Source organism: Panthera onca, chromosome X (genome assembly GCF_046562875.1).
Source record: "Panthera onca isolate mPanOnc1 chromosome X, mPanOnc1 haplotype 2, whole genome shotgun sequence".
Classification (NCBI taxonomy): domain Eukaryota; kingdom Metazoa; phylum Chordata; class Mammalia; order Carnivora; family Felidae; genus Panthera; species Panthera onca.
In genome coordinates this window covers 87611146-87672162 of record NC_138357.1, presented here as the reverse complement: position 1 = coordinate 87672162, position 61017 = coordinate 87611146, and the positions used below count along the sequence as shown (strand labels likewise).

At 47.7% G+C, this 61017-nt stretch overlaps 2 protein-coding genes across 13 annotated transcripts; one reads left to right on the top strand and one right to left on the bottom strand.

Annotated features, from left to right (window-relative positions):
* Positions 1-13554: 13554 nt before the first annotated feature.
* Positions 13555-26825, bottom strand: SLC38A5 (solute carrier family 38 member 5). 5 transcript variants are annotated; one of them, XM_081794199.1, is made up of 16 exons: positions 26737-26825; positions 21265-21318; positions 21109-21184; positions 20572-20687; positions 20394-20467; positions 19672-19764; positions 19469-19547; positions 17669-17751; positions 17318-17376; positions 17083-17220; positions 16794-16873; positions 16051-16151; positions 15616-15731; positions 14667-14811; positions 14469-14572; positions 13555-14004 (listed from the first exon to the last, which is right to left on the bottom strand). In XM_081794199.1, the coding sequence occupies exons 2-16, from the start codon at positions 21315-21317 to the stop codon at positions 13903-13905; spliced, it is 1419 nt and encodes a 472-aa protein (XP_081650325.1). In that variant the 5' UTR covers position 21318; positions 26737-26825; the 3' UTR covers positions 13555-13902. The 5 variants fall into 5 exon arrangements, with proteins under 5 accessions (XP_081650325.1, XP_081650324.1, XP_081650323.1 ...); XM_081794198.1 differs by lacking the exon at positions 26737-26825 and adding an exon at positions 22744-22832; XM_081794197.1 differs by lacking the exon at positions 26737-26825 and adding an exon at positions 21656-21735.
* Positions 26826-28990: 2165 nt separating this feature from the next.
* Positions 28991-38650, top strand: FTSJ1 (FtsJ RNA 2'-O-methyltransferase 1). Of its 8 annotated transcripts, XM_081793846.1 has the most exons (14): positions 28991-29277; positions 30186-30306; positions 31085-31243; positions 31498-31567; positions 31672-31762; positions 32094-32172; positions 33777-33829; positions 33915-33968; positions 34055-34157; positions 34261-34344; positions 35034-35137; positions 35224-35421; positions 35629-35670; positions 38066-38650. In XM_081793846.1, exons 3-13 carry the CDS (start codon positions 31123-31125, stop codon positions 35659-35661), a joined length of 990 nt encoding a protein of 329 aa, XP_081649972.1. In that variant the 5' UTR covers positions 28991-29277; positions 30186-30306; positions 31085-31122; the 3' UTR covers positions 35662-35670; positions 38066-38650. The 8 variants fall into 8 exon arrangements, with proteins under 8 accessions (XP_081649972.1, XP_081649974.1, XP_081649971.1 ...); XM_081793848.1 differs by lacking the exon at positions 30186-30306 and having other exon boundaries at positions 31099-31243; XM_081793845.1 differs by lacking the exon at positions 30186-30306 and having other exon boundaries at positions 28992-29277.
* The last annotated feature ends 22367 nt before the right edge of the window (positions 38651-61017 follow it).

Sequence of the window (61017 nt, the reverse complement as noted above, 5' to 3'; positions counted from 1 at the left end):
GCAGGTGCTGGTTGGACACCTTGGCCTTTGCTCTCTGTAGGATCTCCTTAGTAAGGGGCTGGGATGGTCCATTTGGAAGTCTGTGAGAGGAGACAGAGATAAAACCATCAACTGGGGAATGTAGAAGAATAGAAAAAGGAGTGGTCCCCTGGAGAGCATATGGTACGCAGGAATGGAAGAGTCTGCTAGTCATGATGCAGGAGAGCAGCAGATGGAAAAATCCACTGGACAAAAGTATGAAATTGCCCATCAAGGGTCTCATGACCAAAGTTTTGAGGGCTGGGGAGGGGATGAAGAGTTGAGAATGGGAGAGTCTCCTCCTATACATACCATTGCAGACCACATAATCAGCTCTGGGAAAAGGAAGAGGGGAGTCTTTGGGGGAACAAACCATTGTGTGGTACATTAAGGGATATTAAGGTTGCCAACAGAGGTCACCAAGGTGACTTGCATTGGACATCAAATACCAGCCCCAGATGGAAGCAGGGTTGGTGCTATTTTAACCATCCACTGCCCATCACCTCAGCCTCCCAGCAACCACCCAGCCTTGGCAGGTCTCTACTCTTCCACTGAGGCTTCCATTTCCCCTACCTCTGCCTTTGTTACACCTCTGGACCTGTCTCCTCATCCCAATAGATTTGGATCCAAAGCAGGGAGAAGCCATAAAGCCACAGATGATTGGGTCCTGAGGAGACAGACAAGAATTAAAGGCTCTCCTGGGGGTCTGACTGATCATTATGACTCGAGGCTAAGTCCACATTTGCTGGGCCGGAGTTGGGTCTGCCCTCTCCCATGTACACACTATGACAGCTGCAGGGTTGCTGTCCTCACATCAGCCCTGGGGCTGGGTCTCCTAAAGCCCTGGGAGTTGGTGGACCCTACTCCGGAGGACTTTGCCCTGAGAGATTGAGAAAACCTCAAAGAATCACCATTCATTGGAGCTCTAGACAAGACAGACAGGTGAGGAATAAAGCATGGCCAAGGGTATAGACAGATAGGGATACATACATGAACTCTTTCTGACCAGCATGTTCCCCATGATACAGCCTTCTTCACAGGGGTGACCCTCCCCACAAAGTCAGCTCCTGGGGAATGTGTATTGAGGGCATCCTTGTTTACCTGCTTCTTTGAGAATATTATCCTGTCACTTGTCACACCTCTGGGTGGGACAAGTCCCAAATCCAGGACTTCACATCCCAGGACAAGAACACCATCTGCAGGAATGGGGGAGGTCTGGTTCACTGGGGTCTTCTCAGCCCACCTTCCATAATAACCATATAAAGTGCAATTAATATTCACCATGCATTTAATAGATGTTATATACAAATAGACAGAGATTATACACAGAGACACTGGCAGATGTCAGACTTCTTGCCAGAGTTCCTGTAAATTGCATGTGTGGGATGGATGGGCTTAGAACTCACTGAGACTTCAGACATTAAGGAGAATAGGTGTGGGGGTACCTGGTGGCTCAGTTGGTTAAGCTTCTGACTCTTGATTTAGGCTTAGGTCATAATCTCACCGTCTGTGGGATTGAGCCCCGCTTTGGGCTCCGCACTACTGACAACGCAAAGCCTGATTGGGATTCTCTCTCTCTCTCTCTCTCTCTCTCTTTCTCTGCCCCTCCCTGCCCTCTCTCTCAAAATAAATAAATAGGTAAACTTTTCAAAAAAGGAGAACAGGTGTGTATTGGAGGGGGAACATGAATAAGCTTCAGGTTCTGTCCCAAGTCTCAGAGTAGAGGACAACATGGATGGCCTTGAGGGGATAATGCTAACTGAAATAAGACAGAGGAAGACAAATAGCATGATTTTACTCATACACGGAATCTAAAACAAAACATAACAAAAAACAAACAACACAAAAACAACCTAATAGAGAACAGATTGATAGTTACCAGGGGGGGAAAGGTGTCGGAGGGTGGGCAAAATGAGTAAAGGAGCTCAATTGTATGGTGATGTATGGTAACTAGACTTTTGGTGGTGATCACTTTGTAGTGTATACAGATATTGAATCATAATATTGGTACACCAGAAACTTATGTGATGTTATATACTAATTTTACCTCAATAAAAAGATTTATTCTCCTTAGGGAGACACATGTACTTGTGGGAACAGTTTTTCAGCCAGTGAAATAGGCCAATGATGCCTTTGACAACATTTTATGTGTTTTACCGTTTTATCTAAATATTACTATCATAAAATGCATGAAAGTTTCATTGTAGGGTGCCTGGTTCAGACTCTCTGTAAGCAGGTAGGGCATGCTGAATATTCCTCTTTGCTTTGGCATGACTAGCCATGGAGCAGACAGACTAGAAATGGTCCCTTCTCACGGAATCTGGCTGGCTCAGCCAGTGGAGCACGAGACTCCTGACCTCAAGGTTGTGAATTCAAGCCCCACGTTAGGGGTAGAGATTACTTAAAAATAAAATTTTTAAAAATGGTTCCCTCTCTACAAATGCATTTCTCTCCTTCATTATTACTATGGAGGGCTGAAGGTACCCCAGGCTCTGATATGCTTCTTTCTCAGCATTCCCTACATGCATCCTAGGGGACTTTCCCATGTAGGAGGTAGGGAGTTCATGGTCATTAGTGTGCCATCTGCCCAGTGTAAGTAAGGGTGTTGAAGGTCCAACTAGCCGTTTAGCTGTGAGTGTAGTTCTTGATTTTTTATCCATTTTACCCTGTTTGAAGTTTCTCCGGATATATTCTTCTCTTCTTGGTTGTTTCCTCCTGCTCATTTTGGCTTCTGGCTCCCTTCCCCCTTGAAACTTTCATCTGAGCTACTTTCTGTTTTTAAGGAATCCTTCACAATTTCTGGTCCCCAAATGGCATCCTTTCTTGTTTCCTGGTACTCTATACAATTTTTTTCTGTTATTTCAGTGGAGAGGTAGACAAGTTTGCTCAAGCAGCCATCTTCAGAACATCTTTAAGGGTGTTTTTTAAACTTCCGAGTAGAAACCGTTGTTTTACTTTTATTGTGTTCAGAGAATGTCCCTTGCATTTTCTACATTTTGAGGGGCAGCTTCAAGATTTATTTGTGGCCTATTACATGGTCAAATGTATTAATGTTCATGGGTATTATACAGAAAGTTGGGCAGATTCCTGATTATTTACTTTCTTTAATGAACAGTTATTGGAGTTGCACCTTAGAGGCAGAAAGGGCTACTGCCAGCCAATCTATGTAAGTGTTGGAGGGGAATCTACCAATGAACTTTTCAATGAACTCACCTGATAATTATCCTAAGCCCCCCCCCCCCCCTGCTCTTTGTCCTTTTTGACTCTGAGTTTGGACTTTTTCGGAGGCTTTGTTACAAAGAACAGCTCTTGCCTCTGGTGATTTGAGGTGTGATCTTGTCTCCTTGGACTTCTCTCTCAGTCTGATCCCACCTTGTTTCTATCTTCCAGGAGTGTTTCAGCATTTCTGGTGGCCCACCAGCACCTTTTCCCTGTACTGTTAAGAATGTATCCTGGGACACCTGGGTGGCTCAGTTGGTTAAGCGTTTGACTCTTGATTTCAGCTCAAGTCATGATCTCATGGTTTGTGAGTTCAAGGCCCACATCAGGCCTGCTTGGGATTCTCTCTGTACCTCTGTCTCTGCCCCTCCCCTGCTTGCAGTCTCTTCCCTCTCTCTCTCTCTCTCTCTCTCTCTCTCTCAATTAATAAACTTAAAAAAATAATTTATCCCTGGCATGCCTGGCTGGTTCAGTCAGTAGAGCATGCAACCCTTGATCTAGGGCTCATGAGTTCAAGCCTTGCATTGACAGTGGAGTTTACTTTAAAAAAAAAAAAAGAATTTATCCTTAAAAACACTTCCCAAATCAATATAATGTTGGGTGGGATGGGAGAGAGACGTACAGGCTCTATTTGCCATCCTCCTCCGATCATCTGTTTGTAGATGTAATGAATTTTTGTCACTATATGAGTGTAATTTTCCTCCATTTTTTAAGGTTTCACACCCAGCATGGAGCCCAAAGCAGGGCTTACTTATGACCCTGAGATCAAGACCTGAGCTGAAATCAAGAGTCAGATACTTAACCAACTGAGCCACTCAGGCGCCCCAATTTTCCTCCATTTTATTCTCTAAATGGCATTTTATTCTCTAAATGGTTCTTGAAACCTATCAATTATTGTGTATAAGGGGCGCCTGTCTGACTTCATCAGTAGAGCACACAACTCTAAATCTCAGGGTTGTGAGTTCAAGCCCCACATTGGGTGTGGAGCCTACTTTAAAATTTTTTTTAAATTATTGTATATAATATTTTGTAACCTGGCTATGTGCAGGTTCCATTGGGGATATGCTTTTGGGTTGTTTTGTTTTGTTTTGTTTGGCTTATAACAGCAAACATTTTATATGCTCAGGATCTTATGGGTTAGCTCTTTGGGTTGGGCCAGGTGGTTCTTCTGCTGGTCTTGCCTGGGATCACTCATTCGACTGCAGTCAGTTTGCAGGTTGGTAGGGTGCTCAGCTAGCCTGAGTCTTTTTGCTTCCTGTGGTCTAATCCTCAAACAGGCCAGCCTGGGCTTCTTCACATGGCAGGCTTAGGTCCTCTGAGACCTGCTCCTTCCCCAGGCTCTGCTCTGCAGTCTCTCTTGCACCAATGCTAGCACAGGACTCAATGTGTTTTATTCCCCAAAGGAAAATTCATTTCACAAGGCAATATCATTATAAAAGGACAATTTATTGAAGATTTCATAGAGAAGACTAGTGGAGGTGAAGGAAGTATATATTTTACAGAGCTGAGCAGTTCATTGCAAAAATCACCTAAACTGCCTTCCTTACCCCCAAAAAAATCACCCTTAAAGGGTGCCTGGATGGCTCAGTCAGTTAAGTGCCCAACTTCAGCTCATGTCATGATCTCACAGTTTGTGGGTTCGAGCCCCACATCAGGCTCTGTGGAGCCTGGAGCCTGCTTCAGATTCTGTGTCTCCCCCTCCCTCTGCCCCTGCCCAGCTTGCATTCTGTCTCTATCTGTCTCAAAAATATATTAACATTAACTTTTTAAAACTTGCCTTTAAGCTATTCTACTACTGTTTCTGTAGCTGGGGTATTGTGGTACAAGAGTACCTGGCTCCAAGCATCCTAAACAGACCAGGTTCGGCCACTCGCCACTGACAAAACCCAATGCCTGAGAAACGAGTGGTAGTGGAACAAGAATGGAAATGATTTCAATGAAGCCAACACCGGGAAGACAGCAGACTAGTGTCTCAAAGACTGCCTCCAAAATGCCAGAAAGTTCCAAGTTATATAAAGAAAATGTGGGGTAAAGGCGAGTGGGTAAGTGCAGGTGGGCAATGAAGGTCAAACTGATCGTTGTCTTGGGGTCAGTCACATGGGGTCTTGCTGGCTCAGGGCAGTCCCTATTGCTTGGGGAGTGTACTTGCAGTTCCCATCAGGGAATGCTTTTGCCCTGGGGTCTTCCACCTGAGCTAAGAGACAAACAGGAAAGAACCCAACTAGAAAGCTCGAGGTCAAAATAGAGGCATCTAAAGTCCTCTTTCCATTCTTCTATTCCTTCTAAGACAGGGAAACTGAAGGGGCCCCATAATATACTGCTTTATTCCTGCCTCTGTTCTTGCTAGGACCTATACCCCCTCCTTACACACGCCTTATAGAAAACGGTGTATGTACTCCTTGTAAAGGTCATGGAGTTAATGATTTCTTTGGAGTCTTCCAGTACAGTACCTTTCCAGACCACTGACTCCAGGCCTCTGCCCCCAGGGCATAAGTGACTTATAGAGGACACCTGAGCACTTATCCCTGGGTTTTTTCGGTATTTTATTTTATTTTATTTATTTTATTTTATTTTGAGAGAGAGAAAGAGCACAAGCGGGGAAGGGACAGAGAGAGACAGAGGATTTGAAGCAGACCCTGGGCTGACAGCAGTGAGCCTGCTGTGGGGCTCCAACTCATGAACGGCAAGATCATGACCTGAGCCAAAGTCGGACACTCAGCTGACTGAGCCACCCAGGGGCCCCGCATTCATCCTTGTTTTGACTAGTTCCTGGATGCCTGAGAGGACAACGTACACCAGATCTCCATCCTCAATAAAAACCTCAGACCCCAGGGGCAACTGGCAGACTCAGTTGGTAAAGCATGCCAACTCTTGGCCTTGGGGTCATGAGTTTGAGCCCCACGTTGTGGGTAGAGCTTACTTTTAAAATAAAATAAGATCTCTTCCTTAAAAAAAACTGCAGACCCCAAGCAAAAATGAGACTCTCTCTCTTTTCCTTTCTAGTCTCCAGACATTCTACTGTACTCTATCACTTCTACTAATCAATAAACTCTGCCATCACTTCCTCTTCAGTTCTCCATTTCTATTCTTGTGTGAAGCCAAGGACCCTCTTGGCTGGTCCTGTGGGATCCCCTCTGGGTCCTCGGCCCCAGCCAGCATACATCACCTCCATCTATCCCGAATCCTCATATTTGCCCTTTTTCTCCTTTGGACAATTTTACTCTGCTCAGACTTGGGTTCTCCACAATCAACACTTAACATGGCCTTCACAAGTTCCAATGACCATTGTTTAAGGCCAGATTCCCAAAGAAACAGACTTTGGGCATATAGGATGTCTCCAGGCAGATTATACAAAGAAATGCAGCTCAGAACTTTGCATGAAGAGAGGGAGGAAGGAGAGACTTGATCTGCCCAGCTCACTCCCGGATCCTTTTCTTATTGGTCAAAATGCACCCCACAGGCATGAAGGCATGAACTCCCCACATTTCCAGATTGCACCACCTGACCCCTTTGACAGACGTTTGGGAAGCCAGATTACACACTTTTGAGACCCAGCATTTCATACAATCAGAAGTGATGGGAGGAGCCAAAAAGCCCAGGCGTGCAGCTCACTGGCCTGGCTTTAGAGCAGCATCCAAGGGTGAGCGCTAAGTACTCCCAGACAAGTCCTAAGTTCACCTGGTAGTTGTACTAGCCATCTGTGCTAGCTAATTGCCTTTATCCACTATCTCTATGATAAGCAGGTGCTTACAGCTTGGAGCCAAGCACCTAGGTGAAACTCCCAGGTGACAGGTAAATGGGAGGCTTATCTTCTTTGACAACCACATTTCAAAGAGATGGCTCAAATGCTCTTATTAAGAAAGGCATTCCTGGGTTATAGGCTGGCAACAGGCTTATTTAGCTCTTAAAAAGATGTACAGACATATCAAAGAGGCAGAGAAAGATTCAAAATCCTAGGTTTCTCAAGGAAATGCTTGAAGAAAAGTGAAGGAGGGGAAGTCTCTTTCCCTTTTTTGGCAACAGGGAAAATTCAGTTTTGTGTTTATTTACCCTAACAATGTTCCTCTTTGGTTATTCTTTTATAGTGACACTACCATTTTTATTTTTTAAAATGTATTGATTTATTTTGAGAGAGTGAGAAAGCACACAAGTCAGGGAGGGGGGGAGAGAGAGAGAGAGAGAGAGAGAGAGAGAAAGAGAACCAAGCAGGCTCCTCACTGTTAGCACAGAGCCCGATGCAGGGCTTGAACCCACGAGCTGTGAGATCATGACCTGAGCTGAAGTCCAACATTTAACCGACTGAGCCACCCAGGCGCCCCAACACTATTAAATGGAGATATTTAAAATATCTCCATTGCCATTTCTGCCTTTCTCGGGGAGTTTGTAGCCACCAAAATATTCAGTAAACCCATAGTAAGAGGCAAAGGAAAGCAACCATCATAATTACAATAGAATGAATTTAAAAGTTCAATAAATGGGGGTGCCTGGGTGGCTCAGTCAGTTGAGCATCCGACCTCAGCTCAGGTCATGATCTCACAGTCCATGAGTTCGGGCCCCGCATCGGGCTCTGCACTGATAGCTCAGAGCCTGGAGCCTGCTCGGATTCTGTGTCTCCCTCTCTCTTTGCCCCTCCCCCACTCGCGCTCTGTCTCTCTGTCCTTCTGTCTCTCTGTCTCTCTCTCTCTCTCTCTCTGCCTCTCAAAAATAATAAAAGAAAACTAATAAAAAATTTTTTCAAAGTTCAATAAATGTATTTAGCTAGTATATTGAAAGTGAAAAAAAATAAAATAAAAAATAAAAGTTCAATATAATACTCACCCTTGGTGATGGAAGGGAAACCTTTATGCCATACCAGTGATGAATGGTTAAAGCAGATTCTTGCTTAGTATTGTGCAAAAATTATCCTTCCTCGCACATTCATTTTACTGCTGTGTGGTTGCCTTTATTGCTTGGACTTTCTCTCTGTCTTTAAACTTCTGACAATCTGTATGCCTGAAACTGTCTCTATTCCACCTTATATAAAAGTTCCTTTCTTTCAACACTTTGGAGTTATTACACCCTAGTCTGCTTGCATCCGGTATGGTATTTGAGAAATCTGATGTCAGTTAAATTACTTTTGCTTTGTAAGTAAACTTCTATTTCTCTGTAGATGTTTTAAAAATCATTTTGGGGGGGCACCTGACTGGCTCAGTCAGTGGAGCACGTGACTATTGATCTCAGGGTTGTGAGTTTGAGCCCCATGCTGGGTGTAGAGATGACTTACAAATAAACTCTTTAATAAAATAAAATGAAAATAATTTTTGTTATCTTTCATAATCTGGAATTTTACTGTGTCTCGGGGAGTGTATATATGTGCATGTCTTTATCTATTCTGTTCAGCATACTATGATCCCTTTAAATCTGAAGTCATCTAAGTCTGAGATATTCTCACTCATTTTTTTAATTTAAGCATTCTGTCCTTACGAGGCTACTATTAGATGGGTCTTGACATGTATACATCTATCCTCCATATTAATTAGCATTTCTTTCATTTACTCCATCTCTATCCATTCCTCATCACGTTTCTTGCCTTTTCAAATGCATCTGTTTTAATATCCAACCTAGCCCACTGAATTATTTATTTGAGAAATTAATATCTAGTATTCCTAATAGTTCTGTAAGCAGAAAGAGCTGGGGTCCCCAGAAAAAGAAAAACAGACACAGCTTTCTTGACATAAGAAGTTATTTTAGGCCCCCAGTCGACTTGTAAAAGAATATAACAAACAGTCACTATCAGTCCAGGAGATAGTCTAATCCCACTCAAAAGTGAAGACTGACCAGATGCATGCTGAGTTATCTTTTCAGGATCTAAACCCCTTTAAGCACTCAGAGACTGGATGATCTGGAGCCAGAGAACTGATGATGCTGGCCCTTGCTGGCCCTTGTGACTTTGACCTGGACTCAGTCACCTTAAAATGACTTTTGCCCCAGTTCCGTGCTGTAATTCCCTATTGTGCAAGCCCCTTCATAAATATGTATGCACTCTTAGCTTAAAACTAACCTGGTTTTAGGGGCACCTGGGTGGCTCAGTCAGTTGAGCATCCGACTCTTGATTTTGGCTCAGGTCATGATCTCAAGGGTTCGTGAGTTCGAGCCCTGCATTGGGCTCTGTGCTGACAGCATGGAGCCTGGTTGGGATTCTCTGTCTCTGTCTCTCTTTCTCTCTCTCTCTCTCTGCCCCTCCCCCATACTCAAAATAAATAAATAAGCTTAAAAAAATTAACCTGGCTTTAGTTGTTGGAGGAGACACTGCTTTGGGAAATATCTCTGGTGTTCTCCTATACCTGTTGCAAGTAAAACCCTTCCTTTTCTTAATCTTTGGCTTAGTTTTGTCTTTTAGCTAGACACCTACCAAAAGGTGAACTCGGGTTCAGGTAAAAGTTCTATATAACCTTTTGGGAAGATATGTAGCCTGGACATTCCTTGTGGGTTTGAGGGTTTGGAGGTTGGTATGTCAGGGTAGAGAACTTCTAGAGTTGTCCTCTGGGCTCAGCTAATCCTTCTTTTCCCTCCCCAGCCTGTGACTCCCCAAAGAAACTTCCAGGACTTCTGCACCAAGTGAGGATGTAGAGGGGCTTCGGTGGGGGGGGGGGTGTTATTTGTTGTAGTTTCCTAGCCCAGAGGGTGAAGGGAAGAATGCCTGCCTATATACTGGCTAGCCTGACTGAACATTTTCTATGAGCTTTCCAACCCCACTCTGCCCCGATGTAACCATGCCTCCTCAGACTGGCACTGGGCCAGCCCTGCCACTTTTCTGCTTTGTGGTGCTTACAGGACAGGTAATGAGCCTTCCAAAAAATATAAGGAGACAAAAGGACACAGAGAGCTCCACCTCAGCTTATCCTCCATCGATGACCTCTGACCTTTTCCCACTCTGGGCCATCGCATCCCCGACTGGGGACCAAACCATCAAGAGTTTTGTGACTGGGAAGTATTCTGAAACCTGACCAGCTCCTTACCTCTTCTGTGGTATCTGCTTTTGCTTGTTCAACATCTTCATCTATAGCTACATTTACATTTTATTTATTTATTTGCTTACTTACTTATTTATGAGTTTGTTTATTTTGAGGGGGGAGGGGCAGAGAGAGAGGGACAGAGAGAATCCCAACCAGGCTCCATGCTGTCAGCACAGAGCCCGACACAGGGCTTGATCCCACACACTATGAGATCATGACCCGAGCCAAAATCAAGAGCCGGACACTCAACTGACTGAGTCACCCAGGTACCCTGCCTTTACATTTTAGCAGACATTTGAAGTCATTACTTAAGACAACAACAACAATAGCTGAAATAGATATACCAATTACCATGTGACAGGGGCTATTCTAAGTGCTTTACATATATTAACTCACGTAATCATCGTAACCATCCAGTGAGTTCAATAACTATCCCCAGTTTACTCTTGAGTAGACTGAGGCACAGAAAGATTCTGTGACTTACACAAGGTCACACTGCCAGTAAATTGAGAAGCCAGAATTTGACCATGTGCAGTTTGACTCCAGAGTTTACATTTTAAAAAGCAACTGTTCTACAATTCTACCATTAATTTGCATCTACAGTCATCCCTTAAACAACATAAGAACTCTCTTTTCTTTCCTCTTCCTCCCCTCATCTCCCATGTTTATATTACCTGGAATTTTAGTTCAAGATGGTGATCTTTAAATTTTACAATCAAAACTTATTTAGACTTTTCAATGAATGTTACTATTTTTCCCCTCACCATTGCTTACCAGAACCCCCTTCTGGCTCCTTAATCCAGTTTTCTTCTGCTGGATCACATACCCTAATAATCCTTTAAGAAGGGGTAGGTGTGTGATGAATTTTCTGAAATATTTTTGCTCTCATCTGGATTATCTTGTCTAGATACAGGTTTTTTGAAATATAGGTTCAAAGTTATTTTTCATCAGCTCTTTGAAGAACTCCTCCACTGTATTCTTTCTTCTCTCTTTTCTCCCTGGGGCCTTTCAGGATTTTGTTATCGTTTAGGATTTTATTTTTAACCTAGAAATTTTATTTCTATGGTGTGTGTGTGTGTGTGTGTGTGTGTGTGTGTGTGTGTGTGTAAATCATGCTTAGAATTTAGTGGCTCTTTTCAGTTTGATGATTGTCTTTTTTCAGCTCAGAAAATTCTAGAACATTATTTCTTCAAGTATTGCCTTCTCCCCACTGTCTATTTTCTGTGTCTGAAGCTCCTATTTGATGAATGTTGAAACTTCTGGGGCCTATCCTCCATTTCCTCTATTTCTTTCATACTATCTACTTCTTAATCCTTTGTGCTGTAATGTGAAGTAATGCCATTGCATGAACACATTTTTTTTTCATTGAGCTACTCCAGTTTCTCTTATTGATCTGCAAAAGCTTGTTTACACATTAGGGATAATTACTTTTAATTTGTCGCATATTGTAGGAGACCAGAATATGCCACCCCAAAACATGCCTCTTTGGCATAAGGATGGCTTTGAGCTGATCATTCTGAGAAACAGCAGATAGAGGTGCTGCTGTCAGGTCTGAGAAACAGACCTGAGATAAGCTCAGGTCATGATCTCGCAGTTTGTGGGTTCGAGTCCTGCGCCAGGCTCCATGCTGACAGTGTGGAGCCTGCTTGGGATTCTCTCTCTCTTCCTCTCTGCCCCTTCCTGACTCGCATTTTCTTTCTCTCTCAAAATAAGTGAATGAACTTTTTTAAAAAATAATAAATAAGCTTTTTAAAAAAGCCAGCTTGTTGAGCTTTAGTGTTGAGCCTAGTGGCAGTAAGGAATGAAGAGTGAAATAAGAAGGATACCATATTCAACTACAGTCAACTGCCCTATTTCTAAATATAGAGACGAGAAAGATTATTATCTGTGGTGGCTTGCACATGCATTAAAAATTATCTGGGAAGATAAACAAAAAGTCTCTTAAACATCCAGAAACTTCTCTCATAAAGAAACACATGCGAATTTTAACAGCAATACCATTTTCACCTAGTAGGTTGGCAAAAAATCCATGTCTCATGACTCAGGATGCTGGCAAGGCTGTGGTGAAATTGGCACTCATACACATTGCCAGTGGGAGAGCAAAATGGCCATGCTGGCTCCTGTTGGACCTGCCATGCTTGTTTCTACCTCAGGGCCTTTGCACTTGCTGGGGCCTCAGCCAAGAACACTTTGTCTAAATAAGCATGGGACTCACTCCTTCTTGCCAATCTAGGACTGACTCAGCTCCTTGTCTGCTCGACAGTGAGGCCTCCCTGACTACCTCCTCACTGCCCCCTGCACACCACACTCACATCACTTATTTTCCTCACAGTGTGCATCTTTTTTTAAGCTTATTTATTTATTTTGAGAGAGCCAGAGACAGCTTGAGAGGGGGAGGGATAGAGAGAGAGGGAGAGAGAATCCCAAGCAGGCTCTGCACTCCCAGCACAGAGCCTGACGTGGGGCTTGAAACCACGAAACTGTGAGATCATGACCTGAGCAGAAACCAAGAGTTGGACGCTTAACTGACTGAGCCACCCAGGCTCCCCTCTAAGATTTTATTTTTAAGTAATCTCTACACCTCACGTGAGGCTTGAACTCACAACCCTGAGATCAAGAGTCGCATGCGCCACTGATGGAGCCAGCCAGGAGTCCCTCATAGTGCTCATCTTTATCAGAAATAATTAATCTCTTTTCCTCTCTTCTGCTAGATCAGGGATCAGCAAATTTTTTTTTCTGAAAAGGGCCAGATAATAAATAGCTTAGGCTTTGTGGGCCATGTGGTCTCTGTTGCAACTCGTCAGCCCTGCTGTTGTAGCAATAAATAACCATAAACAATATGTAAGTGAGCAAGCATTATTGTGTTCCAATAAAAGATTTGCAGACACTGAAATTTAAATTTCATACTTGTTAGGTGTCACAAATTATTCCTCTTCTTATTTTTTTTTTCAAGCACTTAGAAATGTGCAAACTATTCTTGGCTCAGGCCATACAAAAAGAGGCAGCAGGCTGCTGAATTTGGCCTGTAGGTCATAGTTTGCCTACTCTTTTGCTAGAACACCAACTATAGGGATTACTGTCTGCTTGATTCAACCCCAGCACCTAGAACAGTGCTCTCAAGAGGCTCTCAAGAGGTTTCTTGAGTGAGGAAGTGAATGGAACAATGAGTTGAGGAGTAGCAAGTTTCTGAAGGAGTGGAGAAGTGAGTGAATACTTGAGAGCCAGTTCAGTCCTACTCTCAGGGCCTTAGTTTACCCCTGTCTGAACCTAGGCAGACTCCCCCAAGAAGACTTAGAAAGAGATGAGAAGGCTGAGACCAGAGTTGCAATGCAGCATCTTTATTCTTCCCCTTTAGCTCGAGGGTGATCCTGACAAACAGCTTCTGCCAAGAGAGGCAGAAAGGACTGGGCTGGGCAAGGATTCCCCAAAGACCTGGTCTCCTCCTCCTCCCATGGTGTTGGGCTTAGGGCCATGATCCAAGCTCAGCATCCCTGGGGAGGAGGGAAGTGGACCACTCTACAACCTCCGCAGCCCCCTACCTCCAACAGCCATGATAATGGGAACCAGCCACCTCCACACACCAGGCAGGAGGGACCCAGGAGAGGGGCCCCATCTTCCTCCACGTGCACAGGAGCATGCACACGGGGGCCCAGGGAGGAGCAGGGCATGGTCAGTGTCCAGACACAGGGCTCTGGACTGTGGCCCAGTTGGCAAACATAAAGCCTAGACTGATTGCCATGAAGAGGACCCCCAGGAGACCAAAACACAGAGCCTGTGGATGAGAGGGAGACAAGATGCAGTTGGTTGGGTCTCCACACCAGAGCTCCTCCTGAGAATGTCCCTCAAGCCCTCCATCCCCTCCAGAGTGCCCCCATGCATTCCAGACCCTCCTGCTCCCTCCCCTTCCTCAAAACCAGCCCCTTCCTAAGAATTCTTCTTTCATCCTTCTAGAACACTTCAGAGAGTACTCTCCTTTATCCTCATTGAAAGTGCTCCTGACCCTCTTCAAATAGTACTCCTTCTGTTGTCTGTAGAATGCTCCCTCTGTCTTTGCAGACCCTGCTGGTACTCTGTCTGCTCAGCCCCTTTCTAAGACAATCTCCTTCATTCTTCCAGACCACCTGCTCCCTTCCCCCCAGCCCCCTCTTGAAAATTTTCTTTTTATCTCTGGCCATCCAGGAGTGCTCTCTCCTCAGAATTCTCCCTCTTCCCCCAACCCTTTCCTGGAATGCTCACCTGGATCTTAGGCCAGGAGTAGAGGGGCTCCACCTCAGTTGGTACAATGCGGAGGTAGAAGATGCTAGGAAGGATGAAGATGAGGCTAGGGGCTGAAGTGGACCCTGAAGGACAAGCAGGAGGGACAGAAGCCAATGTAAGTTTGGGGTACCAGGCCCGTATTAGGTGGGGTCTGGGATTGGGGTTAGGGGTACTAACCAATAACCCCAAAGATATCCCGGATGGTTGGCACACAAATGACAAGAACATTGACCAAGACAAGCAGGATCAGGGCTATGGCCACGTGTCGTGGCCAGCTGAAGTCTCTGCTTGGGAAGAACAGCTGCTGCAGGGCCCGGCGGATCTGTGGTCAGAGTAGGGCAGGACACCAGTCAGGGCCCACGTGCTGCCTCCCCACTCCATGCGGTCATCTGACTTTAACTCCACCCTCCATCTGAGCACCCATCGTGCCTCCACCCTGTGTGAGATGCCTGATTCCCCCTCCATCTGACTATCTACATGTCCCCCTTGTCTGACCACCCATCGGTGCCTCCACCTTCTGAATGAGCATCCCGCCGCCCTTCTGACAATCCATGTGTCTTCCTTCTGTCTGATCACCCATCGATGCTTCTACCCACTATCTGAAATCTCTGCCTCCCTGTCTGACCACCCTCTTGTCCTTCCATTCTGTCTTAGATCCCTGCCTCTCTTTTGCCATCTGACTACCTCAGCCTCCCTCCTCTGTCTAGTCATCCCACCTCCCCATCTGAGAGCCTTGGCCCCCCTTATACCTCACTACTTCTGCCTCCACTCTTTTTCTGTCCATCCCTGTTTCTTCATTCTGAGTGTCCATCTCTATGCCTCTACCCTGTCTGAGTATTCCTGCCTCCCTCTTCTGTCTGGCCAGACATCTGTGCCCCCTCCCTCCAACTGACTACCCCTCTCCCTCTCATTCTCTCTGCCCTGACATCTATCCCCCATCTGTGTGACCATCTATTTTTGCGTTCTCTGTCCATCTGCCAACTTTGCCTTCCCTATCTGTCCATCCCTGCCTCCTCCATCCATAAATCCACTCCTATCTCCACCCCCCAGTCAGACATCCATGCCTATGCCTTCTACATCCATCCACATCCCTCCACTCCATGGGCCCACCCTCAACCCCACGCACAGGGAACAGCACAACTGGCACAGTGAGAGTCACGGCGAGCAGCACGGCCAGGCGCACACAAAGGATGAGCAGGTCCCGCTGGCTGTACATGTGCAGCATCTCCGCCTCCATGCTATCTGGGATGTGGGACATGGGACATGGGATGCAGGATGTAGTGGGAGCACTAGGACCAGTGTCCCAGAAACACAAACCCATACACACACACACACACACACACACACACACACACACACACATACACACACACACACACACACATACACACACACACACACACATACACACAACCAACAAAATCTACATGTGTGATGTGCACCCTCTGTTTGGAAACTGATGGGTCCAGGGCACGGAGGAAAAGCACTCAGGTTCCTGCCCCAGCAGTCTGCCCACTCCCCACTCCAGCCCCCACCCAACCCTGGCCCCAGCCCCACTTACTATAAAAGGTGAGGTATCCAAAGGTCGCAGTAAGCCCATACATGCAGAACATGGCCCCAATGGACACGTTGGCCACAGCCTGCATTCTGTGCTTGGAGGGCCTGAGTCATAGAGGTTATGGAACTGTCATGCCCAGACCCCTGGACTTGGTACAGGCGCTTCCAAAGTAGCCTGCACTCTCCAGAGTCCCCTTGTTCCTGAGCTGACGTTCAGCTGGTACATGCTGGGATGCCCATCTCTACCTCCCCTGTGTGATTAGCCAGGCCTCCCTCTGTCCAGCCATCTCACCCCATATGACCATCTTTGTCCATCTCCTCTGTCTGCCCATCTCTGCCTTTCCCTCACAACTGACCATCCATGCTGTGCCCCCATCTGATCATCCACACATCCCCCTACCATATAATCCCTGCTCCCTCTTTTGTTCACCCATCCCCCATTCTATCTCCCCATCCCCATCTCCTCATCCCCATCCACGCATGTTACACCCTCCTTCTGATCATTCCTGCCTCCCCACTCTGTCCATTCACACTTGTACAGGATGTTAAAAGTAGAATATTTAAGCCCTAATCAGTAAAAAGTCACCGCCCTGCATTCCCCAAGGCCACTTCAACCGCCCCCCACCACCGGCACCAACTAGCCACCATCAAGCTACAGTACAAGGACCACTTGAAGGGCTGTCAGACATTATGACTCTCCTACCAGTTGCTGGCCCATCACATATGCCCACTTGCCTGCCCACTCACCGGCAGAGCTCTGTGTAGATGGGCAGCACCTCAGGGTGACAGACGAAAGCAAAAGCCATAATGGGCACCGTGTAGAACATCTAGGGGAATGGCCCAAGTACATGAGGTTAGAGCCTACAGGGTTATATCCCCTCCTCATCCGCCTGACCCCACCATTGCACTCCATATAAGACACATGGAAGCCCCCCGATATCTGATGCCCAGCTCCACTGTGAACAGAGTGCACCATGTGACGGGACCAGAGGGCCTAAGTGTGGTGCAAGCTCCTAACACATGCCTGCACACCCACCTGTGAGTCAACTGTGAACATATGGGCCTCACAGCTTCTGTTGAGTCCCTGGATGGGAAGGGCCGTAGGGTTCTTGCTCTCCACTTCCGTCTCATTGAGACCTACAGGACAGTCAAGCTGGAACTTCTTATAGATGACCTGGGGGAGGGTGGGGAAGCGAGGTCATGGGGAAGGCTATGACCCAATGTTCCAAACTCTTGCTTCACTTTTTCATGTTCTTCTCTTTCAGACTCACCGAGATGAGAAAAAACAGCATACAGGTCAAAGAGAGACCACTGGTATATCCCAGGTAGCCTGCAAGAGGTAATATAGAGAGCCTCAGAAATCCAGGGACTCCCTACAGCAAATATCAAGCCCCAGTTTGGCCTTCAAGGCTACCTCACCCCAGTTAGGCCACATGTTGCACAAGCTTTTACTTCTTCCTGAACCAGCCTCCTCTCCACAGCAAACTCCTATTTATCTGTTAAAACCCACATCAAATAAGCTCACCCCTGGTATTCCATAGCCCTTGAAAATGGGGATTTTCTCAATCTGGCTCCCTTTTTCTGACTCCACTATCCAATGAACAACACAGGAAGCCTCTTACCCAAGTGTCTCATGAGGGCCAGTGGCAGGATGATTAACACACTGACAATGATGATGAGGAGGTTTCCCTTCAAGAACCAGCCCCTAGGGAGACAGGCAAACACAGTGACTAGCTGCCTGCCAAAGAAAACTGTCAGGCAGACAGTCATAAACGACAGCCGGACACACAGATTTCTACCTGCAGTCAGGGGAGGTGAGCTGACATCTCAGCTGTGAGAAGCCATTCAGGTGGTCACAGTGACAAATGGCACAATAGGATTGACAGAAACAACCAGACTGATTATCAGACTGTCAGTCAGACACTGTCAGAGGGACACAGCTAAGAAAGAACACACGCACAGCTGGACAAAACTGTGCCATCAGACTCGCCAGCAGACATACAACCAGATGGGCAGAAAATGCCCCAAATCAGTGAGACTCACACAGTCCAACACAGAGTACCAGACACAGAGTGAGTCATGACCCTGGTGTGTCTGACAGGCAGAACAACAGTCTGATGATCTGGTAGTCAGGCAATGATGCAAAGTCAGACAAGAGGTCAGGAACACACACATGTGGTTTTTTGAACAGGTCAAGGTTTGTCGAATATCTAAAAGTAGCCAGGCCAACTTGGCCATATAGCCAAAGACCGAACTAGAGACAAAATCAGCCAGCTGGCTATACTGTTGGAACCAAGTTCAAAAAAAGAGTGGAAACTGTACAGATATTGGAGGGAGGTACCCAGGTAAGACAGTTACACAAAATCAGGTGAAAAACTGCTCATTTGTTCAAAGGAATTTTATTAATTGCCTGCTATGTTCCAGGCATTCACACACTATCTCATACACACAGTTACACAGAAATAAACCAACAAAGCACCATTGGCCATATATATACAGTGGGAGATAATTATAATAATTAGACACACCTAGTCACACAGATTGTCAGATACCTAAATGGCTTCAGAATGAAACCAAAGATCTAACAGGATACACAGAGTCAGCCATTATATACAAACAACTGAACAGATTTAGCTAGCAGATGGATCCAAAATCAAACATACAGTCAACTAGACGCATACGTAGAACATCAGTCAAACACACACGGCTGGAACCATAGTACAGAGGACATCTGTACAGAGGATCTGTACAGAGGATCACACATACTCAGCCAGAGAGAATTTGCCAGAAAAAAATGGTTGCCAAATTAAACACACAGGTGGGATTCTACTGGAACATACAGTTGGAGCAAATCACATATACGTAGTTGGCACCACAGTTCGCTGCACACACACGGTTGCAGTTAGTGACCGTGCACTTCGAGCTAGACAGATTTCCGCCAGCCTGATGGACCTTGAATCAAACAGAATCTGCTGGACAGGGAAAGTCAGAGTAAGCAAATGTCAAACACACATGGTTGGGATCGCAGCATTCAGAACACAGCTGTAGTCAGTTGTCATACAGCTGGCCACAGAATCTGCCAGTACAGCAGTCCAGAACCAAATCCACAGAGTTTAGGTCTACTTGATATGTACAGTCGCCTGGTCAGTATCAGAGTGTACTGGACATATGGAGTCGGCTACCTGACAGAATCAGCCAGAACAAGTCACAAAAATCGTGCGGTCTGCTGTATAGTCAGATCAATGGTCACACTTTCTGTCGGCATCATAATATGTTAAGAATCACAGTCTGACCAGACTGGCCAGCCCAACAATCTCTGAACACCTAGAAGTCAGCTGAGCACAGAGTTGAAGATGGCAGCCAGACCGCACAGGTAGAGTCAGTGGCCTGCAGGCCAGAGCTAAGGGGTGTTTCTCACTCACCCCTCAGGGTCCATGTCCAAGAAGGTGCCGATAACCAGAGGGAGTTCGGATTTGATGATGAACAGGTAACTGGACATGGCTGGTGCAGGTGGGGGGAGGTATAAGCAGAAGGATTCCCTTCATCCTCCCAGCCCAGCCTGAGGAAGCCCACCCCACCTCACCCTCTTCCCCCAAGCTGATCCCCTCCATCCCAGAGTCCTCACCCCCAACATTGTGCAGACAGATCACCGCAGCCACCACTACTTTCCCTGCAGGCCCCAGCGCCCTCTGTCCCAGCTGCTCATAGGCTCGGATGCCTGGGGTAGGGAGACAGAAAGGAATGCACTGTGGGTCCAGGAAGCTAGGCAAGGGGTAAGGAACTGGGGGGGGGGGGGTGGAGGGAAGCAGCTGAGGGTCAGGGAGCTGAGGAACTGGGGCTTGGGGTAATTGGATCTGATTGATGGAAGCTGGAGATGAGGGTTAAGCAGTTAACTTGGGCTGGGCTTGCAGTGGAGCCTGGGAGGTGGGACTCTGTGACCAGAGAAAAGGTTGGGGACCAAATGTGGGTAGTGGGTCGTGGGATTCTTGGGTTGTGAAGCTGGCTTCCACAATTAGGGGGAGCTGGAGACTGAGGAATGGAGGTGAGAGGTGGAGTAATCTGGGTGTGGGGAGGGTCTGAGAAATGAGGTTTGACGCCAGACTGAGGGTGAGGGGTGAGGATTGAGAAGAGGAGATCTGGGAGCCCAGATAAGTTCTGAAGGCCAAGGTGCGGTTTGAGGTCTGGAGTCCAGGGAGTTAAGTATGGGGTCTGGGGTCCTGGGTCCAGGATCTGGGGTTCATGTGGTACTTTCAGAATCTAGGGTTTGGGTTAAGGTCTAGGGTCTCAGGTCAGTGGGGTAGATCCAGAGTCTGGGGTCCAAGATCTGCGTTGAGCTCTGGGCCTTACCTACAACACCGGCACAGGTCAGCAGGAGATGGATGGAATATGAAGATAGAAACGCAATGCATAGCAGCAGGGCCCTGTGGCAGATGGCACAGCTCAGACTTGGCCCCCAGGCCTCCTGCATGTCCCACACAGCACCCCTGCTCCCTGGCCCAGGCCACCCCGGCCGCCCAAGACTCACAAGAAGAAGAGGACCCCTGTGTGAGCCATGGCATAGGCCAGTCCCAGGATGCCACTGCCCATGATGGCGTTGCTGAGATTGAACACGGACATTCCAAACGATGTCTTCCCTTCGAACTGCGGGTAAGGGCCAGGCCGGGCACACATGGGGAAGGAGATCAGGTAACGGGACCAGCGCTGGGGCCCAGGAAAGACTAGAGGAGAAGTGACCAGGGCGGGGAGAAGCCCAGAAAGGACTATAGGATGGAAACTAGGAAGGAAAAAAAAAGTGGAAGCCAGGGAGAAGCTGGGGAAGCAAGAGCTAGGAAGGAAGAACTAGGAGGAACTTTGGAGGGGAGCAGCTGGAAATGGAGAGGAACAGGGGAGGAGGGCGGAGCAGCCACCAGAGGCAAAACAGCGAGGGAGGAAAGTGGCTGGGGGACCTGAGCGGCTGGGGACAGGAAATAGCCAGGCAGGGAACCCCTGGGAAGAGGGAACAGTAGGGGAAGAGATGAGCTGGGCAAGGTGAAGCCAGGACAGATCCTGTGAGGTCACTCACATCCATGAACTCGACTGGCTTCCTCCCAGGAGCAGGAGGATGGCTGGGCAGGAAGCCCTCGCGTTCCTGCCTGTAGCTGGAGAAGGCAGGGAAATTGGGGCTGGTGAGAGGGTAATCCTGACCTCTAACCTTTGTCCCCCTGGGCCCCCGACTCACCCCAGAGCATCCGCAGGGAGGGCTCCGTTCATCTTTGGGTCCTGAAGTTCCATCCTGTGGGCAGAGAAATGGGGGTGGGGATCAGAGATGGGGGAGCTACAAAGTAGGGAGAGCTAGAAGAATAGGGTAGGGGGTCAGACAGAGACAGATGGAGAAACAGAAACAGAGGTGAGGCAAGAGGAGCAGGAACAGAGGGATGAGAGAGACTGAGAGATAAATGGAGAGACTCGAAGACAACAGTGAGAGGACGACAGAAAGAGATGGGAGGCAGAGAAGGGAATCGGAGGGGGAGGGATGACAACAGTTACTCAGACAGGCAGAAAAAGAGGGCAGCGAGAGACAAATAGAGGGGGAGAGGGGCAGAGACTGAGAGAAAGAGAGAGAGACCGACCCCACAGCAGACGAGATGGCCATTTGGAGCTGGGATAGCCTGTCCTTCCAGAACCCACACTCACTCTGTTTCTCTTACTGTCTCTTTCCTTGCCACCTCCCCCAGCCGCCCCTTCCCTCCACCCTCACCGCTTGGCCAAGCCTCTTACTCCTTACAGGGACACGTGTCGGCCCAGCTGCCCCACCCCTCCTAACGCCCCCTACCCCGCCCCCTCCCGGCCTGGGCCCCGAGCCGGAGCCCAGAGCTGATGCAAGCTGTTGCAGGAGCTGGAGGTGGGGGGCCAACTTGGTGACCTTAACCCCCCACCCCCACCCCATGCTGCAAACTGCCCTCCGCCACAATTCTGAATATCCTCACTAGAGGCTAAAGACAATTCTCCAATCGGAGCCTCCTTCCAGGGATAGAAGTGACCCAGGGACCCCCACTTAATCCCCCTTTTAGAGATTAGATTAGCATTTTTCTCAGACCCCTGTCAAGTCCTAAACACTCGTTCTTCTGGCAGAAATAACTTTAGAGACACTTCCAGACTTAAGATCCTTCTTGGTCTTGGGGTGTCTCAGGAACCTGCTCTGAGCCCTAATTTCCCCCTCCTGACGATGAGCTATCTCAGAAACCTGCATCAAAAGCCCCATCCCAAGGCCTGATGTGTTTCCTGGGGTAGAGGTGCTCCAGGAGGGGCCCCTGTCTTCTGGATGGAGTGTCTCTGAAGATAACCCCTCACCCCGCGCGCGCGCGCGCCCAGAGCTCACTTCCTGGGAGTGCAGTATCTCAGAAACTCCCATTCAAGGTCCCCATCATTGCTAAAAGTGCCTCTGGGAAATCCCCTCCCCAAGCCCCTAATCCCCTTCCTGGGAAGGGGAGGGCTCTCAAGGAGTCCCATCCTCAGTCGCGAGCACTCTCTGGAGACTCTCAATCACTTCTGAATTCACTTCCTGGGAGCTAGGTACCATTCAATTCTCCACTAGGGCTAAAAATGTCTCCAGGGGAACCCCCCCTCCCCGCAGGTTCCCCCAGAGAACCTCTCCCAGGATCCCCACTCATGCCTCGGGGTCTCCGGAGCCCCAACCCGGCCAGTATCCCCTCCTCACCTCCCTGCTCCTCTCAGCTCCTGAAGCCACCGTAACTCACTAGGGCTCTGGGACCCCACGGCCCCGGCAAGGCTCCCCTTCAGCGGACCCTGCCCCCGCCCCGCCCCGTAGCCAATCAGCTCCTCCGCGCTTGCTAGGTGGCTAATCAGCGCAGCCCGCGCCGCATCTGGCCCGCGGATTATTTTTTTTTTCTAGGAAGAACTTTTAATTTTAATTCAGTTTCCTTCCATCTGGCTCTCGGCTGAGGACAGGGGGTGGGGGAGGAGGGCGCCCTCCTTCACCTGCACCCACGTGGAGAGAGACAGAGGTGTGTGGGGGCCTTGGGTAGGGGGAGGTGGACAGAAAGATTGAGGGGGTAGATCCACACTTAGAAGGACACGCAGGCAGAGGCAACTGACTCAGGGATCAGACACACGGAGGATGCAGAGAGGAGAGACAGACATCGTAAGGGAAACGATCACAAATAAAGGCGGGCAGGTGACACAACACAAGGACAGACAACAGAGAGGGCAGAAAGACAGCCATGTTGAGTGGTCGATAGGCAGAGGGGCAGCCATGGGGAGAAAGAGAGGTGCAGACAGACTCAGAAGCAGACGGGGGCCGGGGGGAGGCCTCCTCAGAAGCATCTGGAGGAAGGCGACAAGCAGTCAGGCCCAGTAATAAACAGGAGACGCAACTGGCAGACAGACAGGTGGACACAGCCAGACACATCCCCAGAGGCTGGGAACAGACACACCAGCAGAGAGAGACAAGGGGAAAGAGGGAGTGGTTGAGGTAGGGAGACACCTAGAGGGACAGATGACGACAGGCAGAGGGAGAGTCAGATTCAGGCAGAGGGACAGACAGGGTAGATGGACAGACCTGGGAGCGGCAGTGCGACAGGTGCAGGAAGACACAGCCAGGCCACTATGGGCTGACCTCAGAGAGAGAGCCTAGCTTAGGCAAAAAAAAGTGCTGGACCCCAGCCCAGGCATTGGGTGGGGATTGTCCACACCCTAACTGAGGAGCCCCACTGTCTGTCTGTCTGCCTTCTATGTGGGTCTGTCTGTTCACTCTCATCCAAGCATGTGACAGGCATGTCTGTCCCAGGCAAGGCATGTGTCTCCTGCACAGAGTCAGGCGGATCGGACTTGGGGTCCGGGCCCAACTCCACTGGGCTGCTTGAGGCCCTGGTAGACAAGAGGCCTCTGTCTGGGCCTCTTCACCCTCCTGCCCATCCCCCACAGGGAGCACAGAATTCCCGGAAAGGCCAGGGGCTGGCTGGGGCTTCAAAGCTAGCCTAGATGCCCCCACCCTACCCGCAGTCGGAGGAGGGTGAGGGATGGGGCGGTTACTTCCCCCACAGCAGGAGAAAACACTCAGGGGTCACAACCCCACCCAGGGGCTCAGAGGTAGAGGCCGCCTCACCCATCACCCACAGAAGTACAAACTTGCACGCAGACTCACAGCCACACACAGAGAATATGGGCTGACATAAGAGCACTCACAGACTGCGCATCGAGAGCCCAGGCCGTAGTACAGTCACACACTCAACAGCCATATCAAAAGACTCACTATTCCAGGTGTCATCACCCCCAGCCTCAGCGTCGGGTCCAGAGAACACAGACTGACACGCTATGGGCTCGTGCTGATTTACAGCCCCTCTAGACTCATGGACATCATCACCCAGGGACTCAACAGCCATACCCTAGGGAGCTGACAGGCAAATCGCGCACAGACTCACAGCTGCACACAGAGTACACAAATATGATTTCCTACAGCCGACAACATCATGCGTGGGCCCAGTGTCTCACAAATCAAATCAGAAGAAACACATATAGGGGTGCACAAACAGGGAAAGCAGGGAGGCAGAGAGTACACTTACTGTCATTACAAAGGGGGAAATCCAGAAAATACATCTCAAACTGCATGAAGAGGAAACAAAGGAACCAGAGAGTACACAAACAGCAGCACCAAAAGAAACACCCAGAGGGCACACACACCTACACTAGCTCACCACAGACAGACACAAACAGGGTGGCAGAGAAGAAAGGCACACAGACACAGGAGACACACGCCTACGGGCAAGACAAACACACTCAGCGCCCATCAGCATTACGAAGGAGACACGTAAACACCCAAGGAACATACACACGACCCCATAGAGACGAACTGCGTAAACAGACCACCGTTGCCATAGTGACACACCCAGTTGCCATAAAGGGAACACAGGAGTTGGACAGGCAGCCATAGTCACAAGATACACCCAGGCAAGTTGCATAGGAAGACACAAGTGGAGCTCACATACGTGTGTTTGTGGCTGAGAACATGTACAGGCAGATGAGATACATTGAGGGTATTCAAATACACACCCACACACCCACACAGATACACACCACAGAGTCTCCCCTTGTCTATCCCAGCCTACTCTGATGTCTCTCTCCTCTCATGGTCCTCCTCCCCCTAGAGCCATTACACATCTGTGCTAGAGGCTGGCCAGGGAAAGAGACACCTGTTGGCAGAGGCCTTGGCCTACATGGCTATGGTATGTGTGGCAGGTGGGGTTGTGGGGGGGGTGGGTGGAGGCTAGGCAGATGTCTAGATTTCAAGAGAAGTCTGAAGCGTCCTGCCCAAAAAAACTAGTGTACCTTGGACAACAAACACCACCTCCCAGCCCCAATGTCCTGCCCTGATCATTCCCTGGCCCTCCAACATTGCCCAGTGCAGGACCGCCAGGCACACAGCAGGTGCTCAATAAATGCCACTTATCAAGCGCCATATTATCATCATTCTTATTTTTATTTCTTCCAAGCGAACTCTTCTCCGGGAGGGACGAACCTGCACCCAGCTCCGCACCCTATAGTTTAGCTAAGTTTCAGGGCACTGAAAATGGCAAGTGTTCAACATATGCTGGTAGGAGGGAAAACAAAGGGAAAGGGAAATCTGGCTGCGGAGGGAGGGCAGCTTGCTTTAGAAGGAACAGATGTCTTTAAGCTTGACCGAGGCCTTGAGACTGTGCCAGGGATAAGAATGCTTTGTTAATTCACCGAAGTAAGGTCCTTTCTCGGGGTCATTTAAGGCTTTTGTTGGTTCAGTAAAGCAGACCCTTGTGTGACGTTTTGGATTCCTATCGAGTCTATTAAAAGTCGGCTTGGGTTCCTGTCGGTTCTTATAAGCAGATCCCTGCTTTTCATTAAAACAGGTCACTGCTCAGCAGCCTTCAGGGGAGGGAGCCACAGAGCAAAGCAGTTAACGGCAAGAGCTTTCCCCGCTCTGCCACTTACTAGCTGTGTGGCCTGGAGCATGTTCTGAAACCTCTCTGTCTCAGCTTCCCCCCGCGGCATAGTAACACCTAACTCTTAGGACCCCTGGGAAAACCCGAGTGAATTAACACAGGTAAAGCGCTGAGAACAATGCCTGACACACAGTAATTGCTCAATAACATATTTGTGAAAGGAATTAATGAATTCTTCTCCGCCTGTGAATGCAACCCCCTACTGGGCTGCATTTAGGATTCTAATCTCCCCTTTCAGGCAGGCTCCCCACTGAGAGACTCTTCCGTCCCTCAAAGCAGCCCCGGGGCAGCAAGGCTTTTTTGAGTCTGTGTCTAGTCCCCTGCACCTGGACCACCCCCGTCTTTCCCTCCCCCGGTTAGATGCCCTCCGGTACAGAACTGGCCTGGCAGCTCCCAGCTCCTTGACCTCTTCAGGAGGCTGAGGGGAGGACACCTTTACACTCAGTGGGGTGCCGGGTGGGAGCTGCAGGCCGACACCCTACTTCGGGAAAAGCCTGGGGAGTTCAGAGCCTGGATCCTGTCCCCCAATTCCCCCGGGCCCTGCTGGAGGAAGCAAGTTTCTTTGCAAAAAATTAAACATCCTCTTTGTGAGAGTCAAGAAAACAGGACGTGGGAAGCATCCCACAGGGTGAACATGGGCCCCCAATGCCTGGCACCCCCTCCTCTCTGTGGAGCAGAGGCCAGGTGGCTTGAACCCTTGCTTTCTCACACTTGCTCACCTCTGCAGGGGAGCCGTTGTTCCCACCGCCCCCACAAGGCCCTGGAGCGCTGCCACCAGCTCTTGCTTCCTCCCTGGCTCTCGGGAATCCTCCAGGAAGTGCTTTCTCCGTGTCTCTGCTTGTCTGTCCACAACTCCCAGGGCCTGGCATAAATGCAGAGCGCACCACTGAGGAAAGAATAAAGGACCAAAGCAACAAAAGCGTGGATTCAACAAACATCTACTGCATGCCACCTGTATGCCAGGCCCTGTTCCAGGGTCGGGAGGCAGCGGTGAAAGGGACAGAACAAAATTCCCACCTAGTGAAGCTCATATTTCTAAGGAATGATGAATCAATCGTTCAGTTCTTTGAATACTCACCAAGCTTGTTCTCACTTCAGGGTCTTTGCATTCGGTGTTGCCTGTGCCTGGAATGCTCTTCCTCCAAGTATTCCTAGGGTGCGTTTCCCTTTAGGTCTCAGCTCAAATGCCACCTCCTCAGAGAAGCCCTCCCTGACTATGCTGTCTAAAAGAAAAATTCGGGGCACCTGGGTGGCTCCGTCGGTTAAGCGTCCGACTGTTGGTTTCGGCTCAGGTCATGATCTCACAGTTCGTGAGTCTGAGCCCTCCATGGGGCTCTGTGCTGACAGTGCGGAGCCTGCTTGGGATTCTCTGTCTACCCCTCCCTCCGTCCCTCCCCTGCTTGCTGTCCATCTCCCTCTCAAAATAAATAAATAAACTTTAGAAAATAAATAAAATAAAAGAGCAACTCAAATCCTCTGCTACTCTCCATCGCTTTCACCCTACTTTATTATTCATCATGGATTTTATCACCACCTGACAAACATTATATATTTACATACACAATAGTATGTTTAATTTAGTACAGTTATTTTACTAAGTAAATGTATATAGATACCAGCATATTTATATATATCAGCATACACATTTACATATTATATGCATAAGATATGTGTATTATATGTACATGATACAAAATGCATAAATAGGTTATATATTTTCTTATATTTACATGTAACAGTATATTTATATTTATTATATTTCTTACTAACATATAACCTATATACTAGTGGATGTTATACGTCACTATATTTCTATATAATCACATACATATCAAGCAGCACATATGTTTATATACCTAATGTAATCTATATTCTCGCTATATATCTACAACCTGGGGATAATTACAGTAACTTCTTCATATGGTTGTTATAAGGATTAAAATGAGTTCAAGGAAAGAATTCAGCAGTGCACTGGAGCCAAGCACAGGTTTGCAGACTGCTTGTTCCATTTTCAGGAATCCTGTCAACCCGTTGGTAAAGAGCTATTGTTTAAAATGAAATAATATAAACTTACAATTAAATAAATTAGTTTTTTTAAAAGGTGATATTCAAAACTCGTCACTTCCTGATTATTTTACTACATTTCATTCTTTATGCTCTTGAGGAAATTTACCCCTATTTGAACTGTATGGTAGAAATATTACATAATGGTGCACTACCGCCATCTCTTCCGAACTCTGTGTTCCGTGACTACACTTTGGTAATTTAAAATCTGACAAGACGATACTATGGAAACCATGTAAACCTGGCAAATGTGAGAAATCAGGGCTTCCCCCCCCTTTCCCCCCGCCCAGAGAATCGCTTGTTAGCCATTTACCAGCACATCACTGAGAGCACTTTAGGTGCTTTGGCACATTGTAAACGCTATAATGAATGTTTCCATTATTCTATTTGCTTGTGCACTGGGTCGCATGATCTTTTTTTGTGGGTTGAAGTTCAAAACGTTTGAAGAACACAGAATTACAAAAGGACAGACGCTGTGCTAAAGTACACGCATTTAATCCTCCCAATAACTCTGTGAAGCCTATATTAGTGATCCCCATTTTACAGAGGGAGAAACTGAAGTTCTGAAAGGGTACAACTGAAGCAGCGCTATGAATTGGCTGACGTGGATTCGAATTTTGGCGCACAGCGGCTTCAGCGATTTCGCGCACTAAATTAACGCACTTTGCTCACTCTCACGTTTGCGACCCTAGCAGTAACTTCACCTCGCGCCACGCCTAAAAGGAATGGGTGCCGTCGTGCTCGTTGCATCTTGGGAAATGTAGTCCCCAGTGAACCCGATGGTCCAAAAACACGAGGGGCGGGGAGTAAAGCGATCTTAGCCTTGGAACACGAGAAGGGTCCGTTCTTGAGCCTCGCGACATTTCGGCTTCCCGGTGCGCGATTTCAGCGCTTGGGTCTTGCCCGTTGCATGCTGGGAACGGCAGTCCGCGAGACCGGCTACGTCGACACAAGATGACGGGGCTCACGTCGTACGTTCAGGTTGGCCCCGCGTCGCGCCGGAGCCTTCGCGTTCCGCGATGAGAGGCCCCCCACGCTGTGGGGGCCCTTAGGCATGCGCGACAGGCATTCGGGTTGACTGAGAACACAAATTGAATCAGCCTTGCGACTTCTGGCCGGTGTGCGCTCTCGCCGAGGCTCGGGCTGCTCACGGACCGGTCTCCTTCGTCCCCCTTCTCCCCACTCCGAAAGCTAAGGTAGGCCCTGGGGTGCGGAGGATGGGGGTCCAGGCCGAGACGGTTGAGGCACACCTGCTCTGTCCCGCCGACGAGGGAAGGAGAGAAGTTCGCCTTCCGTGCTGCAGCCGCGTAGTCTGGGCGCCTGGTGCCGGGTGGGCTCCAGACCCAAGGTTTGTCTTTAGAAGGGAACCGCTGTGCGGGGTGGACGGAGGGGTGAGGGTGGGGGCTCAGGGGTCCAGATATCGGCGGAGCCTCCTTGAGTGGCGTCCGGTGGTCCCAATGGGGACATGGACATTGAGGTAATGATGCGAGATCCGGAGTGTGGCCAGAGGACTGTTTAACGGAGGGGGCGGGTAGGTCGCATGAGAGTAATGAAGGTCTGATGGGCGTGTTACCGGGGAATCAGTGGGGGGCTAATAGGAGTGTTTTAGTCAACATGCTCACGGGGGCAGGGGTGTGTTCATTGATTAACGAAGGGATGGTAGAATGGACAACTAGAAAGAAATTGGGTAATTGGAGGTAGATGGGGTGTGATCTGTGATCCCTGAGGGATTGCTGGACGTGTGGTATTAAACAGGTTCATGAAGAGCGGCAGGCGATAGTAATCAAAAGGATAATGGTGAAGCAGTGGAGGGATAATAGAGGCCAGTGGGAGTCATGATCAAGGAACTAATGGGGTCAGTGATCAAAGAAAAGTGAATGAGAGGTTGAAGGTGGGTTGTAGTCACGGGCTTTAGGTAACCACGGCATGATAATTGTGGAATTAATGGGAACAGAGTGAGCAAAGGGAGGGTAATAGTAAGCTGCTGGGTGTGGTCATCAAGTGATGATTGATTGGGCGCTTGGGTGGCTCAGTTGGTTAAGCATCTGACTCTTAGTTTTGGCTCACATGATCTCACAGTTCATGGGTTCGGGCCCCACGACAGGTTCTTCACTGACAGCGGGGAGCCTGCTTGTGAATCTCTGTCTCCCTCCCTCTCTGACCCTCCCTGGCTTGTGCGCTCGCTCGCTCTCAAAAAAAGAAATAAAAATTTAAAACTTAAAAAAGTGATTATTTGAGGGGGCAAGGTGGGCATTGAGGGAGAATGGGGAACTGATGGATGGTCATCAGGGATTAACGTGGTAATGAAGGGATTACAGGTGACTAATGGTGTGATGTATGAGGGATCAATTGGAGGGCTGAGTTAATGGGAGCTGATAAATCATAGTCACCGAGAGCTTAATGGGGAGTTAATAGGCCATGATCCTCTATGTATTAATGGAGGTTGATAAAGATGTAGTAATAAAGGAGTTACTGGGGACCTAATCATTTTGGGATTAATGGGGAATGGTGTGGAGAGAGATTAAGGGGGTGAGGAGTATAAGGAGGTAGTATTAGGATAACGAGGGCGAAAGCAAGGGATTGACAGCGGGATGATAGGGCTGTGTGAATCTAGGGGCCATGAAGACAGCTGGGGAGATGGTCAGTGAGATGTTAATGGTGGGTGGAGAAGGGTTCAAAATGAGAGTTGTGGGGCTAAGTGTGTGCAGCATGGGTGGCAGCAGTGGGAGGTCAACAGGGTCAGTAATGGGTCATCTAGAAGTGTTGGGTTTGGGGGATCTGTGAGGTGAGTGGGGGGATCTTTGAGGGAGGAGTAGAGCCTTAGAATTCAGTGATGGGGTCCCTCGGGCCTTGTGAGGTCAGTGGGGTCAGTGACCGGGCTCCACTTTTCCCATCTGCTGAGTGATTTGTCATGGGGCTCATGGGGAGTTTGTGTGGTTCTCACTGCCCTGCAGAAATAGGTGGTAGCCCACTCACCCAGTTACTGATATAGGGTGGCATCAGCTTACTGTTGGCAGGTCCCTGGGCAAACAGCGTGTGAGATGGGACGGACATCAAAGGACAAGCGGGATGTCTACTACCGCCTGGCCAAGGAGAATGGCTGGCGTGCCCGCAGTGCCTTCAAGCTGCTACAACTTGATGAGGAATTCCAACTCTTCCAAGGTCCCCACCTGGCGGGCGAGTCACCGGGGGATGGGGTGGGCAAAGGGAATGGACAAGTGGGCCATGTCTGCAGAGCTTCCTGTGGTAGGTGGGCTGACGTGGAGAGTCTGTGGGACAGGGGACAGGTAGGAAGAGGGACAGGTGCTTGAAAGGAGTTGGGCATGGATAGAATGTGGGAGAGGGGTGAACTTTGCAGGGCTCGGGGTTGGGGAGGTGGGTGCAACTGACCACTACACCTTCCTATGTGTGCTCAGGCGTGACACGGGCAGTTGACCTGTGTGCAGCCCCGGGCAGCTGGAGCCAGGTGCTGAGCCAGAAAATTGGGTGAGTGTGGAGTCCCAGATGGGGTGGCCGGGAGGGGAGGGTAGGCCAGGTCAGGGATGAGCCAGGAGTGAAAACCGGGTTGACATGGGCCATGCTGTCTGCAGGGGTCAGGGCTCCGGCCATGTGGTGGCTGTGGACCTTCAGGCGATGGCTCCATTACCAGGTGTGTTACAGATCCAAGGGGACATCACCCAGGTAAGAGCATGGCTGGGGGTGTTGGGGTATATCTGGGGCGAGAGCCCCTCCAACCTGGGGGCTATGGAGAGTGGAAAAGAAAGAGCAAGAGAGCATAACCTGAGAGAACCCAGAGAGAGCGTAACAGTGGAGAAACAAGATCCGGCAGCTCGTCATCGCAGAGACAGCCAGAAATGACAGTACTAGGTCCCGAGAGATGGAGCCCAGTCTTAGACCGGCAAAGCCTGAGGGTCTGGCTGACCCAGGGTTGCTGGCTAGGGCCGTGGGCAGGTGGGGTAAGAGGGCTGCGGACAGGGGGCCTGGGACCACTCATCCTCCCTCTCTTCCATAGCTGTCCACTGCCAAGGAGATCATCCAGCACTTTGAGGGCTGCCCCGCGGACCTAGTGGTGTGCGACGGGGCTCCCGATGGTAAACAGCAGGGGTTGGGAGGCCAGGCGGGGGCCCTGTGTGTGTCCTCCTCTGTGGCTCCCACCTCTGTTGGCTTCTTCACTATTTCAGCTACTCCCTGCCTCTCCCCTCTGCTCTCAGCTGTTCCCTGCATCTAGTAATTTCTCCCTACCCCTGCTTCCTGGTCTCTGCCTCTCTCTCCACACCGTACCATTTTGGTTTTGTCTGTTATCTCCCCTTCCCTTTGCTCATCTCTCACCTGCAATTGTCTATTTCTATTGTACTATGTGTTCATTCATTTTTTTTTTCAATCAGCCATTCATTCAGTGCACATTTATTGAGCGCCCGTTGTGTGTCGGGCACTGTTCTACACGTGGGAAAAATATTTGTGAATAAAATTCTACTAATCTGATCTCATAGACCTGATGTTCTAGTGGAAGCAGATGGAAAACAAACAAATGATAGCCATGTAGCATGTGAAGAGGTGAGTGGTACCATGAGGAAATCAATGAAAAGGAGGAGGAGACAGGAAGTGCCTGTTGGAATTTTAAGTAAAGTGGATGGGAAGGCCCCCCCACCCTGACTTTAACACAGAGACCTAAAGGAGGTGAGAGTATGTCAAGGGCATATCTGGAGAAAGAACAATCTGGGCAAGAGGACCAGTCAGTGCAGAGTCCCCAAGGTAGGAGCGTGTTGGGCATGTATGAGGAATAGCAAGGATATCAGTGTGGTTGGATCAGAGTGAGGGGAGAGTGGTAGGAGGTGAGGTCAGAGAGGTGACGGAGGGCAAGATCCCGTGTGGGTCCTTGTGGGCCACAGTGAGGACTGTGGCTTTTTCACTGAGATGAGAGCTCGGAGGAAACCAGGAGAGGGTTGTGAGCAGAGGAGGGCCATGCCTGACTCAGGTTGTAACAGGATCCCTTTGGCTGCTGTGAACAGTGTAAGGGTCGAGGGTGCAAGGAGGAGGCCACAGCAGTAGTCCAGGGAAGCGATGACAGTGGTAGCGGTGGCGGAGACGGGAAGAGGGTTGATCCAGGAGATCTTTTGAAAGTACAGCCGACCAGACTTGCTAATATTTGAACGTGGATGTGAGGAGAGAATGGAAGGTGTATGGTACTAAGGCTTTTGGCTGGAACAGCTGGAAGGATTGGATGAGATGGGGAAGATGGTGTAAGGAGTGGAGTTTGAGCAGGCAGGTCAGGAGTCTGGTCTTGGACATGTTGAGTCTGATCTATAGTCAGGCGTTCAGGGGAGCAGTCTGGGTTGGAGGTAGAAGTGATGGTAATGGTACTCGTGTAGGAGTGCCTGGCTGGCTCAGGCAGTAGGGCGTGCGACTCTTGATCTCGGGGTTGTAAGTTCGAACCCCATGTTGGATGTGGAGATTACTTTAAAAAATAAAATCTTTGAAAACAAATTAATGATACTTATGTGTAAGGTTGTTTTGAAAATTAAAATGAGTAAGGGTTGGGAGGTCAAAATAAGCCTCCAATTGGCAGATATTACTTTGCAAGCAGAACCTTAGCAGTGAAAGAGCCTGGGATATGCTTTTAGCATTCTGACTTCTCTGGGACAGGAAGATGGCCAGAACTGGATGGCTCCCCCTAACACTGTTCCTCTTGCCGCAGTAACTGGCCTCCACGATGTTGATGAGTATATGCAGGCCCAGCTCCTCCTAGCTGTGAGTAACCTTGGCTGCCCCTGCCTCAGTTTGGACCCCTCATGCCCGTCTCCACCTCAGCCTTAGCCATTTGTCCCACCCACAGGCTCTGAACATTGCTACACACGTCTTGAAGCCAGGGGGCTGCTTTGTAGCCAAGGTAAGTCTCAGAGAACCTGGTGAGGGGTCAAGAGAGGTCCTCGAGGGCCGCCCTCGTGCCTTCATCTCTGCCTCCTCCCCCTACAGATCTTCCGAGGCCGGGATGTGACCCTGATCTACAGCCAGCTGCGTGTCTTCTTCTCCAGTGTGCTGTGTGCCAAGCCCAGGAGCAGCCGCAACTCCAGCATAGGTCAGTGGGGTGGAAAGGCCGGGCAGGTGTATTCGCGTCTTGGGGACACATCCTGTGCAGGGCAGAGGCAGCAGTCTCCCCTCACTCCACCTTCCACCCACAGAGGCCTTCGCTGTCTGTCAGGGTTATGACCCCCCTGCGGGCTTCCTTCCGGACCTGACAAAGCCCCTGCTGGACCACTCATACGGTGAGAGCCAGAGCCCTGGGCCTCTCCCGGGGGAGACTTCTGCCCCCTTATGGAATTTCTATCTCAGGAGGGCCCTCAGCCCCACCCCTTGGTGGAAACTTACCCTTTGTTGAAATTCTGTCCCAAGATGATCCTTAGCCCCACTGTGTGGTAGAAATTCCACCCCTGTATGGATGTTTTGTCCTAGGAGGACCTTCATCCTGGTCCTCTAAGGGTTACTCTCAGGTCTGGTGAACATTCTGTCCTGAGTCCTGCCCCAGTGGAGATTCCTCCTACCTCAGATTCTAGCCTAGGAAGACTCGGTCATGCCCACAGGTGGATACTGCACCCCTGCATAAGAATTTTGCCCCGAGAGAGTCTTTAGCCTGGTCCACAGTGGGAAAAGGCACAGAGTCTGCTCTTAACTTAAGCACACTTGAGTGAGACAGAGTTCAGGCAGCGTATGGTAGAATGGCAGGTGGATATAAGTGCAGTGTGAGGAAAGCAGGGGAAGGTGATATTTTAGAACAGGTGATCATGGAGGGCTTTCCTAAGGAGGTAATCTGAACCAAATGAAGTATTCCTGGTGAAGGAGTGTGAGAGTAGCTGGTAGATACGTGGGGAAGACTCCGTACCCTTGCTGCAGCCCAAGTCCTAACTGGTCCCAGGCATCCCAGCCCTGTCCTGTCTTATTTCTCCCTGCTTGTCAGATCCAGACTTCAACCAATTAGATGGACCCACTCGCATCATTGTGCCATTTGTGACCTGTGGGGACCTGAGCTCCTATGATTCAGACCGCAGTTACCCACTGGACGTGAGTGCCTGACCAACAGTAGGTGGATGGGGGCTCTGTCCTAGGTTCCCAGGTCCTCACTGTCCCCCCACCATGTGTCCCTGCAGCTGGAGGACGGCTCAGAGTACAAGTACACTCCACCCACGCAGCCCCCCATCTCACCACCGTACCAGGAGGCCTGCACGTTGAAGAAGAAAGGGCGGCTGGCCAAGGAGATCCGCCCCCAGGACTGCCCCATCAGCACTGTAGACTCGATGCCCCAGCCCCTGGCTGCTCCACAGCGCCACACCCTGCTGCCCTCTGAGGTCTGGAAACACGTGTCCCTGAGCCCAGTGACACCCCCCCCCCCCAGCTTTACCTGCACCTTGTTCTACGCCCAGATCACATGGTTTCTGGGGCCAAAACACTCCTCCCTGCCTCCTAAGAGCTATAAAAATCAGTGGGTAAGACCAAGTCTACTGAATGGAAAAGCTTGGGCAAGTATCTGAGTCCTTTTTCTTTTTCTTGGGTAGGTGGAAGACAATGGAATGAATTGTTCGCCTTAATACATTCAGGTAAATTTGCCTTTTTATCTAAGAGTTTGAGTAAAGGGCACCTTCAAGAAAAAGCTCAGTAAAATTTCACCTTTGAAATTTTTACTTCGATTGGTAAGATTTCAGTCAGCCAGCCTTTACAAAGTACCTGATGCTGTGTGCCAGGAACTGCTTTAAGCATTTTACATATTGAGGCATTGAGTAAACATTTATTAAGCACATGCTGTTTGCTGGGCATTGTTCCAGGTTGGGAGATAAAGCAGGGAACAAAACAGGCAAAACTCCTGGCCCTCGTGGATCTTCTAGATTGGGAAAGAGGTAATAAAAACAGCTTATGAGTGCAGGAGTTTCTACACATGCATACACATGGACACACCCACTACATACACACATATATACATACATACACATTTATAGCTCACATTTCCCTGTAGCTTGAATTGTAACATTGTATATATACACAGGTGTATTATACACACACACACACACACACACACACACACACACACACATATGAAGGTAATATGGGATATGAAATTTTTTTTAAGTTTTTTTATTTTGAGAGAGCATGAGCAGGGGAGAGGCAGAGAGAGGGAGAGAGAGAATCCCAAGCAGGCTCCACACTGTCAGCACAGAGCCCGACACGGGGTTTGAATGAGTCAGATGCTTATCCAACTGAGCCACCCAGGCACCCCTGAATATGTTTTTAAATAAAGTAGGGTAAAGAGAATCAGGAATTCTAGGAGTGCCAGTTTGCAGCTTTTAAAAGGGTTGCCACGGAAGGGCTCGCTGAGGTAATGTCTGAACAAAGACCTGAAGGAAGGTGAGGCAGGGGATCTGTGTGTTTATCTAGGGGAAGAGTGTTCCACGGAGAGGGAATAGCACATCCAAAGACCCTGAGGTGGAACCATGCCTGGTGTGTGAGGCAGCAGTGAGGGGCCAGTTTGCCTGTAGCAGAGTGGACTAAACCTGTCTGTGCTGGAGGACTTCTCATCCTCGGGAAGTCATGTTAGAGGAAGTCCCTTTCTGACACTGGCATAGCAGGTTTTTAGACCAAGTCTTCTGTTAAAAAAAAGAAATGAGAGGTGCCTGGGTGGCTCAGTCACTTAAGCGTCCAACTCTTGATTTCAGCTCAGGTCATGATCTCATGGTGCATGAGCTCGAGCCCCACCTCAGGCTCCGCACTAATGGGCTCTAATGACACAGAGCCTGCTTGGGATACTCATATTCTCTCTCTCTCTCTCTCTCTCTTTCTCTCTCTCTCTCTCAAAAATAAATAAATGAAATTTAGAATCCTTTTTTAAAAAAAGAAGCAAAAAGGATACCTTTTTAAAAATGAAACAGTGAATCACAGTGGGAAAACATTATTTACCATCCCTATATATAATATCCTCTATATTAAAAAGCTCCTATAGGGGCACCTGGGTGGCTCGGTGGCTTAAGCGTCTGACTTCAGCTTAGGTCATGATCTCACAGTTCACAAGTATAAGCCCCACATGGGGCTCTGTGCTGACAGCTCAGAGCCTGGAGCCTTCTTCGGATTCTGTGTCTCCCTCTCTCTCTGTCTCTCCCCCACTCACTCTCATAAAATTTCTCTGTCTCTCTTTCTCTCTCTCTCAAAAATAAAATATTTAAAAAAATTTTTTTGAAGAAAATAGAATAGCTAACAAGCACATCAAAAGCTGTCTCTCAGGGAAATGCAAGCTAAAACTAAGATGATTGGCAATACTAAGTGTCTGGAAGAACATGCAACAATGGAAACCCTCATATATACCAGTGGCAGCATAAAATGGTATGGCCACCATGGGAAATTGTTAGCCATTGTCTAAAGCTACATGTGTGCTAGTTCCACTCCTGAGAAATAAGTACTGGAATTCCTAGCGGGCACTATTTGTACCCCCAGACTAGATAGAGCCCAAACATCCATTGACTATAGAATGGATCATTAAATCATAGTATATTCAGGAGCCCCTGGGTGGCTCAGTCAGTTAAGCAGCTGACTTCAGCTCGGGTCATGATCTTGCGGCTCGTGAGTTGGAGCCCCACATCAGGCTCTGTGCTGACAGCTTGGAGACTGGAGCCTGCTTTGGATTCTGGGTCTCCCTCCCTCTCTGCCCCTCTCCCACTCACACTCTGTCTCTCTCTTTCAAAAATAAATAAACATTAAAAAAATAAATCATGGTATATTCACAGCAGAGAAGTACACAGCAATGAAAATGAACATTCTACAGCTATAAAAAAATAACACCATGTCACTCATTAAACTGAACGTATATAAAACATTTGTGTATTTGTTAAGGTTCACAATAGAAATGGGGGAAAAGTCACAAAACTGTTAGTACCTGCACGAACGATCATTACAGCAGAAGAAAGTGGGAAATGTACTTTTTAAAACTTTCTTTCTCCTTGGTTTTAGTTAGCTGGCAATCTGATATATAACTCGGAAGCTGTTTGCTGTCAGGAAAATGAGAACTGGCATTGATGAACTTGTTTTCAAAAATCTCATCATCGGGTCCTGAGCATCCGAGTGGGAACCTGCAACAACCACCATGAACACAGCAAGGAAAGAAACATCACGGAACGCCTGTCTGTGCTGCAGAGGGGATTCTTGAGCCAGGTCTTGCCTCCTCTCTCAGTCTTTCCAGGGGCATCCTGGTTACGTCCAGAATTCACCCCCAAAACAGGGATTCTTAACCCGGATAGAAATCAGGGGTATCTGTAAACATAACGGTGGAAAATATTACATCTTTATTTTCACTAATACTGAACTGAAATTTCACTAATATAACTGAAATGTAGCTTTACCCCCAAATACAAATGCTGGCAACAATTCACAATACTAAAAGCAGTGCCTGTACCTTCCCACCAATACAAATCAGTTCCTTTTTAATGTTGAGGTTTTTGCAGGCATCTTGAAATCCTGTTCACGTTTATCACTACTTTGAATTATAGAAGATCTTATAATTTGATGTTCTAATAAAAAAGTCAATATATTACTGTATCCCAGTATTGTTTCATTTGAATATATATAGTAATATTTTCCCATTGAGGTATAGTTGACAATAACATTATATAAATTTAAAGTATACAACTGAATTTGATACATACCTAACAGTAAGTTAACATGCATCACCTCATGGTTACAAATTATTTTCTTGTGATAGGAGCTTTTAAGATCTACTCTCTTAGTGGCCAAAATGAACAAATCAGGAGACTATAGATGCTGGAGAGGATGTGGAGAAACGGGAACCCTCTTGCACTGTTGGTGGGAATGCAAATTGGTGCAGCCGCTCTGGAAAGCAGTGTGGAGGTTCCTCAGAAAATTAAAAATAGACCTACCCTATGACCCAGCAATAGCACTGCTAGGAATTTATCCAAGGGATACAGGAGTACTGATGCATAGGGGCACTTGTACCCCAATGTTTATAGCAGCACTCTCAACAATAGCCAAATGATGGAAAGAGCCTAAATGTCCATCAACTGATGAGTGGATAAAGAAATTGTGGTTTATATACACAATGGAATACTACGTGGCAATGAGAAAGAATGAAATATGGCCCTTTGTAGCCACGCGGATGGAACTGAAGCATGTGATGCTAAGTGAAATAAGCCATACAGAGAAAGACAGATACCATATGTTTTCACTCTTATGTGGATCCTGAGAAACTTAACAGAAACCCATGGGGGAGGGGAAGGAAAAAAAAAAAGAAGAGGTTAGAGTGGGAGAGAGCCAAAGCATAAGAGACTGTTAAAAACTGAGAACAAACTGAGGGTTGATGGGGGGTGGGAGGGAGGGGAGGGTGGGTGATGGGTATTGAAGAGGGCACCTTTTGGGATGAGCACTGGGTGTTGTATGGAAACCAATTTGACAATAAATTTCATATATTGAAAAAATAAAAGATCTACTCTCTTAGAACCTTTCACATATACAATATTGATAATTCTAGTCACTATGAAGTACATTATATCCCTGAACTTATATGTATAACTCCAAGTTTGTACCTTTTTTGACTACCTTCACCCATTTTGCCCCCTGTCCCTGGTGACCACTGATTTGTTGTATGTTTCCTTGAGTTTGGTTTTTTTAGATTCCACATGTAAGTGAGATCTTCACTTCCCAGTATTTGTCTTTCTCTGACTTACTTCACTTAGCACAATGCCCTCCAGGTCCATCTGTGTTGTCACAAATGGCAGGATTTCTTTCCTTTTTATGGCTAGATAATATTCCATTGTATATATAAATACATACACCACACTTTCTTTATCCATTCATCTGTCCACAGACACCTAGGTTGTTTCCATAATTTGGTTATAAGATCCCCTATTAAAGATGTCAGAAAGGGGGCACCTGGGTGGCCCAGTCGTTTAAGCATCCGATTTTGGCTGAGGTCATGATTTCACAGTTCATGGATTTGAGCCCCACGTCTGGCTGTCTGCTGTCAGTGTAGAGCCTGCTTCGGATCCTCTGTCTCCCTCTCTGCCCCTACCCTGCTCACTCTCTTTCTCTCAGAAATAAACATTTAAAAAAAAAAAGATGTCAGAAAGCCTTGATTGCAGTGCTGAATTTCTACAATTTAGCAAACAGGAGCTGACAAACTCACCAGCTACAAACTCACCAGAGCCTGGTTCTGCCTGTATCTTTACTCCTGTATCTTCAGAAACACGTTCTCTGTCCATGCCTCCGTTCAGTGGCCTCAGGACCACGCACATCCCAGTCGGTGACCCTAGATGTTTCTGTGTGACCCTAAGGATGTCCATACTGAGTCTGTAATGCCAGATGTCGGGGGTGGGGGACACACTATGGAATGTTAACCCAGGAGTTTTGTCACCTAAGCAGTGTGACCCCAGAAGTGTATGACAAAAGTGTCCTCACAACAGCCTATGTGACCACAGCAGTATCCACACCCATTACCGCACAAATTCAACATGTCTACACTAGAATCTGAGGCCCCAGGAGTGCAAACCTATCCCCATCGCCCCAAGAGTATCCATCTAATCCAGGGGTATAGGGACACCTGGGTGACTCAATCGGTTAAGCATCCAACTTCAGCTGAGGTCACAATCTCGTGGTTCATGGGTTCGAGTCCTGCGTCGGGCTCTGTGCTGACAGCTCGGAACCTGGAGCCAGTTTCAGATTCTGTGTCTCCCTCTCTCTCTGTCCCTTCCCTGCTTGCACTCTGTCTCACTCTCTCAAAAATAAATAAACATTAAAAAAAATTAAATTTCCAGGAGTGTAAACACACCAGCCTTTGGGACCTGGCGGGTATCTGCATCTCAGGCTCTGTGTCCCTAGTTGTGTCCACCCCCATCTGTGTGACATCCAACATATACACACGCAAGTTCCTGTGATGAGAGCAATGCCCAGTCCCCAGAATGTGTGACCCAGCGATTTCCACACCCCTGAGTGTGTGGCTCAGGAAGGACCAGCCCGACCCAGGCCCGGTCTCTGCCTTCGAGAGCACCCCGTCTGGCCCTGAGTGCGGATACCCTAGCCTTACAACTCCAGGGCTGTCCATGCCCGTCGATGTGACCAAAGCCAGTTTATTCACAGAGGTATGTGTACCCCATGCCACGTGTCCCCAGTTGAGCCTTTACCTTAATCTGACTCCTGGAGTATTTCCACCCCAGTCTGTGATGATAGTTTATTTTCCAGTCTGTGAACCTAGGCTTGCCATGACCCGATCTGTGTCGCCCCAAAAGGGCACACACCCCAGTCTGACCACTAGTTTGTCAGTTTCTTGGACTGTGTGACAACAATGGATATCCGTTCCCCAGTCTATGTCACCTCAGGGGTCACCACACTTCAGTCATCGTCTCCCCGGGGGCGTCTACAACGCAGTTCATGTCACCACAAGGTTATGTGCACTCCAGTCCGTATGATACCTGGAGTAATCAAAAACAGTCTCTGTGACCCTCTAAGTGTCCAGATCCCAGAGCTCGTGACCACAGAGTTGTGAAAACTCCAATCTATTTGACCACAGATGTGCCCCCTGCCGAGTATGTCAGTCCGTGGTAGTGCCCACACCCCAGTGACCTCACCAATGGTCATATGTCAGCCTTTGTCACCACAGGAGTGTTCCTCCACATGTGATCCCGGGAATCCCCAGACCCCAGTGTGTGTCCTCAGGAACATACCCCCATCTGTGTTACTGCAGAATTGTTCACACCCCAGCCTGTCACCATGGGCTTTCCACCTCCCGGTCAGTGTCCCCTAGGAGTGATCATTCCCCAGACCTTGAAATGCCAGAAGTGTCCACACCCCAGTCTGTGTCACCCCAGGAGGGCCCACAGCCAGCCTGTTTCTCTGGAAATGTCCACACAATAGCCTGTCTGTGTAACCCCAGGATGATCAACTTTCTGTGTGACCACAAGAGTAGCCACCACCCAGTCTTCGTGTCCCAAGGGTGGCATACTCTTACCTGTGTGACTCCCAGGGTTTTTACACCCTAGGCTGTATGGTCAAACAAGTCTCCACGCCCCAAACTCTGACACCGGGGAGTCACTCCCTGGTCTACAACTCTAGGATCGTTTCCACACGTCAGTCTCTGTGGCCCCAAATTCATTCACTATATTGTGTGTGTGGCCACAGGAGTGTCCATTTCCCAGTCTGTGTGACTCTGGGAGTAGCCAAGCTCCAGTCTGTATGATTCCAGGAGTGTCCACATCCCAAACAATGTGAGCAAGGGGGTGTCTACACCCCAGTACGTGGAACCACGAACATGTTCTCTTCCGTGTCTCTATGACCACGGATGAGTCCCGGTCGTGTCCACATCCCAATGTTTGACTACAGAAACCTCCACAGCCCAGCCCGTGTGACCCCAGGACTGTCTACCCACTCAGTGTGAATCCAGAAGTGGCAACAGCTTTGCCTTATGTGACCAAAGGTGTTTCCACACCGCAGTCTCAGTGGCACCATGAGTGTGTTCATGTCAAACTGTGATCACAGAGGTGTCCACACTTCAGCCTGGGGGACACCACAGGTGTCTGCAGCCCAGCCTGGGATGTTCCAGGAGTGGTTTTGCCCCAGTCCAGCCACTTGAGGAGTGTCTCCCCGCCCCAGTCTCCATGACCTGAGTGTGTCCACACCTAAGTTTCTGTGACAGAAGCTATGTCCAATCCTGAGTGTATTTGACTCCAGTGTTGTCCAAACTGCACAGCGTCCAGCACAGTGTTGTGCACGCCCCAGTCTGTGTGGCCTCGTGAAGGTGTGCTCCCATCAGGACGACCACAGGCGTATGAAATTCCTCCCACCAGGATGACCAACCTGTAATGACTGGTGGGTCCACACTCCAGTCTAGGTGACCCAGAGAGGACACCCCCCCCCAATCTGGGGGACCAAAGAAGTCTCCACATCCCAGTATGTGTGGCCACAGGGGTGACGATCTCCCATTCAGTGTGACCAGAGGAGTACCCACGCAAAATTCTGTGTGACCACAGGGGTGCCCACCCCCCATCTGTGTGTCTCGAGAGACATCTCTGCTCCAGTTAGTGTGATCCCAATAGAGTCCACACCACAAGCTGTGTGACCACAAGAGTCTCCAGGAGTATCCATGCCACAGCCATTTGGCCACAGTGGCAGCTACCTCCCAGTTCATGCATCTTCAGCAATGTCCTCGTCCTAGTTTGTGACCCTAGGCATCTCCAGAGCCCAGAATTTGTGGTTTTTTTTTTAGTTTATTTATTTTCAGAGGGGGCGCACAGAGAGAGGGGGACAGAGGATATGAAGCGGGCTCCACAGACAGCAGAGAGCCTGATGTGGGGCTTGCACTCACGAACTGGGAGATCATGAGCAGAGCAGAAGTCAGTCGTTCAACCAACTGAGCCACCCAGGTGCCCCAGACCCCACAATTTGTGATTGAGTGTGTCCAGAAGATACCAGATCATAGTCCATGTGACCCCAGGAGTGTCCACACCCCTAACGAGGTGATCTGAGAGGTGTCCAAACTCATCTGTGTGATGCCAATGTTGTCCACACGCCACTCTGTATGGCACCAAAAATGTCCACATACCAATCCCTAGACTCTAAGAGAACACATCTCAGTCTGTGACACTTGAGGAATAGCCACACCCCATTCTGTGTGACTTTAGCCATGTCCACATCCCAGTCTGGGTGACCCCTAAAGCCTCCACATCCTAATGTGTGACCCCAGGAGGGACCAAATCTAGTCTCTGTGACCCTAGGAGGTCCACACTCCAATCAGTATGTCCCCAGGGTTGCTTACACCCAAATCTAGTGACTTCATGAGTGTTTACACCGCCATATGTTTGATCCTGGGAGGGTCCCCCCACGACTGTGTGACCCTGAGAGGATCCATACACAAATCAGTGTGACCCTAGAAGGAGTCATGTCTGGAGGAAGAGTGATCCAAACAAAGGGAAAAGCCCGTGCAAAGGCCCTGAGGTGGGAGCATTCTAGGTACATTAGAGGAACAGAGAGGAGACCAGTGTGGTGGGAGCAGAGTGAGTGCAGGGGCCAGTGGCAGGAGGTGAAGTTGGAGAAGTGACAAGGGCTGGGACTGGAGAGCCTTGTAGGCCACAAAAAGGACTTTTGCTTTTTCACGGAGAGATGGAAACACAGCAAAGGTCTGAGCAGAGGAGAGCTGAGGGCTGACTTGGGTTGTAACAGAAGCCTCTGGCTGCTATGAGGACGGACTGAAGCCCCCGAATCAGATCAGAGATGAGGCTGATCTGTGAAGGGCAGTGGCCCCAGGGGCCAGCACCAGAACCACTTGACAGGTTTCGCCAGGTTTCTGTGTAGTAGAGTTCCAGCCCTCCTCCTGTCCTCCAGAAATGGGAGAAGCCATGGGGACTGAGTGAAGATGACCTCAGTATAAGACCTTAGGTCAGCCCTGCCTTTCCCCAGGTCCCGGGTTTTCCCCTTTGGCAGATGAGTATAAATCTTTCCTTCCCTGCCAGTCTCTCCTGAGAGTCTCTACTCACCAATTCTCTCCAACCACACCAGCCTCCTTGACGTTCCTCAAATACACCAAGCACTATTCCCACCTCAGGGCCTTTGCACCTGTCATTGCCCCTGTACCTGGACACTTTTTCCAAGATATATAGGTAGTTCACATTTACATGGCTGCCCCCTTCATTTTCTTTTCTTTGCTTAAAGATCATCTCGGGAAGCCTTCCCTGACTATGCAGAACAGCACCCCATCCCTCTCTAACCCTGCATCTTGCCTTGTTTTCTTCACAGCACTTAGCACTTCTTAATAATAAACATCTACTTGTCAAGTCAGCCAGGGCCCTGAGTGTAGCCACCAGGGAGGCGGGGTACACAGGGCATACACAGGTGAAATTTTGAAGGGACCATTTACGGAGGTACAAGGAGGGTTTAAGAAACCAATCGCGCTGCTGAGCTGCCTCAAGACTGGCAGTGGAGGAGTGCTGTGACCATTCCTAGGCTTGAGAGGGCAGGAAAGGAAACAGTGTTCCTGAACCCTAGGGGAAGCTGGAGCCCAGCGCTGACTGGTGAGCACCTGGCTTTCTGTGTCCTCCCACTGTCCAGTTACCTGCCAAGGCCTCTCAGGCCAACTCAGTTGGAAGCCAGCTATGGCAGACTCCAGCTGATAAAGTTCACACAGTCAACCTCTTGGGACACAGAGCAGGGGAAGGAGGGAGAATGGACTGGGAGACAAATGGAATATCCAGCAGCTTAATTTAGTGTTTTCTATCATCTATCAAATAATACCGAGTGGGGCGCCTGAGTGGCTCAGTTGGTTAAGCGTCTGACTTCGGCTGAGGTCATGATCTCGAGGTTCGTGAGTTTGAGTCCCGCATCGGGCTCTGTGCTGATGGCTCGGAGCCTGGAGCCTGCTTTGGATTCTGGGTCTCCCTCTCTCTCTGCCCCTCCCCCACTCGCAGTCTGTCTCTCTATCTCTCAAAAATAAATAAACATTAAAAGAATTATATAAATAATAATAATAATAATAATACCGAGTATGGGAAGTCCCTGAAGGACTGGGGTTTGTATGTGTTGTCTTTCCTTCTGTGTTTTTAGTACCTAGAGCTGTACCAGGCACATAGTAGGTTCTTTTATTTTTAATTATTTTTTTAATTTTATGTTTATTTTTGACAAAGAGAGAGAGAGTGTGAGTGGGGGAGGGGCAGAGGAAGAGGGAGACACAGAATCCCAAACAGGCTCCAGGCTCTGAGTTGTCAGCACAGAACCTGATGCGGGGCTCAAACTCATGGACCACGAGATCATGACCTGAGCCAAAGTCGGCCACTCAACCGACTGAGCCACACAGATGCCCCATTTTTTTTTTTTTAGTTTTTTAAATGTTTATTTAATTTTGAGAAAGAGTGAGTGGGTGAGGGGCAGAGAGAGAGGGAGACAAAGGATCCAAGCAGACTCCTCACTGTCAGCACAGAGTCCGATGCTGGCCTCGAACTCACGAACCATGAGATCATGACCTGAGCAGAAGTCGGACGCTTAACCAACTGAGCCACCCCAGTGCTCCCATAGTAGGTTCTTAATAAATACTCACTGAAAGAATAAATGACATAAAATAATAGATATAACAGTACAATGCAAAAGCGAAAGGATAAACCCCAGACAGGGAGAAAATATTTTCAAAATGCAGTTCTTGGCAAAGGACCAGTATCCAGAATACATAAAGAATTCCCACAGTTGTATAAATTGGTACAGCCACTGTGGAAGACAGTACAGAGTTTCCTCAAAAAATGAAAAATGGAAATACTATACACTGTAGTAATTCCGCTACTGGCTCTTTACCCAAAGAAAACAAAAACCTAAACTCTAAGAGATACACGCACCCCTATGATTACTGCAACATTATTTACAATAGCCAAGACACGGAAGCAGCCCAAGTGTCCATCCACAGATGAATGAATAAAGAAGATGCGGTGTATATGTACAATGGAATATATGCAGCCATAGAAAAGAATGAGATCTTGCCATTTGTGACAACACGGATGGACCTAGAGGGTATTATGCTAAGTGAAATAAGTCAGGGAAAGAAAAGTGCCATATAATTTCACTTATATGTGGAACCTTACAACAAAAGAAATCAACAACAAACACAAAGCAGAAGCAGACCCGTAAATACAGACAACAAACAGGTTGGTTGCCAGAGGGGTGGGGGTGGGAGGAAGGGCTAAATGGGTGAAAGGCAGTGGGAGGTACAGGCTTCCAGTTATGGAATGAATCACAGAAATGAAAGGCACAGCGTAGGGAATATAGTCAATGGCATTATAATAGCACTGTATGGTGACAGACTGTAGCTACCCTTGTGGTGAGCAGAGCATAACACGATCATTATGTTGCACACCTGAAATTAATGTTGCAATTTGTGTCAACTATACTACAATGCAAAAAGTAAATAAGGGGCTCCTGGCTGGCTCAGTCTGTACAGCATGCAACCCTTAATCTCGGGATCATGAGTTCAAGCCCCACGTTGGGCATGAGGCCTACTTAATAAAGAAATAAATACATAAATAGAAAATAATAAAAACAGAATTCCCACAATTCAATAAGAAAACCAAAAACCCAAGGGCGCCTGGGTGGCTGTCGATTGAGCATCCTACTTTGGCTCAGGTCATGATCTCATGGTTTGTGAGTTTGAGCCCTGCATCAGGCTCTGTACTGATAGCTCAGAGCCTGGAGCCTGCTTCAGATTCTGTGTCTCCCTCTCCCTCTGCCCTTCCCTTGCTCATGCTCTGTCTCTCTCTCCCTCTCAAAAATAAATAAAAACATTAAAAAAAAAAAAAAGAAAACCAACAACCCAATTTTTGAAATGTCCAAAGATTTGACCAGACACTGCACCAAAGAGGAAATACACATGACATTAACCTGTGAGAAGATGCTCTACATCATTAACCATTAGGGAAATGAAAAATAAAAACCACAGTGAGATACATTGCACACTTATTAGAAGGACTAGACTGAAAAAAGCCTGACCATGCTAAGTGTTGAGGAAGATGAAACTCACCTACAGTGCTGGTGGGAATGTTAAATGGTACAGACACCTTGCAAAAACAGTTTGGTGGTTTCTCATAAAGTGAAACATACATTTTCCACATGATGCAGCAGTCCGACCCCTTGGTATTTATCCAAGAGAAATGAAAACATGTTCACACAAAAAACTGCACACCAGTAATTATAGTAGCTTTATTTGTAATCACTCCAAACTGAAACAACCCAAATATCCTTCTTTTTTCCATTTTTTAAAGTTTTATTTATTTAAGTAATCTCCACACCCAGTGTGGGGCTATAACTCATGACCCCAAGATCAGGAGTCACATGCTCAAGGCTCCTGAGAGGCTCAGTCGGTTAAGCATACGACTCTTGGTTTGGGCTCAGGTCATGAGCTCACGGTTTTGTGGGTTCAAGCCTCGCATCAAGCTCTGGGCTGGCAGCACAGAGCCTGCTTGGGATTCTCTCTCTCTCCCTCTCCCTGCTCCTCCCCCACTCACGCTGTCTCAGTCTCTCTCAAATAATTTAATAAACTAAGGGGAAAAAAAAGAGTCGCATGCCCTTCTGACTCAAAGTAGCCAAGTGTCCCATCAAATCTCTTTCAATTGGCCAATAAACTAACAAATGGATACATCCTTACTTAGTACTCAGCAATGAAAAAACAGACTACTGATGCATACAACATAGAGGAATCTCAAATGCACCATGCTAAGTGAGGGAAGCCTGAATAATAAGGTTACGTACTGTGTGATTCCACTTACACAGCATGCTGGCAAAGCCAGAACTATGAGAATAGCACCCAAAGCAGGGGTTTTAGGGTGGAGGGAGGGGCTGACTTCAACATGGTCACACAAGGAACTGTTCAGAGGGGAGAGAACTGCTCTGTGTCCCACTTGTGGTGCCAGTCAACTGACCATTTTTGTTTGTCAAGCCTCAGAGAATGGTATGGTACAAAGGGGGAAATTTTGCTGTATGTAAAATATACCTCAATTAGGGCGCCTGGGTGGCTCAGTCAGTTGAGTGTCTGACTCTTGATTTCGGCTCAGGTCATGATCCCAGAGTCGTGGGATCAAGCCCCACATCAAGCTCTGCATCGAGCATGGAGCCTCCTTGGGATTCTCTCTCTCTTTCTGTCTCTCTCTCTCTCTCTCTCTTTCTCTCTTTCTCTCTCAACACCTGGGTGGCTCAGTCAGTTAAACCTCTGACTCTTGGTTTTGGCTCAGGTCACGATCTTGCAGGTCATGAGTTGCAGCCCTGCATCAGGCTCTGCACTGGTAGTGAGTAGGGAAAGGGTTACATTAGGCAGGGAGAGAAAAGGGGCCTTGAGGGAGGCAGAATGCAGCTACACGTGGGAGGCTGAGAAAGTAGCAGCAGCAGCAGCAGCAGCAGCAGCTGAGTTTGGGGAAGAAGAGGATGAGATAAATGTGTTCCCATTCCGCCCGGGCTAGGTGCCATGCATGGAGTCTCACAAACTTTCTGATAAGGTCCCAAAAGCCAGGGACAGAAATCCCCAGCAGTTATTATAAAGTCAGGACCCCTCTCGCTCTTGAGAGCTTTGTACTTTCCCTCAATAAACTCTATGGCTCTGCTCACTCTCTGTTGTCATCCATCTGTGAGATTCACCCTTCGATTCCATGAGACAAGGACCAGTGTCCCTCCCACCCTCCAGTAACATTTTGGTGCCGAGACCCTGGGACCGCCAGAGGGTGAGTAACAGTGGACTCTTTCCTTTCCTTTTCTGAACGCAGGATGTCCTTACCAAGACTCTCAAAACAAGGCACCTGTCGGCCAGTTAAAAGCAGGTCGTGTGGCCGCCAGTCTCGAGTCTCAGGCTTCTGGGTAAAGGTTGGTCAATCCCCCCTTGTGAAAGGGGAACGTTGGCCTAACCCTAACCAGTTCCCCTTTCTGCTCTTGGTTTATTCTTCCTTCCCCTGTCCTTCTTAAATGCCTTCTAAAACCTCTCCAACCCCGATGATCAATATGCTCCAGCAATTAGGGGCTCGTCTCACGATCTGGAATCCCTCGTTATAACCGTGGCTCGTTCTCCACCAAACACCTGGGGATCTCTTGGGTGCAGCAGTTTCATAGGGGGCCCTACTGATTTTGTCACTTAGGGAGGAAATGCTGTTTGTGTAGCTGTCAGGACCTCCCCTTTAAAAGTGTCTCTCGTGAGAGTCTCGATGAAGCAGAGAGATCTTTCCCGTTTTTCTGTTGTTTGGGGAGACAAATGTTTTATTGTCAGATATGACTCAGTCTTCCGTGTGGTCAGTGCTCTAGGCTTGAATGCGAGCAGACAACATTTGGGTCATTTCCCCTCATGACAAGCTAGAAGCAGCTTACTATCGTCAAGTGTTTTGTATTCCCTTGGTGTTGAACATTAAGAATGGGACGAGAGATCTACCATCAGTGCCTTCTCTGTGGGCAGCACCAGCGGGAACCTTAACAATCGGGACCCATCTGCTGATAGGATGTGAGGCATATAGGAAGGAAGGATGCTTGGGGGGGGGGGGGGAGGTGAGGAAATAATGACTGTGTGGACTAGATTCCATGGGTTGGGGGTGCAAGCAAATTGGTACGACCGCGAGATGAGGGCCCTGTCAAGGGGCCTCCAAAGACGGAGGTCATCAGAGACCCTCTCGGTTATGGGAAAGGTTCATCCAGGGGCACACATAAGGACTGGCGATCCAGCACTCCGAACCTGCCCTGTGGCTCCCATTGGGCACCCGAGACACGTAAAAGGATGAAGACCGGCCCTGGGGGTCACGGCCCAGGGAAGCCTCCTCCGTACGCAGCACATGCCTCCCCGTAACCGCCCCAGCTGTTTGCTCGCACCCATAAGCTTTACAGATAACAAACCTTGAATCACTAAGCTCGCCAAACTCCTTAAGACATTTAGAAGGATCCAGAGGAAGGAAGGCAGGGTTGGGTGGGGGCTAAAGCAGCGGGTCACAATGGCTACCCCGCTCGTCCAATCCTTCTTAGACCCAGGGTTCGAGGCCATCCTCTCACCTTGGGGAGGGCGGGTCAGGGACGCCTTGATTCTACAGGGGAGAGCTGATATGCTGGGACGCTTCATAGTCACTCTATAATATAATAGGTACGGAGATTCTTGACGTTCTCGACTCCTACCCGGATGGCCAGATGGGTCACAAACCCTCTGCAATGGGGAACTCCTCTGGAATGTGTTCTGAGAAGTTGGGAAAGATTTGATCCACAAATGCTCAAAAGGGAGAGCATGAAGTTTTTTTTTTTTTTGTTCCCAGGCTTGGCCTCAATATGGCCTGGGGGATGGAGAGTCCTGGCCTCCTGAGGGAAGTATTCAGTACAGTACTATCTTACAGTTAGATCTATATCGTAGAAGAGAGGGCGAATGGTCAGAAGTTCCTTATGTAAGACCTGTAAGTTAGGTGCCGACCTCCCGGCCCCTGTAAGGAGCCCAGAAGGGCAAGTACTTGCAGACTTGCCTGCTGAGGCCTCTTCTCAGGAAAAGCCACCTGTTAGACCTTCATGTCTTCCTTATCCAGGATTGGCAGGGATGAGAGATCCTCCCCCTGAAAGGAAGGCACATTCAATGAATCCATTGACCGAAAAGCCTCCTGGTGAATTTGGCCCCATGACGTTTCCATTTTTCCTTGCAAGATTCTAAGCAAATAAAAAGAACCTGTGCAAATTTGCAGACAACTATGATCGATATATAGAAGTGTTCCAAAACCTGACCCAGGTTGCTGAAGAAAACACAGGCCATCCCTAATGAAGGGGACTCTGACCCTCTCTTGCTGTTTCTCCTAATACACTCTGGTTACGCTAACTGTATATGGGGGCTTATCCCTCATTCATTTCCTGGGTCAATGACCATGATGATTAGGGCCAACTGTCTCTGGTTGGTGTACCTTGGGATAGAGACACTAAGCAATATTCCCAAGCATCTGCCCAAACTCCTTTTCTTTCAGGGAAGTTCCCGGTCTTCTCTGGCCTGAAATGGACTGCCTAATTCCACTTGTTGGTAGAAGAAAATCTGTATCTGCTCATCTGTCCGAGCTGACAAGCTCTGGGACCAGGAGACCTTTTTCTCTGCCCTCTGGCCTTTTATCAGCCTCCAGACCTCTTGGTGGCACCTCACCTCTTCTGCCTTCCCCTCCCCACCCTATTTCTGTACCACGTGGGTGCAGCTTCCATAACTGACTCCTAGACCATCTGGGTGCCTCTGGCACCATGGGTTCCTCCTCCTCCCCTCGCTGTCAAGGAGCCAAGAACACCCCCTTAGACTCACACCGTCCACTTCAGACCTCCTCACTGGTGCCCCAGGTAAAAATTGACAATGGGGAACTTTTTAATGGACACAGGTGGAGCGTAATTAAGACAGACGTGTTTTTTGAATTATCAGAGTTAAGTATATAAAACTTTTTCTACGTAGGTTTACTGAAGGTCATATAAGCTCATAAATATCTCTGTTGCAATTTGTCAACAAAAAATGGCTTAAAATGATGGTTAATTTTGTCTGTCTCAAAGTCTTCATGCGTAACTGTTAAGGTAGCTTTCAGGGTCTTTGGCTACGTAAAACATTAAAGGTTCACTTAGATAATAAACTGGATTGAATCCATTGGACATTTAGGCCTTTTCCAAATCAAATGGAATATGAACGCATTGCTTCCTAAACATAGGTTTGTGCTTTTGGCTAAGAGGCAGAAAAACTAAGGATATTTAAATCTGTTGAAAAAAAACATGGTTTGTGCTTAATTGATTCATACATTTGCTATCTACAAAAATATTCTGATGTCACGGACAGTTCACAATTGGTCACTACTGGAGACTAAGGTTTCTAAGAGTTAAAACTCTGCTAAATGTAATTAAGCAATGCTCCACATTTGTATTGTTTCTATTTAGCAAAGGAAAGGGTGCCTGTGCCTTACGAGGAATGGATAATATATGATGGGCTTCTACCGGGATACATGGGAGCCATTTTGCTACACTTACCCCGCGGTATGCTGATTTGTAACCAGGTAGATACTGTAAAGTGGACATCCACATGGCTGGAACATATTTATGTGGGCACTGCTGAAAAAAGCAAGGGAATAAACCTCGACTTTGGCCCTTTTAGCCCCCTCGACGGCTGATTTTATCCTTACAAAAACGGTTTTTGCCAGCCTTTTGAAATATATTTGTAAAGAGGATTACTGTTGGGCCAAAATAAAATTAGCGCATCCTTCCACAACCGGGGAAGTCTTCCACCTCAACCTCCTCCTCTTCGGGTCCTCGATCTATATATCCAGACTTAAAAATGTGAACTTCTGCTCCCTGCTGCCCACTTTACCCAGGCCCTTCCCATAATGTAACAGGCTTGTTGCCCCTACAAGAAGCTAGAGTGACAGAAGGGGGGACGCAAGGAGGCACCACCATAATAACATTACAGGTAGCTTTTTCATTGTAAGATTTAAGACAGGTAAAAGGATATCTAGGTAAATTTTCTGATGATCTAGATAAATATACAGAGGCTTTTCAGAATATTACATATGTTTTTAAATTGACCTAGAAAGATATGAATGATGGTGTTGTTAAAACAGTTGCTTAAGCGGCCGACTTCAGCCAGGTCACGATCTCGCGGTCCGTGAGTTCGAGCCCCGCGTCAGGCTCTGGGCTGATGGCTCGGAGCCTGGAGCCTGTTTCCGATTCTGTGTCTCCCTCTCTCTCTGCCCCTCCCCCGTTCATGCTCTGTCTCTCTCTGTCCCAAAAATAAATAAAAAATGTTGAAAAAAAAATTAAAAAAAAAAAAACAGTTGCTTAAGGAGACAGAGAAGCATGAGGTTCTGGCAGCGGCTGAAAGACGTGGGAATGGGAAACTAATGAATTATCATGGGGCTGGAGTTCTTATAGGGAATTTCCTGTTTCCTACTGGGGCCCAGGTAGATCCATCCCAAGATCCTAATTGGGACTATGACCATCCCATTGAGGAAGGATATCGCCGCCACTTCCAAGCTTGTGTTTTGGAGACATTAAGGAGGTCTAAATTTAAGCCCTTAAATTGTGCTAAATTAGCCACTATTTTATAAACACAGAATGAGAGCCTGATGGCCTTCCTGGAGAGGTAGAGGGAGGCTCTCATTAAACATTTGGCCATCTCCCCTGACACCCCTAAAGCTGAGATGATTTTAAAGGACAAATTTGTCAATCAGCCCTAGATATTCAGAGAAAATGCAAAAATTGGCTGTTGGCCTGGAAGGGACCCTGGGGGAGCTCTTATGAGCTGCCAATCAGGTAGATTACAACTGAGATCAAAATAATAAAAAAAAAAAAAAAAACAGGAAAGGAGGCTTAAGAAAAACCTGAGGCCTTAGTTGAGGCCTTACACTCTATGTCAGACCAAACTTCCTGAGGTCCTGGCACCAAATGCCATTTATGTGGCCAGTTGGGACACTGGAAACAAGACTGCCCTCTGAAGGGACTGCAGAAGTCAAAGCCCTGTAAGCCATGCCCCTTGTGTGGAGACAATCACTGGAGGTCTGAATGCCCTCGGGGACCTCTATCTGCAAGGGCTCAGATAACCAGTGTCCCTGAAAGGGACTGATGGGTTCTAGGGCTTTTCGTGGTGGCTCCCTGGAACCGCCTATTGGAAGCCCAGAGCCTCGGGTAACTCTGGATAGAGAAGGAAAGCCAATTGATTTCCTTCTTAATACCGGAGCCACCTTCTCTGTCCTTTCCTCTCCCGGCCAACTATCCCAACACAGCATAATGATTAGATGCCATCTCCAAAACAACTTATGACTAAATTTTTCCCTCAAGCCCCTGGGATGCATATGGGGAAAGCAAGGGACATTATAACTGAATTAGCGACTATAGTGCTACTAACTCCAGGACAGAAAATCGTGTGAGTTTGGGGGAATTACTGGATATTGTAGGCTGTGGATACCAGGGTTCAGGAAAATAGCTCACCTGCTCTATCAATTATTAAAGGAGACTCAATCCCACCTACTCTCCCAAGGAAATGAACTGGGGCTGACTCCCAGATACTGTCTCCAGCCCTCGGGATGGTTACAAACAGAGCCAGGCAATTACTAATACCGAGCTCCCAGAGCTGGAAGAGCATTAAAGCACTGCATCAGGCCTTTCATTTAGGGAGGGATAAAACTTATCAAATGGCCCAAAGGATGTTTACTGGGAAAAATTTGTCAAGGACAGTTCGGCAAGTAGTAGCGGCCTGTGAAGTCTGTCCTAGAAGCAATCTTCTCAACCACAGACTTGCTCTCCCAGGCAATCAAGGACCTGGAGGCTATCCAGGGAAGACTGACAATTAGATTTCACTCACATGCCAAGGTCAAAAAGGTCCCAACATCTGTTGGTACGGGTTGATACTTTTACTAATTGAGTAGAGACCTTCCCCTGCAAGACAGAAAAGGTGCAAGACGTAATAAAAGCTGTGCTTTATAAAACAAATTTTTAGGCCGGGTTCAGTTTACCTACAAATTTGCAAAGTAATAATGGTAAATGGCTGTCTTGGCTCTTTCTCTGGTAGGACTCCCGGCTTTTGGAAAAGTTTTACACTGCAAAATAGAGCAAACTGTCTGCTTGCTCAGCAGAACACCAAATGACACCTCACAAGCATTAGATGCTTTAAATCAAGAATGAAACGAAGTTAGGGCCAGACTCTTGGAAAATCGAGCCACCACGGATTACTTACTGCTCCTCCATCGCCTGGGTGGTGAGAGATTCCCTGACATGTGTTGTTTCAATATGACCAATAATTCCCGTAATCTCACAGCTGATAGATGACATTTGGACACAATTAGGCAAAGTTAGGGTCTCTCCTGGATTGTTTGACCGGTTTGGGAACTGGGGACATCTTAGAGATGTCATCTTGGTGGTCAGTGTAATCTTTAGTTTGTGTTTTCCTCTTTGTGTCTGCCATTGTTTGTGCTGCCTCCTGCCTGCCAGCCTTCCTGTAGATCCACACCGTGGGCCACCCGACATCCCCTTGAGTAGACTCTGACTGCTGTACCCCCACACTGTCCCTTGTCAGCTTGAAGAAGCCAGAGCAGTCATCATCCCTGTTCTCTAATGGCAGTTAGGGACCCTATTCCAGGGGGGAGAAACAAGTAGAGAAAGGGTCACATTAGGCAGGGGGAGGTAAGGGGCCTTCAGGGAGGCAGGCTGCAGCTACAGGTGGGAGGCTGAGGAAGCAGTGGGGTTTGAAGGGGAAAAAAAAGGGATAAAAGTGTTCTGGACTTGCCTGGGCTAGGTGCCATGCGTGGAGTCTCACTAACTTTCTGATAAGGTCCCAATAAAAAGCCAGGGACAGAAATCCTCAGCGGCTACCCAGTTGGGACCCCTGTCACTCTTGAGAGCTTTATACTTTCTTTCAATAAACTCTACGGCTCTGCTCACTCTCTGTTGTCCGTGAAATTCATTCTTCGACTCTGTGACAGACAAGGACCAGCGTCTCTCCCACCCTCCTGTAACACTATGAGTGGTGCCACTCAGCTGACTATTTTTGTTTGCAAAGCCTCAGAGAACGGTATGGTACAAAGGCGAAATTTTACTGTATGTAAAATATACCTCAATTAGGGCGCCTGGGTGGCTCAGTCAGTTGAGTGTCCAACTCTTGGTTTGGTTCAGGTCATGTCCCAGGGTCGTGGGGTCCAGCCCCACATTGGGCTCTGCACTGACCATGGAGCCTGCTTGAGATTCTCTCTCTCTCTCTGTCTCTCTCTCTCTCTCTCTCTCAACTTTTTTTATACCACAATCTACACCTCCTCTCTGCCCCTAACTCCTTATCATATAACATCTCGAATCTAACATACCACATAATTCATGTGCATATTTCCTGTTTATTGTCTGTGGGCATGTACACTTCTCTAGGATGGGGATCTCTGTTTTATTCATGAATTATCTCAAGCATGTAGAGCACATAGTAGGTGTTCGATAAGTGCTGTGAATCAATGAATTAAAGACTAGAGAGAATCTACACATTTTCCACAAAACTGATTAGAGGCAAATCTTCAAATGCAGATACCAAAACAGAGATTTATTGTAAGGATCTTCTCTAAAGGCGAAACCAGAAAAGCTAAGCAAATCAAGCAAAACTAGGTCTTTAGGTTGTTACTTTTTAACTCAGAGAAATCCATATTACGACAATTTTTACTTCCAATAAGATTACAGCATAAGAACAAAATTTATAGGTGTGGAATTTTATGGTGCTGATACAAAAAAAACATACATTGACTAAGAACAAGCTTGTATTTGTATTTCTCAGTATTTTATTGCCTTAGCCAGAATGTCAACTAACTATATAAATTTCAAACATTTAAGAGGTACAAATCAACTCACTAAAATATCTGTCAGAGCTTTCTGCATTAATCAAATTTGATGTATTATAACCTACAGGGGGAAAATATGTGTGACAGAAACTCAAAAATAATTGAATGAGCATAATATTCAAAAGCATGTACTTGAATTATTATGCTTAAATGAAGAGAAAAAGAGCAATTTCTTACATGTGGTGAAAGATTTTAATCCAATTGGACACCCTCAAGTTATATTAAAAATATGTTTCAGTCTCTTCCAATTGCTTTAAAGAATAGTTGTAAGTTCAACACTCAATGCTCACTAATTTTTTCAGTATTTATTAATTTTGTAAAAATTATTTTAAGTTTTGACCAAAGATAATTCCTCAATTTGAATAAGCAGTTTCTCTCTTTAGCCAAGAACCAACATTATGTTTGATGGTGAAACACCAAAGGCATTTCCATTAAAATTTTCAAGCAAGAAAAGTAAAGGATGTCCCATCTCAAATATTATATAACATTTTCTGAATATTCTGGCAAACTCATAAGATATGAAATAGAAATAAGAGACATAAGTAGTGGAAGGAGGAGAGGAATTATTATTTTTAATCAAAAAAATGATATACTTGGCCAGTGAAAATCTCTTAGAATCTTTAAGAATTTCACTAAAGTGTTGGTAAAATGCAAAAACCTACTATTGTAAATAAATATAAAAATGCTAAAAATATCAAAAAAAATTCTCTCTCTCTCTCTCTTTCTCCCTCTTTCTCTCTCGGCACTTGGGTGGCTCATTCGGTTAAGTGTCTAACTCTTGGTTTTGGCTCAAGTCATCTTGCAGTTCATGAGTCTGAGCCACAAATTGGGCTCTGTTCTGGTGGTGTGGAGCCTGCTTGGGATTCTCTCTCTCTCTCTCTCTCTCTCTCTCTCTCTCTCCCTTTCTGCCCCTCTCTCAAAATAAATAAATAAACATTAAAAAATATTCTCTCTTTACCCCCTCTGCCCCTCTCCCCTGCTCATGCTCTCTCTCTCTCTCTCTCAAATAAAAATAATATGGGGTGCCTGGTTCAGTCGGTTAAGCATCCAACTTCAGCTCATGTTTTGATCTCGCAGTTCATGAGTTTGAGCCCCGCATTGGGCTCTGTGCTAACATCTCAGAGCCTGGAGCCTGCTTCAGATTCTGTCTCTCCCTCTCTCTCTCTCTGCCCCTCCCCCACTCACGCTCTGTCTCTCTCTTTCTCTCTCAAAAATAAATATTTAAAAAATTTTTAAATAATAATAATAAAGTATACCTCAATAAATGTAACTTCTCATATGCAATATTTTGCAAGCAATAGAGAATTCTTTGTCTATAAAGAGGGCACTCGTGGGATACCTGGCTGGCTCAGTCAGCAGAGCATGTGACTCTTGATCTCAGGGCCATGAATTCAAGCCCCACGTCAGACACAGAGATCACTTAAAAAATAAATAAAGATTTTTTTTAAAGGGCACTTGTGATGAGCACTGGGTGTTGTATGGAAGTGTTGAATCACTATATTGTACACCTGAAACTATTATTAAACTGTATGTTAACTAACTGGAATTTAAATAAAATCTTTAAAAAGGGGAGGGGTGCTGTGATCGTGCCTCATCTCCACGTGGTTTCTGCACAGACCTGTCTCAGAAATGCACCTGAGGAAAAGAAGGAGCCGTGGTCATACTGCTGCAACTAAACATAGTGCTTTATTGACTATCAGGACCTGAATTGTGCCCCCTGTACCAAAAAAAATTCATATGTTGGGGCCCTAACCCCCAACATGACTATATTTGGAGATCAGGCTTTTAAAGAGGTAATAAAGATTAAATGGGGTCATAAGGGGGGCCCTAATCTTATAGGGCTGGTGGCCTTATAAGAGAAGTGAAAGAAATCCCCGGGCACTTTTTCTGCACACACGGGCACAGAGGAAAGACCATGTGAGGTCAAAGCTAGAAGGTTGCCGTCTACAAGCCAGGAAGAGAAGCCTCACTAGAACCAACCCCGATGGCACCTTGACCTTGGATTTTCCAGCCTCCAGAACTATGAGGAAATAAATGTCTGTTGTTTAAGCCACCCAGTCTGTGGTATTTTGTTATGGCGGCCCAAGCGAACCAATACATTGCTTCTCAGTTTCGGATCTGACTTCAGAAGACTCATCTTGGCCACATGCGAGGGCAGCTGTGTTCAAGTGAAAGAAGAAAAATGTGACATATCTTCCTTGTCTAGGTATGAAGGGGCCACTGGAGCTCAGAGAGGGGATGTACAGCCCCGGGGGAAACCCAGGGATGAAATCCGCAGCACTCTCGTGGATCAGTTTCCAGGAGCTGTGTCCACACAACATCCTGGGCCATGCTGCAGTATGCGTAAGAATGGTTTGGGAGATCTCAGAACTGCCCCCAAGTCTCCCTCTAAAGCCCCACCCAAAACTGGATCATGCCAGACTCTTCTCCCACAGAACACATGTGCAGTTTTAGAGCCATCAATGCCTTGCTTCAGGAGAGTAGCCGTGATGGTGTAATCTCAGGCCTGGTGGGAGCCCAACGGACAGGACTAATGTTGGAACCTCTCTAGGTGACAGGGGCTGGGGAAAGCTGGAGTGAATCGTGGGTCACATCTCATGTGAAACTTCTGCCAGATGCAGGATCTGGGACCAATTACCAGCTGGGCTGGGCTGGTGAATGAGAGGCTCAAAGGGCAATTGGGTGTGTGCGTGCCTGCATGGATGTGTGTCTGGGTGTGTGTGCGTATCAGCATGTGTAACGTTATGCGCGTATGTGCATGGTGCACTTATGCCTCTGTGTGCATATTTATAATGCTTCCATACGTGTATGCGTATGTGGTACGTGTGTGCGTTAAAGCTGTGCTGCTTTGGCTACAGGAGATGCTAGGGTGCAGAAAAGCCCAGCAGATACAAACGGGCCTGTATCCTGACAAGGGTGTTTGTGAAAAGCAGTTGTGCATAGGCATGAGGACATGCTTGTGCATGAGATTCCAGTTCAAACCCCTATGGCCACGGATGCACGCCTGAGTGTTTGTGTCTAGGTGTGTACATGTGTACCCGAGGGTGCACATGCATGGCTATGTATGAGCACACAGGTGCAGGGGAGCCCAGTGGCCCAGGCTTATGTGTCTAGGGTCTGGGCACGTATACCCTTGGGGGCCAAGCGTGTGCAAATGTGAGTAAACAGGTGCATACGGCAGGGTGGAAATGGATGTGGGTACACATGTGGCCCTGGGAGCCTGTGTAAGGGCACGGGTGTGGCATGGTTGCAAGTCGTTGTTTATTTATTTATTTATTTATTTATTTATTTATTCATTCATTCATATATTTTAATCTAATTTAACTTATTTGTTTTTTAATTTAAATCCAAGTTAGTTAACATACAGCGTAATAATGATTTCAGGAATAGAATCCAGTGATTCATCCCTCACATAGGACACCCAGTGCTCATCCCAACAAGCGCCCTCTTTAATGCCGATCACCCATTCAGCCCATCCCCCCACCCAACACCCCACCAGCAGCCCTCAGTTTGTTCTTTGTATTTAAGAGTCTCTTATGGTTTGTCTCCCTCTCTGTTTTTATATTATGTTTCCTTCCCCTCCCCTATGTCCATCTGTTTTGTTCTCTTAAATCCCACCTATGAGTGAAATCATATGATATCTGTCCTTCTCTGACTGACTTATTTCACTTAGCGTAATACACTCTAGTTCCATCCATGTTGTTGCAAATGGCAAGATTTCATTCTTTTTGATCGCCGAATAATACTCCATTGTATATATATATACCACATTTTCTTTATCCATTCATCCATCGATGGACATTTGGGCTCTTTCCATACTTTGGCTATTGTTGATAGTGCTGCTATAAACATTAGGGTGCATGTGCCCCTTCAAAACAGCACACCTAGGGGTGCCTGGGTGGCTCAGTCGGTTAAGTGGCCGACTTCGGCTCAGGTCGTGATCTCGCGGTCCGTGAGTTCAAGCCCCGTGTCGGGCTCTGTGCTGACAGCTCAGAGCCTGAAGCCTGCTTCAGATTCTGTGTCTCCCTCTCTCTGACCCTCCCCCATTCACGCTCTGTCTCTCTCTGTCTCAAAAATAAATAAACATTAAAAAAATTTAAAAAAAACCAGCACACCTGT

Bases quoted from the DNA above. Each gene is read 5' to 3' on its own strand.
- SLC38A5 (XM_081794197.1), bottom strand. From the start codon at position 21,678: ATGGCCATCTCGTCTGCTGTGGG. The intron at 20,468-20,571 runs GTGAGTCTTGGG...CATCTGCCACAG, and splicing joins ACAGGGGTCCTCTTCTTCTT to GGCCCTGCTGCTATGCATTG. The intron at 14,573-14,666 runs GTTAGTACCCCT...CTTGTCCTTCAG, and splicing joins GGATATCTTTGGGGTTATTG to GGTCCACTTCAGCCCCTAGC.
- FTSJ1 (XM_081793848.1), top strand. From the start codon at position 31,123: ATGGGACGGACATCAAAGGACAAGCGGGATGTCTACTACCGCCTGGCC. The intron at 31,763-32,093 runs GTAAGAGCATGG...TCTCTTCCATAG, and splicing joins TCCAAGGGGACATCACCCAG to CTGTCCACTGCCAAGGAGAT. The intron at 33,830-33,914 runs GTGAGTAACCTT...TCCCACCCACAG, and splicing joins AGGCCCAGCTCCTCCTAGCT to GCTCTGAACATTGCTACACA.